This window comes from Dipteris shenzhenensis, chromosome 17 (genome assembly GCF_047967505.1).
Source record: "Dipteris shenzhenensis isolate YYH24624 ecotype China chromosome 17, Dip_SZ_1.0, whole genome shotgun sequence".
Taxonomy (NCBI): domain Eukaryota; kingdom Viridiplantae; phylum Streptophyta; class Polypodiopsida; order Gleicheniales; family Dipteridaceae; genus Dipteris; species Dipteris shenzhenensis.
Genome location: NC_141612.1, coordinates 42700364 through 42772452, shown reverse-complemented (window position 1 = coordinate 42772452; position 72089 = coordinate 42700364). Strand labels below are relative to the sequence as shown.

General features: G+C 41.2%; 3 protein-coding genes across 7 annotated transcripts; 2 read left to right on the top strand and 1 right to left on the bottom strand.

Annotated features, from left to right (window-relative positions):
• The first annotated feature begins 7937 nt into the window (after window positions 1–7937).
• LOC147892152 (glycine--tRNA ligase, mitochondrial 1-like) lies at window positions 7938–10880 on the top strand. Of its 5 annotated transcripts, XR_015542487.1 has the most exons (5): window positions 7938–8151; window positions 8250–8673; window positions 8786–9165; window positions 10023–10688; window positions 10807–10880. XR_015542487.1 is itself a non-coding variant. In XM_087388731.1 (4 exons), the coding sequence occupies exons 2-3, from the start codon at window positions 8771–8773 to the stop codon at window positions 9596–9598; spliced, it is 420 nt and encodes a 139-aa protein (XP_087244857.1). In that variant the 5' UTR covers window positions 7938–8151; window positions 8250–8770; the 3' UTR covers window positions 9599–9602; window positions 9772–10007. The 5 variants fall into 5 exon arrangements, 3 of the variants coding, with proteins under 3 accessions (XP_087244857.1, XP_087244855.1, XP_087244856.1); XR_015542486.1 differs by having other exon boundaries at window positions 8250–9165; XM_087388731.1 differs by lacking the exons at window positions 10023–10688; window positions 10807–10880 and adding exons at window positions 9574–9602; window positions 9772–10007 and having other exon boundaries at window positions 8250–9165.
• A 9832-nt stretch (window positions 10881–20712) lies between these two features.
• LOC147892151 (mavicyanin-like) lies at window positions 20713–21742 on the bottom strand. Its single transcript, XM_087388956.1, has 2 exons — window positions 21499–21742; window positions 20713–21311 (listed from the first exon to the last, which is right to left on the bottom strand). The coding sequence occupies exons 1-2, from the start codon at window positions 21686–21688 to the stop codon at window positions 20944–20946; spliced, it is 558 nt and encodes a 185-aa protein (XP_087245082.1). The 5' UTR covers window positions 21689–21742; the 3' UTR covers window positions 20713–20943.
• Window positions 21743–54341: 32599 nt separating this feature from the next.
• LOC147892150 (Photosystem II reaction center PsbP family protein) lies at window positions 54342–56808 on the top strand. The gene is given in 10 exon segments (XM_087388742.1): window positions 54342–54581; window positions 54674–54861; window positions 54864–54935; window positions 55035–55115; window positions 55226–55308; window positions 55439–55514; window positions 55676–55794; window positions 55940–55984; window positions 56077–56159; window positions 56387–56808. Coding segments are annotated over 9 exon segments (813 nt in total). The 5' UTR covers window positions 54342–54465; the 3' UTR covers window positions 56110–56159; window positions 56387–56808.
• Window positions 56809–72089: the final 15281 nt, after the last annotated feature.

Below are 72089 nucleotides of genomic sequence, written 5' to 3'. Positions count from 1 at the left end.
ACAAATGACTAACTGTACACTAGAATTAGTTGAAAAAATAGAATATATACAAACCCTTTTAGGGTTAGGGTTAGGGGATCTAACCCTTTCCTTTATAGCACTCTATAAGGTTAGTGCTATGCACATATGATCACGTGATGGTGCTATGCACACATGATCACATGATGTTGAGCGTGAACTCTCAACACCTTCCCTCAAGATCAACATCATGAAGTAGGCCTTCCCTCAAGATGATGATTCTGGGGAATCGAAGAAGGACTGAGCATTACATTCCATCACACCCCTTTAATGGGAATGTCCTTCCTCTGCATCAAACCAAGAGCTAGTCGGTGTTTCTCGAATAGCTCTTTACCGAGTGGTTTGGTAAAGATGTCTGCAACATTTTCTTTGCTATCACAATGCTGCAGTGTGATGTCACCAAGTAACACTCTTTCTTTGATGAAGTGCTCTCTGACATCAATGTGCTTTGTTCTGGAGTGATATACTGGATTTTTGGCCAATGCTTGAGCCGATTGATTATCACAGTATATTGTTGTTGGCTTTGACTCATTAAAGTAATCTGTTTCTGACAATAGTCTTCTGAGCCATATAGCCTCACATGCACCTGTAGTGAGTGCTCTATATTCTGCTTCAGTCGAAGACAAAGAAACAGTTGGCTGTTTGTTTGACAACCATGATATAGCACCTTGACCAAGGAAAAATGCATATCCCTGTGTCGATCTCCTGGTCTCATGATCTCCAGCATAGTCACTATCACAGTATCCATGCAACCGTGGATGACTTCCTCTGTATTCTATCCCAAATTGTCTTGTACCTCTGATGTATCTCAAGACTCTTTTCGCTGCATTCCAGTGAGACTGTTTTGGATTTGCCATAAACTGTGCTAGTGAACTTACTGCATAACAAATATCTGGCCGTGTGATTGTCAGATATATAAGAGATCCAATGAGTTGCCTATAGTATCTATCATTGACTGTAGGCTTTTCTGAATCTTTAGTAAGTTTCAAACTCTGTTCCATGGGAGTGGCTGCAATCTTGCAATCTGCCATATGAAACTTCTTCAGGAGACTGTCAACATATTTGAGCTGACTCATGAATGTGCTATCTGAATCTCTCCAGAACTCAATTCCAAGACAATAGTGCATAAGTCCAAGATCTTTCATGTCGAACTCTGCAGATAAGTCTTGTTTTAGCTTTCTGATGAAGCTATCCTTGCTTCCTGTCACAATCAGATCATCTACGTACAAAAGTGCAATAGTAATATCTTCCCCTTGAACTTTGTAGTAGAGAGTATGATCTGCATTGGACTTCATGTATCCCAGATCAGCAAAATACTTGTCAATTCTGCTGTACCAAATTCTGGGTGCTTGTTTTAAGCCATAGAGACTTTTCTTGAGATGGCAAACCTTCTTCTCCTTTCCTGGTTCAACATAACCGGCTGGTTGTTGCATGTAGACTTCCTCGTCTAGATAACCATTGAGAAATGCATTCTTGACATCGAGCTGATACACATTCCATTTACTGAGTGTCGCTAGTGATATCAAGAACCGTATGGAATCCATCTTTGCTACTGGAGCATAAGTCTCATCATAATCTTGGCCATATTGTTGTGCAAATCCTTTTGCAACTAATCTAGCTTTGTATCTCTGAATACTGCCATCTGGATTGTACTTCACTTTGTATACCCATTTGTTGGCTATGGCCTTCTTTCCTGGTGGAAGGTCGCATAACTCCCAAGTGTTATTTTTATACAAAGCATCCATTTCTTCATTCATAGCAGTTTGCCATTCTGGCTTATCTACTGCGTCGTCTTTGAAGTACACTGGCTCTTCTGTAGCCATGATGGTAGTCATAAGAGCATAGTTGGTGGTTTCCACCTGAATTGCTTTGCCTTTTTGAGCATATGTCAATCTGGCTGGTGGTCTGCTTTCCCTAGTAGACCGTCTGAGCTGCTGTGGCGCTGCTTGGGGTGTTGCTGGCAATTCTTGCTCTTCTTCATCAACATGTTCTGTAGGTGACTGTGAAGTCGATGCTTCTATCTCCTGTGTAGGTGAGGTTTTCCATTCTGATTCCTCATCGAAGATTACATCTCTGAAGATAATGACTTTGCGGTTGATGGGATCATACAATTTGTATGCTTTGCTTTCTTCACTGTAGCCAACCATGATGCATTTGCGTGACTTCGCATCCAATTTCCTGCGATGATCATCATGTATGTGGGCATATGCTATGCAACCAAATATGCGGAGATGCCCAATGTGTGGCTTGTGTCCAGTGAATGCTTCATAAGGAGTAATACCTTGTATCGGTTCGGTAGGAAGCCGATTAAGCAAGTAGTTAGCTGTAGCTATTGCTTCTGCCCAATACTGATTCGGAAGATGCTTTTCACTAAGCATTGCTCTAGCACTGTCTGCTAAAGTCCCATTCTTCCTTTCAGCTATTGCATTTTGTTGAGGAGTATCTGCACATGTGAATTGTCTTCGAATGCCGTGATTTTTGCAAAAATTCATGAATACTGAAGACATGTATTCACCTCCTCTGTCTGATCTCGTGACCTTGATCTTTCTGCCTGTCTGGTTTTCTACCATGGCTTTGAATTCTTGAAATCTGGCAAACACTTCATATTTCTCTTTCAAAAAGTAGACCCAACAATATCTGCTGTAGTCATCGATGAAGGTCAAGTAATAAAGTGAACCATTGATGCTGCGGGTCTGGGCATAACCCCATACATCTGTATGAATCAAATCAAGAATACCTCATGCATGAGAGGTACTTCTGACAAAGTTGGTTCGCTTTTGTTTGCCGAAGCAGCATGCTTCACAAACTTTTCCAAGAAATTGTAGCTTCGGAATCCCAATTGCCGTATTTTGATTCCTTAGATCTAACAAGTACTTAAAGTTGACATGACCATATCTCTTGTGCCATTTTGCAGATAGTGGCATCTGTTGCATTTGAGCTGACATGGCATGCTTATCTGGTACTGTAGCTAGCATCCTGTATAAGCGTCCTTCCTTGACACCTTTTGCTACTAGCTGACCTCTTTTGGATTTGTCTCTGATAGTGCATTCATCACCATCGAAGATGACTTTGTAGTTGTGTTCCGTCATTTGACCTACTGACAAAAGGTTTTTGCTGAGCTTCGGAACATAGAGCACATCTTTGACTAATCCTTTTGTACCAGTGAAATTGTTCATAGGGATAACACCTGTCCCTTGAACCGAATTCGGTGTATTGTCTGCTGTGTAGATGACATTCTTTTGACCTTCTAATGGCTTCATTTCTGTGAACCATTCCTGATGATTTGTCATATGAGATGATGCACCGCTGTCGATGTACCAAGGATCCTGTTCCACTTGGTCGACTTGATAGCTGAAATCCTCTTTGGGATTGAAATCAGTGTCTAGGTGCATTATATCAGTCTGATGCAATTCCTCACTTGCAAGAAACATATTGCCATGTTCATTTGCAAAATGACTGTGACTAGAATGTCCACCACGATGATTTCCTCTTCCTCGAGAATTCCCTCGATTACTGCTGGATTGACCGCCTTGGTCATACTGCTTCTTGCGGCAATCTCTTTCATAGTGTCCAAACTTGTGACAATAGTTGCATTGAATGTTCGACACATTGGTGGATGCATTCCCTCGTCCTTGGAATCTTCCTCGGTTGGAATGATTTCCTCTTTGCTGATTCTGATGTTGCTGAGGATGAGGATGATGCTGATGCTGACTTTGATTTTGTTGATGATGACCACTTTTCTGATATGATCTACCTCTGTTTCTGCCTTTGCCTCTGCTTCTGTCTGAAGCTGTGAATGCCTGATCATTAGAATGACCTTTACGTGCTTGAATGGCCTGAGTCCTGAGTTCTTCACCAAGTAGAACTGACTGAAGTTCTTCCAGTGTTGGAATTTGCCGTTGGATGGCAATACTCTGGACTAGATTCTCATATCCTTCTCCTAGTCCATTCAGGATTACTTGAACCATTTCTGCGGGATTCATAGTCTCTCCTGCTGCTGCAAGTTGATTGTTGTAGTCTTTGATGCGGAGTACATAAGCATGACCGGTTTCATTGCTATTGCGAAAACTCTGGTTGATTTGGTTTCTCAAGGTGAGAATCCTGGATGTGTTCTTGGACTCGTAGAGAGCTGCGAACATATCCCATGCTTCTTTTGATGTCTTGACTGTGTTGAGCTGTCCTAGTATGACATCTTGCACATTCTGCTTGATCAGGTGATAGGCATACTTGTCTTTCTTATCCCATTCTGCTTGAGCTCGGGCAATGGCAGGATCTGCTACTGGTGCGAAAACTGTTTGTGTAGATGTAGATCCCGATGTAGATCCCATTGCTTGTGCTGTGACAACAGATGGAGTAGAGCTACTGGTGGCTGGATCGGCCAATGGTCTAGGTATGGATCCATCGACATACTCCCATTTGTCCTGAAGCACAAGAATGGTCTCCATTCGGTATTTCCATGTACCGTAATTGGAGTTGTCTAACTTAGCAGATGCCTCCAGATTGAGGTTGCTAGTCGACATGGTGCAAACAATGTACTCAAAAAGTGTCCTGGAAAACTCTGTATGAATCAACTGCAAATACACTGAAGATGCCAAGTGAAATCTCTGTACCGTCGGTGAAGATAGGACTGCAGTAAATAAGATCTGATCTGTATTACAAGGCTTGTGGCAATGATGCCGGGAATAGCCAAGAGGCTTTACAAGGCTGAAAAATGATGTGCACGATGCCGTGAGATAGCCAAATAGGCTTTACAATGGTGGCATGTGTGTGTGAAATCAAGTGCTATCTGCCCACTGAATCAATCTGCAATGCCTCTGAACTCTGAAGTCTGCTCACTGAACTGATGAACGTAAGGTTTCAGGTAATGTAATGATGTGAAATCGGATGTGAGCGTATGGACTGACTCCGAGTAGGTACTAGTCAGGAATTTCGGGCATGGCTTAGATTGGCAACTTGGGGAATTCAAAGCGTCCCCTCTATGGCGATCTAGTCTACTCTGATCTAGATCTAAACCAACCGTCGATCGATGAAAGAGCAGCAAATAATTCCTTTTCCTTTGTTCTTTTTAAGTGCTGGGTCAGATGCGTCGATGTAGAGGCAAATGTGCGTGAAGGAAGTGGTTTTGTTGGCGAGGCTCAAATGTGAGTGTAACTTGCGCCGAAATGTGCGCGTGATGTAACGAGCGCGTAGAGCATGAAAAATCGAGCGACTTTCCTTTTTGGAGCACCCTCAAATTCTTCCTGGATCAAGAGATATGACTTGATCTAGGTGGAGGGGCAAAAGGAGTGCAAATGGTGCTCAATGATGATGTGTCACTGTGAGTCACATGCAGTGATGATGTGGCACTGTGCTTAGCAAGAGGTGTGCCAGTGAAGCTCTGTGCTGAGGTGGCAGGAGTGTGCACATGCAGTGTGTGCACAGTGTGCCTGGCAAGGGACTGTGCCTGCAGAGGGTCAGTGCTGACTGGACCAGGGATGATTTTTTCGTGTTAGTTTCGTTAATAAGCGAAAGTTTTATATGCCTTGTGAAAGTTTATATGCTTTTATAAAAATAAAAGCTTAGTATATTCGCCACAATTTGAAACTAAAATTAAAAAAAGAGCTAGGTTTAGCCTTTAAGATTATAAAATTATAAATAAAGTCCATGAAAATTCGCCAAAGTTTTATATAATAAATAAATATATTTGGAAACTTTCGCCAACATATTATATATACAATTTAAAATTTTGGCTAGATCTATACAATTAAGCACCAAAAGAAGACTTGTGCCCTTATATCCAATGCACATTTGGCTAACTTAAGCCTATGGTAGGCCCATCATTAGCAGTATGTCTACCCCTCATCAAGTCATATAGTAGGGATATATCTCTTCATGCTTCTATCTTCAACAAGAACATGAAAGGACACTACGTACATAGGTAAACATAAACAACAAGTAGATTCTTAGCAAGAAGAATCAAATGATTAAAATGACACAAAATTAAAGAATGAAATTTTCTATAATGGCCTGGTAGAAGGCGTTTTGTTAGATATTTTAAGTATTTCTTTAGTCTCAGTTTATGATCGTGAAAAGTAGGTAAAAATTAAACTAAATTAATGAATAGAGCTAGAGTAGTGAATACGCAGTAAGTCAAATTTCATCATGTACTTCTATACATTTATGTATTTAGAAATTTATCACAATGCAAAGAACTTGCCAGTCAATAGAGGCTTTAAATATAAATCTACCCCTCAAGCACTTAAGCCATCTATCCAGTCTCACAATCTTCTATAGTGGAAGATTCTATAGATTTATGACAACAAATAAGAAGAAATGAACTAAACTAAAATGCCACATGCAAATACTTAAATGTATGTATCAATGTATAGGGGGACATACTCTCTTTCTATTTTTACACATACATACACATGTTGTTGGTCTTGGCATTGAAGTCCCATATGAGCAAGACCTTTCCTAGCTACTTGCACCTCTAGATGTCCTCGTGGAGTGCTAAGGAAGGTAAGATATGTCCTTAGAGATTGTCCTAATATAATCCAATGTCTATGGGGATACATAACATGTTGTAATGATCCCCTCTCTCCCAGCTCGCTTTAGGGATGCACATTGATGAATGAGCAAAGGGTGACAGTGGAAGAAAGGAAGAATCAAGAAACCTCCTCTTCTGCCATGTCTATATTAGCCCACTACATAACATGTTGTAATGATCCCCTCTCTCCCAGCTCGCTTTAGGGATGCACATTGATGAATGAGCAAAGGGTGACAGTGGAAGAAAGGAAGAATCAAGAAACCTCCTCTTCTGCCATGTCTATATTAGCCCACCCATGTTCCCAACCCAATCCCATACCCACATTAGCCATCCAGCCCCGTGTGGGCATCCAGCCCCGTGTGGGCATCATTTTGTCCTATCAAGACGTGTGCTCTAGCTTTTTATTAGCCTTTCTCTCTTGATCTCTATATCCATAATCTTCATGGAAATGCCACCCTTTTGAACCCTTTGGATCATCAGTCATTGCTAATGCACCAATGCACATCGTTTTTGCTGATGGGCGAGGAAGCCTTTACTAATGCGCCAATGCACATCGTTTTTGTTCAATAGATTTTGTAGTAGGTTACATTGACAACATTGATGCACAATGGGCTGAGATGTTGTGAATAAATTGAGCTTTAAAATTTTGACCCTCATAAATAAGAGGGATGGGGTGTCCTCCCCCTCCCCCTGCCCCCTTCTCTCCTTTTCTACTAATCAATAAAATTTTGAATTCTTTTCAAAAAATATTATGTTTAATATTGTTAAGTGCCAAATTCATAGCATACCATGCATTTCTAGTGCACGTGCTTTATAATGAGAACCTGAATGGAGACTGAAAATGGTAGAGGGCAACACCAAGTTTCATATTATTGTGATTTACTCAAGAATCTAAAATAGTGTGTTTTCAAAGATTGTAGTTAAGGAAAAGTGGTACTGTTTGGTATTCATTTACTTAGTATAAAAATAATCCCGTTCACTCATGGTCTATTGTTGGTTAATTTCTTCAATGATGTAATTGAGCATTTTATGATGTTAAGACATGATTGGTCGCATGATTAGGGAAATACATGTAATAATCCATAAGAGCATAAAATTTAGTCCAATGAGGTCAACCAATAGCTTTCTAGCTTCTATTATCATTGCTATTGTGCACAAGATGAGGATTGATTTTTCAAACCAATGGACCCTTGTGTGGGTGATGAGAGTGAGCAAGTGGGTGATGAAGACGGGCAGCACTAGCCACCTCTCGAGCGTAAACAAAAGGATAAAGCTTCCACATGTGGAGTGAGGATAATCCTATGCGAGGTGGGAAAAAAAAGGAGGAAACCCTATTATCTGGAGCGTCCACGTGGCGAGATCTGAAGGGTGAGATCCAACGAAAAAGGGGAGGTGGAGCTATTGTGGGAAGGGAGGCACTAATCGCATCGCATCGCCTCGCTAGTTTTGCATTCAAATCGATCTTCCTGCAGCAATTTACCCGGCAAGAATCATTTCAAGTTCCCCTCATCCCCCCCTACAGATTGCCACAGTCCCCTTTCGAGCTGCTTATCGGAGCTATTTTGCTCCTGGGAGCTCATTATCGTAGCGATTTGGCCCCAATTCATGTAAGAGATCGTCAGAGTTTCTGTTTGAGTCCCCTCTCGGCTTCATTGCTTGCTCCTGGCGTCCCTTTCTAACTCTGCGTCGCTGATTCGATTTGCAGGAGTTGATTCTTTTGGCTTGCAGCTTGATTAATCCCACCCCTTCGCATGGGTGCTCCGGCGGACCAGCTCGAGACTTTGCGTCTCTCTTTGGTTGCTCAGCAGGCAGCTATCGAGAAGCAGGGGGGCCTTGTGCGATCTCTCAAGCCTTCTAAGGCTGACCCTGCTGACATTGAGGAGGCCGTGAAGCTCCTCCAGGACTTGAAGCTACAGCTTCAGGATGCTTCCAAGGAGTATTCCGCCAAGGCTGGCATGGGGAATGGAGTTGGCAGCGTGGAATCGTTTCGCAAGGATGTAAACAACACATTGGAGAGACGCCTTTTCATCCTTCCTTTTTTTGGGATTTATGGGGGTGTCACGAGGTTGTACGATTAGGGTCCTCCGGGCTGCGCGGTCAAAGCAAATGTGCTGGCGTTCTGGCGCCAGGTCTTTCCTCCGTCTTCTTTGTGTGAGCGACTCGTGTTTTGCCCATTTCTGCACCCTTAATGCTATGAATGTGCCGTGATGAAATCGAGTTTTGCAAATGGATTGTCTGCAGCATTTCGTTTTGGAGGAGGGTATGCTGGAAGTGGATTGCCCTTGCGTCACTCCCTATGTGGTTCTTAAGGCTTCTGGGCATGTGGATAAATTTACCGATTTAATGGTGAAGGATGAGACGGGTCAGTTCTATAGAGCAGACCAGCTTCTCAAAAAATATTGTAAGGAAAATCTGGAGAAAGATTTATTGATGCCACCAGAGAAGCGGGAGGAGTTGAAGCATGTGCTTGCAGTTCTTGACGAGTTGGATGCAGAACAACTGGGTGCAAAGCTAAAACAATACAACATCACTTCTCCTGGCACGAAGAAACCCTTAACCGACCCTTATCCCTTCAATCTTATGTTTGCAACATCAATTGGCCCTATAGGCAATCTTCAGGGGTAAGTCTTTCACACCTCTTGCGACAAAGAACCTTTTGGTGTAGGCAACGCAAGCCATTTGAATGTGTTGAAATATTACTGTATGCTCTTGCCAAGTGTGCATGTTGGTATTGCGATAATTCTTTATATTTCAAGTGAGTGTATTGCTCTTCTTGTGTTTCCTTTTCTCTTGAAATGCATACTAGTACCGGAATTGATTCAAACTGCAACTCTGAGCTAAGTTTCACAACATGCTTTATAACCTCTTTTTTTAGTATTCAAAAGTGGGCTCTTTCTGGATAGTGGGATGGACAGGTATTGTTATTTGATTTGAATAGAAGTGCCTTCTTGAGATCCTACAAAGGAAAACAAGTATACACATTTACAATAAGATTCTTGGATGCTGTACATAATGACTTCTGTTTGCAGGTGGTCATTTGGATGTGACAGTTAGGCAGGTAATTTCCTATAGTCACAACTGATATGATGGCACATACTACTTCGTTCTCTGTTGAGATTGTACTGCTTATATTCAAAGCAGAGATATATTAAAGCAAGACTTTGATCATATACTGGTGGACAGCAGTAGCTCCCATAATTTTATTAATCCCAAGGCTTTGCTGATAGTGATTTTGCAGGCACTAATATAGAGCATGGTTTGAGAGTGGATTTAATTGAAAGACAGCATAGATTTAATTGAAAGACAGCATATGCTCAACAATCTTTTGTCAGCATGCCCAGATTCAACTCTCCATTGACTAGACATGATGACATTTTCAAATGCAAGGGCTTACCAGATGATAAGAATCCTTCCAAACGAGAAGATCACTTAGGATTGTTCTACCTATATTAAAAAAATTTAATCCGGCCTTGTGCAGGCTCAGATTCAAGCTATGTAATACATGGGGGTTTTCATTCTCTATTACTGGAGCTCTTGCTAGTCTGACAGTCAGAATTTGAGGACATGATTTTTTTGGGTAAGGACATTAGAACTGGATAGGTTTTTGGGTAATACCCAATTGTACCAGCGCCACTTGATCATTTTGCAGTTCAATACATCCTCTTGCGCTCTGCATTTAGTGACCCTGCACACAGTCTACTCTTCATAATCCCTTTTTACTCTCCTTGTACCAGTGCCCGCTGTGACCACAGTGGATCCTTTTACATATAACAAAGAAACAATTTAATCTTTGATATGTAAAGGCTATCAATGGGCACAGATTACTAGGTTTCAAAATGAGGAAACATGGATTTGGAGCATTTATCAGATCCTGAAATGGGTGTCTCCAAAAAGCCTTCATCGCGTCTGTTGGCCGCACAGAAGCTTCTTCCACGTTTAGTGTGTGTAGCTGACTCAAGTTCAAATGAGTCGCAGGAGAGTGGAGATAATATTCATAACCACTTGTTGCAGTCAGACACAGCAGCTGACAACCAACCTTCCAAAGAAAACATGGGATGTCGGGAATATCCAAGCTTAACTGGTCAGAATCTATTAGCAGACAATTCTGGAGACGGATTTAAATCAATCAGACGCCAAAGCACAGGTATCAGTACACCGCATGATAAAATCAAAAGTTCAATCACTAATTAGTTGAGCATCTAAGGCAATCATGAGCAATCATTGGATTCTGACCAAATTGCCACATTTGTTTTCTGATACAGAAACCAATGAGCAAGCTTGCAAAGGGGATGTGAGATTTCACATCTATCCAAGCTGGGATGGTGAGGATTTGTCGGCAGCACAGCCAATTCTACAGAGGAAGTGAAACAAGGGACTGGTATGATTATCTCAGGTTAAACATCTCAATTGCTAGAAAAATGTGAAATTCACTTGCTTTGTCGTCATGTTCCATATTATCTTTCCAGTAATGTGAGCAATTCTTGGATTCTGCTCAAATGGTCACATGTTTTCCTGCTTCTGTGTCAATGGGAATAGACCAGAAATCCTCATTTGGTCACAACCAAGATTGGAAAAACCTTTTCTCAACTTGGCCAGAAATCCCTACGCAACAGATGTCTGGGTTTTTGGCAACAATGCGAGAGATTGTAGAAGATGGTGCTCAAACAGTTAATCTAGAGACAAAGTCTTTGCAATCAAAATGTACTTCTTTAATTAATGGCACACTCAATCTTGCTTTGGATGTCCAGAAGAATGGAGTGCCACAAAACGAGAGTGGGCAACGGTGCTGCAGGGTATGGAATTGTTTCTTCATTAGCATCTCTGCATATATAAGAACTATGAATATACATGTAAGGTATGTGTGTGTATGTGTGTGCATGTGTGTGCATGTATTAAGCGATTGATTGTTGCCATAAACATTTCTTCTCGTTCTTCCTCTTTTGTATGATCAAAAGCAAAACGAAGACTGCAAAGAGGTACACGCACTAACTTCTTTTTTCTACTTTCTATGTTTGACTTTTCATTGATAAAAATGTATGCTTTTCTTTAATCTTGTTCATTTGGTCATGCTTGGGGATTAAAAACGATTTGGCATGGCATAATTGTGAATTATTGAGAGGAGCACTGCGGATGCACATTCAAGTTTTCTCTGTATGCAAGTCAATTGAAGAAAACTGAATGCATCTTTAATGTGCCGGTGTGCATGTACACTTGCGAGAGTGCATGCATATGCATGCACACGTGCATGTCTATGTACGTGTGCACGTGCGTGCGTGCATAATGGTGTGTGTTTATGTGTGCAAGTGGTCGTGCTTCGAGATGGAGGTTGCTGCATTGCCATCTGTCCAAAGCTTCCACCGACCTTGCAGATTCGTCTGTAGCACTGAATCTCCAAGCTCCTAACACGATTCCCCAAGCTCCTAACATACCCCCCCTTAAGGGTTTGCCTCATGCTATGTCAAGGATACATCTAGTCACATAGTTTCACATGCCATCTCATGGTGGTCAAGGATAAATCTATGGCTAGGATCACATGCTAGCAAGAGTGCCTAAGGGTCGAGGTTTACAAAAAATAGGATAGACCCTCCCAAATGGTTATCTCCCTTGCATGTATAAGGATTAATCTTAGGCCTTTGTGTGGACCTAGTTTCTCATGTCTGCAAGAGGTACCATGGAGGCAAACACAACACATAACCATAACATTCTCAATCTAGCCAAAGAATAGGGAAGCAAGGTGAACTAATTCCATAACCATCGCTCACAAGGCAGGGGGCTAAGAGGCACCACGACCTAGGATCAAGTTTCTTAGATCTAGTTGACAAGTTGAAGAAATGTATGCTTATTTATTTTTTAAAAGTTTCTGTTGTGAATATGCATATGCATAATTGTCTGTGATGTGCTCTTTCTTTTTTAATGTATTTATTGGTGCATTGTATAGAGTAAGTTAAAATTGGTTTGGCATGCTTTATGTAGTGTAGCATTATGATTTCAAACATGAAAGAAGGGCTTGGTTCAGGAAGTGGTGTCTGGTTCCTGCCCTCACAAGGCAGGGGGCTAAGAGGCACCACGACCTAGGATCAAGTTTCTTAGATCTAGTTGACAAGCTGAAGAAATGTACGTTTATTTATTTTTTAAAATTTTCTGTTGTGAATATGCATATGCATCATTGTCTGTGATGTGCTCTTTCTTTTTTAATGTATTTATTGTTGCATTGTACAGAGCAAGTTAAAATTGTTTTGGCATGCTTTAGAAGGAGATGCCTTAAAGCTTGGGTGCTACTAAAAACTGGTATGTGTAATCTCTATCTGGTCTTTCATACACCATAGCCAGTAGCTGTAGAGGATTGACTATAGTAGGGAAAGAATTAAGGCTGACATGTAGGCAACAGATCTGCTGTCACATGGGTAGCAAGTCTTTTTTAATGTATTTATTGGTGCATTGTATAGAGTAAGTTGAAATTGGTTTGGCATGCTTTATGTAGTGTAGTATTATGATTTCAAACATGAAATAAGGGCTTGGTTCAGAAAGTGGTGTCTGGTTCCTGTGCTCACAAGACAGGTTGACTAAGAGGCACCACGACCTAGGACCAAGTTTCTTAGATCTAGTTGACAAGCTAAAGAAATGTATGCTTATTTATTTTTTAAAAGTTTCTGTTGTGAATATGCATATGCATCATTGTTTGTGATGTGCTCTTTCTTTTTTAATGTATTTATTGGTGCATTGTATAGAGTAAGCTGAAATTGGTTTGGCATGCTTTATGTAGTGTAGTATTATGATTTCAAACATGAAATAAGGACTTGGTTCAGGAAGTGGTGTCTGGTTCCTGCGCTCACAAGGCAAGGGGCTAAGAGGCACCACGACCTAGGATCAAGTTTCTTAGATCTAGTTGACAAGCTGAAGAAATGTACGTTTATTTATTTTTTAAAAGTTTCTGTTGTGAATATGCATATGCATCATTGTCTGTGATGTGCTCTTTCTTTTTTAATGTATTTATTGTTGCATTGTATAGAGCAAGTTAAAATTGGTTTGGCATGCTTTATGTAGTGTAGCATTATGATTTCAAACATGAAAGAAGGGATTGGTTCAGGAAGTGGTGTCTGGTTCTTGCGCTCACAAGGCAGGGGGCTAAGAGGCACCACGACTTAGGACCAAGTTCCTTAGTTTTAGCTGACAACTTGCAGAAATATATGCTTATTTATTTTTTTAAAGTTTATGTTGTGAATATGCATATGCATTATTGTTTGGTATGCATGATGTGATGTGATCCTTCTTTTTTCAATAAGTTGATATCAATTTCATGTATGTTGGGCTATGATAAAGTTGTTTCATTTCTTAGATTTAGAACCTTTTTTTTTTTTGGGTGTAAAAAGAGACTTCTATTAAGTATTAAAGAAAAACCGTTAGAGTAAGCTCCATACGGGATACATCATGCAATGCACGAAAAGCTCAAGAGCCAAAAAGAAAGGATTGAGGTTGATAGTTCCATCTCAATCCGATAGAAATCTCTGAGAAAAAGGGAGAACCCCTTCAAACTCAAAGTAAAATAGTCCTCCTAGAAGAGGTTGCCCGTGAAGGACTTTGCATGCTAGTCCATATGGCTATCAAAGTGTGAACATTTAGAACTATTTTTGTTTTGATCCTACATATGGCTTAGGGATGGAAGGATCTAAGCATAAGGCTATTGATTCTGAGTTATCTAAAGGACAATGGACGTATGTCAATCAAGTCCTTCGAAATGAGCTTATAGAGATAAATAACATGAGTACAAAGGAGATGGGGATGACCATAGAAAGCACTTTTAGATTGCATACTCTAAATAGCAAAGTTGTTTTGAATACAAGGCGTCAAGTAGATTTGGATCCTAACAAGAAGCATCTTGTAGGGATCACAAAATGGGACAGTGATGTTATGCTATGGGTAGAGAGTAACATTGGGAATGTCTTGGCTCGGTTTAATGAAGCATGCGCAAGGAACCCAACATTTGCAAATGATATTAATGAGGACACAACATCGTGGTTGGGAATGCATTTGAACGTGGTAGAAAACAATAAGAGAATCATATTTTTTACATGTACACAAACTTAATTCAGAATCCAATGCTAATAACTTAGTGCAAGTTTTGATTCAAGCTTTAAAAGAGTATGGAGGCGTGATAGAGTCTTAGATGGTCAAGAAACTTGTTTGTTTTGCATGTGATGGTGCTTCAGTCTTGTAAGGTTGTCGGAATGGTTTCTGTATAAATAGAAACAAAATATGCTCCTTACTGTGTTGGGATATATTGTATGGCTCATCGCATAAATCTAGCTTACAAAGTTGTGTCCACATTTCCATCTATATAACGAATGGAGACGTCTGTTAAAAAAAGCTACTCTTACTTTTGTAAGAGTCCAAAAAGATACAATCAATTTAGAGTTATTGTAGAAGCATTGGGTTCAAATGGGAGGAAGATTTTGAAGAATGTGAATACTAGATGAATATTTTTGGTTCAGTCAGTGAAAAGATTATGGGATGAATACAAGACTTTGGTCTATTTAATGTACATGGAGGTAGAAGAAGAGGTTGAAAACGTAAATATTTTGTATCATAAACTAATCAACATAGATCCGATATTAGGATTGTGTGGAATTATTTTACTTTTAGAAAAAATGAATATGTTGAGTAAAATGTCGTAATCGAAGGATATTTATATCTATGAATATGTCAAGGCAATAAAACTCACTAATTTGAGTATAACAACAGTATACGATCAGAAGTCAAGCTTCAGTTTTTAAGACAAGAAATTGTTTAAAGATTGGAAAAGTTTAATAGACTTAGATGTGGATTCCTCACTTTTAACATGTGATCAGAAAGGATATGTTTGCCTTCGTGCAAACAATCAGGTTTTCAGGATGAGGAGAGGAAACAAACGACACAAAGACTACAATACATTAAAATAGAGGCTTTTTTAAAGAAAGTACAAACAGTGAAAAATGCTCTTAGTGAAGTTGCAAGTGTAGTGGTAGATGAGATTAGAAGTAGGTTTCCTCGAAATGACCTAATGGAAGCATTTATCATCATATTTTCACATTTTTGGGTCAATGGATCTTTTGAATGTATCAAAGCAGGTCTAAAGAATCATTTGGATGCCCTCAAAAACCACTTTGGACGGGACATTGACATGGACAATATAAAGTACAATGATTTGTTGGATTTTGGAAAGCTTTATTCACAGTCTTCCCTTTTTGGAGAAGTCATGCACCAGCAAAGTAATTCAATGAAAAATATTCAAATGCAAAGTTCGATGGTTCGGCTTTGGAATGAGCTCTCTCGCAGTACATTCCTACAAGATAACATTTCTGAGTACTTCAAGCTTGCAAATTTATGTCAAACCTTTATTCTTGGCTCATCAGTCGAGGATAAAAGGCGTTTTAGTACTCTCTGTTATTTGAAGAATAAGCTTCGTAATAAGCTAGATGATAACTTAGATCTTAGCTTGAGATTATACTCTTGTTCTTATGATGTTAGTAGCTTTCCGTATGATAGAGCATTAGCACTCTAGAAGTCAAGCTGTAAAAGAAAAGGCTATAATTAGCTTTTTTGGACTACTTAAACTAGACTTTGAGAAATTTCTTTTCCCATTAGATTTGAAGGAAATTCATTATCCTTAAACAATTTTATGTTTTGCATACTCTACAGTATCCTAAATGCTAGCTATTTCATGTATTTTGAAATTATGTAAAACGAAAAAGACAGAGTTTTCAATATAACTAGTTTTTAGTATATTTGTGAAAATAGAAAGTTTTTTAAATGCCTTAGAATATTTAGCCAAGTTTTGAAACAAAAATTCTAACAAAAGATATAATTCGTCAATTCTTTGAAACTTTTATAAATAATTTATGAAAAATTTCGCCAGTATATTATAATACTATATTTCTATACCTTCGATAAAAACATCCCTGGACTGGACTACTGAGGTGGCACAAATGATGTCAGCAGGGTGACGTGGCAATGCTGACGTGGCACTTATGACGTGGCACAGGTGACGTGGCACTGATGACGTGGCTTGATGATGTGTCAGATAAGGATTGCCACGTGTCAGGATAATGTGGTGATGTGGCACGTGGGTAGGATAAGGTTGCCACGTGGCATAAATTTGGCCAACCAAAACCAACCCAAGTAAACTTTACTATACCAACCTAGCAAGGTTACTTTAATCTAACCGTAGGTAAATGTGATCTGCCACGTGTCGCAAGGAGGGAGACCGGAATCTTATGAAGATTCTGATGGAATCTATGAAGATTCTATCTCCTTCGTTGGAGCTCGTTGGAGAGCGCGACTGGAGCTCGTTGCATGAAGCAACCGTTGCGGCAGGTGCCTTCGCGCTGGATGTAGAGCACACTCGAAGGCACAAGATCGAAGCCGAAGTGGCAGGTCGCTGGAGCAAATGGGCCAATCGAAGCAGGAGCAGTGCTATTGATGGCGAGCCGTGGCAAAGTTGGCTAGAGACCTTGTAGGAGAGGTGTTGCGTTGTAGACCAAATGGTGAAGCCTTTGAGAAGGGCTTTTGCTTGTTGGTCGTTGGCATTGCAGTCGGATAGAGAGCTAAGGATGTCGTGGAGCTGCGTGCAACCAAAGAGCTTAGGCTCTTGTTGAATAGCACTGGAGCACTAGAGCATTGTCGTAGAGGCCTTTGCAGCAAGGTGTCCGTCGCTCGAGCCTCAAAGGCTTTGCTGCAGTTGTAGATGCACCGCCTCAGAGGTCATTGAAGGAGGCTGCGGGGAGTCCTATCAGTTTGTTGAAGTCGCCTCTGAGTGGAGTTTGAGTCTGAGTCTCCCTCTTTGATGGAGCAGAGAGGTAGCTCATAGGAATGCAGCCGCCAAGGAGATTCCGTCGGTTGAAGTTGGATGCTTGACTGGTGGCGCTCGTTGCAGGAGCCGAGATGTGTGCTGCCGCTGAGCTCACTACAACCGCAGGGTGGTTGCCATTGTAGTCGATGCAGCTGGTCATAGTTGGAGAGCTATAAGAGCCCTTGCCGAGGAGGAGCTCACATAAGATGGCGCAAGAGTTGATGGCAGCTTGAGGAAGCTTTGTGGCATAGTTGCAGCAAATGTTGCTTCGGCCATCACTCGAAGATGCAGGTCTATCTCCCTTCTTTTTTTGCTTGCAGTTTTGGATGGATGAGAACTATTTACGAAGTTGCTTTGCATTGAAGCTCCTTGAAGCTCTTTGGATGCTTGCAAGAGCCAAGTTGAAGGGCTTCTCTCCCTCTCTCTATCGGAATAGATGCAAAGTCTCTCTCATTCACTCGAAATGAACCTTACAAAGAACTTCTCTAAAGAAGAAAGCACCTCTCTCACTCTCAAATCACAATGGAAAGAAGAGATGTTCTTGCAAACAAACGGAAATCTCTGATGAATGAAATCTCACAATGAACGGAATAATCTCTCAAGTGAACGGAAGTTTCTCTCAACGGAAGAGAAGATCACTCAAGAAAAACTCTCAAATCTCACAATCTCTCTCACACTCTCAAGAATCTCAATGTCTCAACGGAAGACAAGGGAGCTCTGATACCATGACAAAATATGAAGAGGGGAGAGGAGAAGAGTGGAGATGAGGAGAGAGGGCACAGCTAAAGAGCACACCACAAATGACTAACTGTACACTAGAATTAGTTGAAAAAATAGAATATATACAAACCCTTTTAGGGTTAGGGTTAGGGGATCTAACCCTTTCCTTTATAGCACTCTATAAGGTTAGTGCTATGCACATATGATCACGTGATGGTGCTATGCACACATGATCACATGATGTTGAGCGTGGACTCTCAACAAAGGGCCTATGCCTTGTAGTGAATTGAAGATAAAAAGGGTGCAGCAGTGATGGCCACCATGAGGTGGTTGATGACCCACCACTTCAGGAAGAGCATAACTACTGACTAGTGGTACCAAGATGATCAAAAGAAGCAGGCAGTCATCGATGAATTAAAAAGAAAATATCATAACCCCCCAAATTGGGAGTTCAATGAGAATTACATGCGAGAGCGCATGGGTTTGGTCTTGAAGCATCATAGGTCAACGTTGCATACTTCCATCGGCAAAGGGGAAGGCTAAACCCAACTGGGCAAACAAAGCTGATTAGAAGTTTTTCAAGAAGCAGAATAGGGACCATCCCGAAATGTTCGAGGGTTAGAGGAGGGCTGCGAGGAGACAGCTGGAATCCATACCTGGCTGGAATCCGTAGGTACTTCACACTTTGGTGCAGGCAGATGGTTGGCGTTTGTTGAGGCAACCATGGTAAGTCTACTTCTTCTCATTTAATATATTCTTCTATTTGTTTTTACATATTGCATGCACTTTATCTAACTCTCATAAATTGGGCCCACAGCAAGTTGTGATGGGTCACCTTCCTATAGACACAGAGACGAGACGCGCGTTTCGCGTAGGAACAAAGCCGTGGTTTATTGAGCAGGAGGCACTAGGAGCGATGGTCAATTAGGCTGAGGTGGCAGTTGCTCACACGATATAAGTCTACTCCTACTTGTAATCTTACTTTTTAAACTGATTTATTCTTTAAGTTCGAATCTAGTTTCTAATTAATACGGTTTCACTCTTAGAACTAAAGCTCGAATGTCCCATCAGCGCAAAGGTGAGCAGTGATGATGAGGGATTGTGCTTACACAGCTTCAACGAGGGCCAAGGATCAGACGTAGCTCACGAGGGCTAGGGATCAGTCGTAGCTCACGAAGGCCAAGGATCAGGCTTGTGTGTGGAGGACGAGGATGATGATGACGACGATTCGGATGAGGAGGAGGAGTAGTAGTAGTGGTATTAGTAGTAGTTTGCATATACTTCACCATGTATATGCTTTTGTATATCGGCTCGTTTGAGTGATTTTGTATCACCCTTTTTGAAAGGGTGATTTTGTAACAAACAATGTTGTATATCTTCGACATGTATATGCTTCTGTCACTCGGTTCATTTGAGCAATTTTGTATCACCCTTTCCACAAGGGAAATTTCGTAATTAAAAACATTCTTTTATAATTACTAAATAAAAAACATTAGTGGGGCAAAACAGGGCTTGCTGTGGCCCTGTTTAGCCCTACTAATGTTTTTTTAAAGCTTCTGTTAATCGTCGCTATATAGCAACGTTTACCAATGTTGCTATATAGTGGCATTTACTAGTGTTACTATATAGCGACATTTATTAGTGTCGCTATATAGCGATGCTTATATAGCGACCGTTCTTTTTTGACGCTTATCGCGACGTAAATAACAACCTTTGTGCCCGTCAAAAAAAAAAAATTTAGTGTAAAAAAGGTCGATATTTCCATCGGAAAAGGACCTATGCCTTTTAGAGTCAAGGAGCTGATCCACTATAACATCACCATTTTGGGCAAACCTTTCATTTCTGATACTGTAGTTTTTTCAAGAGTGAAATCATTATGTATGAGAAAAATCTCAAATGACGAGGCTGTGTAATGTTATCTTTCATCCACTGATAGATCTGTTCTGATATTCAATAGTAAAACAGACCATAAAGTATACACGAAGGAGTATTGGAGATTTCATTAGGTTTAAAACTTTTATGTGGAGTCTTTGCAACCACCCTTTTCCAAAACCCTTTCTAATGTGCTTTCTCTAGGGAGGCCTGGCCTGATGAATCTTATTCACCTTCTTTAAAGGCTTACTTTTTAAGAGATTTCTATATGTGTCTAGAGAGAGAATGATCTTAATTATATATTTATAGATATCCATGTTAGGAAAATCATGACTTTGATAACAATATACAACATGCAATTCATTAAAGAGAACAAATATTTTGATTTTCTTGCCTTAAGTACCCTTTTTAGTAAAGTTACATATTCTCCAATTTATTATTTTAGTGAATAATAATATTTCTGTTCATTAGGTACCCCCTTAGTAAAGTTACATATTCACTAATTCATCATTTTCGTGAAAAGGGAAGGACAATTGGAGCTGACTCTAAAAAGAGAGAGAGGTCTGTATTTCAGATGTCAAGAAGACATGACCCGGCAGACGTTAGCTTGGTCGTTGATGTATCTGAAGCAATGGTACGTTTAGCTAAAGGCATAGCAAAAGCTCTCACATGATTTATCACTGTAAAGCGAAGATTATGAAAGTGTTCGATGCCTAGCAAGCTGCAACGTCGCCAAAAGGAGATGCATCATTCACAGTCATGGAAAAAACGTTGATAATCTTCCAGCTGAAGGAAACTGCAGCAACAAAGTTACTGTCTCTATCCGAGACAATCTCATAACTGTAACATCCTGAAACCCAGCCTTCAGCGCAAGAGATCTGAAGAGATCACCTTAAACTCCTAGGATGTGGCTTAACAGTCGCACAAACCGAGGCAGTTGAGCTGAAATGTACACAGTCCGCAAAATGCAAGCTGTATGACCCTACAATACAAAATTGCCCAGCAGAGCAGATGCTAAAATTGCCAAGGTGCCTAACTGCAGCGAGAGAGTTGAGTGGTGCAGAGCGCCATGGGATTTGGGGGGGGAGGGGGTGGTGCTCGTGGTAGAAGCCGTGCTGTTGCTTGGGCTACTCCCGGTGGATGCAGCACCCTCCACAGCAACAGCGAGTTTCATCATTTCACTGCAGTGGCCGGGGATAGTGCAAATGTAGTAAAAATTCCCAGTAGCGTTAAGGACGATACTGGTGTCTCCGGCGGTGTAAGTAGCAAAGGCATTGGTGGCGGTGCAGGAATTGTAATCTGCTTCGGTGACTTCGGCAACATCATGGGCATCCTGAGCGTAGGCGAAATCTACAGGAGACAAAAGATACACGAGGAGGATTAATCATCAAGAATATTACTCAAGGAGACGAAATTAGACGAAAGATACACAGGGAGGATCGATCATCATCAATTTTACTCAAGAATCATGGTAAGGAGAGTTAGATTTGCAGGTGAGGGGCAATGGATTTGCGAGGAAGGTAAGGGGTGTACTCACAGAGAGTGTCGCCGACGCGGAAAGTTTTGCCTGCAGTCCAAGTGCTGTAGTCGAAACCTGTAGTCCATTGAGTGGAGCCACCCACATCCCAAGTTGTTGCGCCGGAAGAAGGAGCCCAGAAGTAAGCAGACGCGATGAATCCGAGCAAGAAAGCTGCACTGCATCTTCCCCGGGAGGATGAAGAGGCCATGATTTCCGTGGTCGTGCACGAAAACTGACAGAGACTCGGAGATCTTGTGCAGGTGAGAAGCAAGGCTCGATGTCGACTGTATAATCTGATCGGCATTTATAAGCAGAAGCTCCGGCGACTGGGCAACGTTGTTGCGTCCCCACAGCCTGCGCCAGCTCTCGGACGTCGTCCCCACCCCACCTACCAGCTTCCCCTCCTCCGTCCAAGTAAACACCGTCTTCGTCTACAGATAGATTCCCACCCCGTTGCAGCTTACGACATCATGAGCTTAAGCATGGTGTACTAGCCAGCTGCGGTTGCGGGATGGTGATGAAACTGTTGGAGGCTGGGGCAAGGATGAGCTGAGCTTCGGCATGGTCGACATGGTGTAAGGATGAGCTTCGGCATGGCCACGTACGCTTGGGGCTCGAGTTGGGGGTGCAGTTATAATAGAGGTCGTTAAACCGCTTTTGTGCTTACCTGATGCTAAATGGAAAACTTGGGCCGGTAGTCGCTTGTTTAGAGTAAGTGCGCGATCCTCCCCTCTATACAAGAACCCTGGAGAGAAGTGTGCGATGCCTGAGTTAGAGAGTGGAGTCCCTTGCCGTAACCGCACCTCTAACTATGGAGTATCTCCTTGGACATTGTCAAAGAGACATCCAGAAAATGCCCAAAACGTCTTCTGTCCATTTGTTTTTTCTCCCCATCTGTCGTTAAAAACACCATAGCCGTCCAAGAGATCGCCTAGTCGCGTCCACTTCCACAGACTCCCCGTCTTCTACTCTAGTGCCCACAAATCACTTGTTTTTCCCCTACAAGATGCCCAATTGGCAATGTGTTACCATTCCGCCCAAGTTCCTCCACTAGCTTCCATAACTGCTCTTGCTTTTTGTTGCGTCGTTTTCAAGGTCCATGGCCCATCTACAGAAACCTCAGTTAATGGGGGAGCTGCCGAGTCATCGGCGGACCAGTCAACGAAGTAGACAAGTCTTGGAAATTGCATGCGCCATTTCACGTCTTGAAATTAATTAGCAGATTTTCATGTGGATCGTCATGAATATTGAGAAGAGCTAAATGAATACGACAAACAAACTGAAAGAGCTAAACGAATATGACAAACAAACCGAAGAAGCTGCCTCAAACACATCAATCCCTTTCATCTCAGCCATTTGAAATGGGGGGGCTCAAATTAGGCATGTTCGTTATTATGAGCATGTTTCTTCACAACCTGCCCCTTCTTGTTTTCTCGGCTTGCTCCAATAGTCCTAAAATTTGAAGCCTCGAGAGCATGAAAGCCTCTATAACCATTTTAAAAGTAGGGTTGCGGCCCTTCAAACCTTTTAGACAAATCCTTTCAAAAATTAGGTTGCTTTCATACTTTTGTAAAATTTACATGTAAATGATATTTTAAAGCCAAATAAATTGTTAGCGTTACACTAAGCCTTTGAATTTTGGGAATAGTCTATAAGTGCTTAATATATTTTATTCAATATGGGATTCTCTATACATAGGGATCATTATGGTTGTTCAATAGAATAACATTGTAAAATGTCAACATTGAATAAGTAGGATGATTATGTGCTTTTGCTTTTATGTGTCAAATGTTTATGTGGTTATTGGTGGGCAACTCCTTTACAAATACTACATCAACAGTGTAGTGTAGTGCAATGTAACCTAACATAATGCATACGTCCAAGCAATTACTACATGTAGAATTAAAGATTTTGAGATATGATCTTATGTTAACATTTGAGGTCTACATCTTTATCTCAAAAAACAAAGTATAGGAAAAGCACGTGAAATAAAGGAAATCTTTTCCTTTATATACATGTTTTTCCCATGTTTTTATGTGAACAAGAGTAAAAAATACTTTTATGTAGTGAGCATTTTAGACGAAGTATATAGCACACTTATCCTTGATATGCAAAGATTTTGTCTTGACTAGTATACTTCTTTATTATCTTAATGATCACATGCATGGTTGTATAGGATCTCTTATGAACTGGAACTAGGTGGCTCTTTTGTATGTAACAATTATGGATTATATAAAAAATGTATTATTCGTGGGAATACATGTAAAAGTGAGGTGGAAGCAAAAGATTTTGCCACATTTTCTTGCTACCTTTTTGAGCTCCTTATTATTGACAAACTATCCTATCATTGATAGGGGTCGAGATATAATTTGCACGACAATCTTTTACTGGTTATATAATAGGGCTATTGCGTACTTGGAATGAATGTGCGAACAAAAGTCCTAGGTTGAGGATGGTGAAGGATATCCATTTCAGCACCATCCAAGCTGCTTTGAGACGGAAATGTTCATTGACTAGGGCACACAAAATGATGAACAAGTGTAGAAGAGAGGTTGTAGAGGGAACGAGAAGTGGAACATGGATGAGAGCAGGCATTGTTTGTGATGGAGGCTGTAGCAGTGCCCCTGCGAAAAGGGAGAACATAGAAGTGGGTCACAGGACACTTGGGAGATGCGACATGCTTAGTCACAAGGCGCGATATAGCACAACATGGATTCTACATCCATGCCCACATCTTCAAGCACATCATTCCCCTCTTCCTTGTCCTACAACAAAGAAAAAGCTATGCATAATTCGGCTGTGGAGGTAATCGCAGGCCGGCTACATGATAAAAAAGGTTAAAGGAGACACAAGACACTGTCTTTCTCTAAGGAACTGATAGCAGCATCTCTACATAAATAGAAAGGATCTGATATGCTCTTCTTATATCACCTACTTCAGCAACTCCATCTTTGGGAGATGATTCTGAGTGGAATAGCGGGGTTTGTGCATCTGCATGTAGCAACTTCTTGAGGATTAGTGCCACCCCATAGTTTGTGAGTCCTAATAATCTCCATTCTACATATGACATGGTCCCAACCTTTTTACCAAAGAAGATGTCGTGGAGAATGGGCCAAGGGAGGAGATTTCGGGATGAAAAGTGACCGAAATCCGATGAGGGTTCGATGGCCGTGAGTTGGATTCCGAGCACTTTTCAGCTTGGAATCCCCAGTCCAACATTCCCCCATGTGGAGGGCCGACAGGAGGGATTTTGTTAGATGACACATGGCACATTTGTAATCGTGGTCAAGTTCATAGTGATAGTTGTAGGTCAAGTTAGGAGAGGGTAGATTGCCTCTAATACCATTAGCTCCTTTTTTTACGCTATTTTTTAATGCTTATTACTTAACTTTTTGGCCAAAAAGCTTTCCGTCGATATTACAACTAAAAAGTCACAATGTCTATATTTTCGTCCATATTAGCATCAATATTAGCATTTTCTACTAGAAGTAGCATCGAGATTTTAGTCAAAAACGCCTTTGTAAACACACAGCATCGAAAAAAGCATCGATATTCACCCTTGCTAAACCTTGCAAAATTCAAATCAAATTCAAATGTTTTCACATTGCAACATATATTGGATCATTGTTGTTCTCCATTTCTTAATCAATTGAAGCGTCATTGGAATCTTCATGGTGATATTGATGCTCATCCTCTCGATCATCCATGGCCAAGTCTGGATATCTTCAACATGTAGATCGAGGTCTCCCAAATCAGCATCTGTGAAACCCTCTGAGGAGCTCAAACTATCTTCACTTTCCCAAACTCTAGTAGAAGGGGTACTGGAAGTGCTAGCTTCCAACACATCTCTTTCTTGCTCTTTCATTTCATTCTCTACTTCCACATCTTGAAATACATGTTAGTTGTCCACTAGATCCATGATATGTTCATATAATCTTTGATGAAGTTGAATGGCAAATGATATCCATAAAAGCAATGCTTACTTGATTGTAGTGCGTGGGTAGCACAAATGTGTCACTAAGTTCATCCTATATTTTTTGAGTCAATGGTGGCAAAAAATCCACTTGGATCCTTCTTGACCGTAGCCTAAGCATCTCTACAGATGACTTTGAACCATTTCACATCAAATATAAATACTTAAAATTTCCTAAATTTCACTTACAAAATACCTTGTATGGTTCCAAAATAATCCATGTTGCCTACGATGAGATTTCATTGTATACCTTGCACTAGCTATACTCTCGTGCGAATAATTGGCCATGACTCCTCGATCGAATGCATTGTGCGTTACATTAATTTTCCCTACTGGTAATGATTACCATATGCCCACATTGCATTGAACAAACGGTACTACAAAGGTAATGGATTCTCGTGAGCTTATGAAAAAAGGTTGTAGATGAATGTAAATAAAATAAAAATGATTACATACCTTTAGATCACAACCTCGTGCAAATTCCTCGTCTTTGTCTCTCACAATCTCCCCTCTTCATCTAGCAGATTCAAGAGAGTCTTCTAAACAATCAGTGCTGCATTTAGCTACCATTTCTAATAACTCGGAGAGATACTTCTTATCTCTATTGGCACTTCATCAAGCTTTTCTATCCTGATCTCTTTTAGCTCTTTCTTTTTCATATTTTTTGAGCCATTTCTCCACAATTGTAAAGACAAAAGGTGTTCACTTTTTGTTGTAAGGCGATACTCTTTTTCTTTTTCTTTCCCTTCCCTTGTCCGAGAGAAAAAGAGAGAAGGAAAGAGAGGAGAAAAGAGAGGAAAAGAGAGGAAAAGAGAGGAAAAGAGAATCCCTTATTTCCTCACGAATGCAATCCCTTTCTTCAATCATGCTTTTCCTTTCCATCATTCATGCAATCCCTTTCTTCATTCATGCAATCACTTATTTCCATCATTCAATATGCAATCCTTTTCTTGGAAGTGGAAGGGGAGCCTTTGGGGAAGGGGAAGGGTAAGGGGAAGGGAAAGGAAAAGAAGGAAAAGGAAGGGGAAAGGGAAGAATACATAACAGACTATCAAAGTGCGTCTAATAGTGCGTCTATAGGCATGGCTGTCTATTTTTCCAAAAGATAGATATGCTATTAGACGCATCTATAGACATGCTCCAACAGACGCCTTTTTCAAAGAAACTGAAAAGGACATGCGCCCAACCCCAAAAAGAACAACACTAGTACCAAAAACATCCGTTCCTTGCATATGACAAAGGATGAATCCAAAGAGAGCAACTTCCAAAGAAGACTTACCTTGGATAGAGGTATGAAAGCTTCTTCTCCTTCTTCAAAGCTACTTCTCTTTCTTCTCTTCCTTGTTCACCCTCCTCTCTTGTGTGCTTGGGGATGATTGTGTAAGCCTGGAGATGAGTGTGGGTGCTTAGAGATAAGTGTGGATGCCTGTAGCTATGTCTGTTAATAGTAGGAAAGCAAGCCGTGCGATGCTAAAAGTATGTGAAGGAAAGCAAGCGCGCTAAAAGTAGGTTCAAAAATTAGCTCATAGTCTACGCGTCTATCTGTGCATCTAAAAGCACATCTATTTGCATGTCTATCAACACATCTAAAGTACATTTTAGACATAGATGCGCTCCACAGTACAGACGCAGTGTTAGACATGCTTTTAGATGCTCCACAAAGTTTTGACATTTACAACTCATGCAAGAACAAATTTTTTGGGTTTTTTATATGTAGGATGTCTTCATCTTCAACAAGTAGCTCTAGTGAGGATGAATCCCTCCATATCCACCATCACGAAATGTGGTTGGAGCAAAAAATCAAATGTATGTGTGACCGATGTCGAGGAACATGTATCGTGCATGCAGAATTACACTCAATCACGTCTCAACATATGGAGAATGGATGCGATCGTAAACATGGTAAGTGTTAAAGAGTTAAGGTTGATTGAGATGAGGAAGTATTTGATGATATGGTGCGGGATTTATATGTCCATCAATCCTTAGGTAGGGGTGATAGCATGGAGCAGGACGATCTTTTTACCACAGCATCGATTCCACTGTTTGAGGGGTGCACATTCTTTGTTCTATGTGACTCCCTTGAGTTACTAAACTTGCAGACCATCTATGGATGGAGCAATGCAAGTTTGAATGCATTACTCAAGTAAGCTTTAAAGTCTATTTTGCAAACATGGTGAATTATGCTAGTGGGTCAATTACGCGAATGCTTTTCTCATTTATGGTCTTCACGTGTAGGCTATTGTGTAAAATGCTTCCAAGGGAGAATAAATTACCAACCTCAAGAGATGTTCTGTTATCCCTTCTAATTCCAGGGAAACATAAAGTCAAAAATCCTGATTTTTATTTGGAGCCTTTGATTGAGAAGCTAGAGATACTTTGGAGAGGTATTGAGGTGCATGATGTGAGCAGGCCTCCCTCGTCCCACAAGACTTCAACTGCAAAAAGCAGTCTTGATGTAAATGATGCATGACTTCTCAGGCTATGGCAAGTGTTTAGGTAAGCATTGCACTTTTAATTATGAGTAGGCAATCAATGTGGCACCCTAAACCCACCTTCAACTCTTAATTGTGTCTATAGTTCAGGTCTCACAACATCAGGTTACCATGCATGTCCTGTTTGTGGTCCTTCGCTAGCTGCCTCACGGGTAGATGCATTGAATAAGGTCATCTATGAGAATCACCATTGATTTCTCCCACCTGATCATCCTAGATATGTTGCCCCTTGGAATGAAGTCCCCCCACAGTCACTCACTATAGGAGATTGGATGAGAATTTGGGATGGATCCATGACTCCTCCACCACTTGGCATAAACTGGTAAGGGTTTGTAACTATTGTGTGCTATATTGGCTGGAAATAAAAATTGCTCGCTAACACTAGCTTTTGTTTAGATACTCCATCTTTTATTGTTTACCATATTGGTCCCACCTCAAGATCAATCACCTGCTTGATCCCATGCATATCTTCAAGAATGTGCCATCTACCATTTGGGAACATTTGAATGGGACACGAGATTTTGCAGGCATAAAGGAGGATCTACGCACCATAGGGAGGATGCATGAAGCTTGGCCACAAGAGAGGCCAAATGGGCGTGTCTTTTTACCTCGTGCACCGTGGACGTTATCAAAGCTAGAGATGGTGGCAGTGAAGTGAGCTATCACTACAGTTTGTACTCCCACTGGATGCATGAGGTGTTTAAAGGGGGCCTTCACAAAGAGCAAGAAAAGAGGTGTAGAGCAATTATATGGCTTGAAATCTCATGATTGGCACAAGATGCTCCAAGTAAGTATTTTATGTGCATGTAATATCTTTTTCCTTCCATATTTGTGAGTGAATTAGAAGTAACTAATCAACCATTCCTCGTGTGTTCAGTTCATACTACCTACTAGCATTTCTCGCAGTGCATCAAAGGACGTGAAGGATTGTATTTACAAGATGGGCGAGCTTGTGAGGTACTTTACAGGATACAAAATGTGAATATTGTATTTACAAGTTGGGCGAGCTTGTGAGGTACTTTACAGGATGCAAGGTGTTCATATTGCTAATATTGCATACTTTTTCCTTTCTAGGTATGTGAGCTCAAAAGAAATAGATCCCACCACGCTTGAGAATGCTCGAGTTATGTCAGTGGAGGTGGTTTGTTTAGTGGAGGAGACATTTCCACGTTCTATTCTCATAAGACAACTACATCTCATAGTGCATTTGGTGGATGAGATTGCTATATGCGGTACTATACATGCACGATGGTTGTTCTTCCTCGAGCGCTTCATGAAGACCTTGAAGGGTTTCGTGAGACAAAATGCAAGACCCGAAGGTAGCATGGCCGAGGGTTGGCTGGTACGAGAGTCACTTGTATATATTTCTGAGTTTCTTGTTGATGGGGATAGCTCTCTCCCACGACTATGGAGAGATGATGAAGACCTAAGGATGACCTCTATTGTGCCTCAAGGGAAAGGATGCAACAAAGTAATAGACATGGAGTTGCTTAATAATATCAACCTCTATTGCATGCTTAATAGTGATGTGATGAAAAGATGGGTGATAAGATACAAGGATGCAAAGACAAGAAGACAAGGATAAAGGGCCCTCTTTTCTACACACCATGGATCTCGTGTGCCATACCCTCAGCATCTAAGAGCACTTCCAAAGGATATTCATGTGGATTGGCTACTTGACGAAATGGAAAGAGCAGAGAGAGACGAGGGGATGCATATCACAATGGAAGAATGGGAGTATGCTAGGGGATGCATGAGCAAGGTCGGTATATAGAATGTTATGCATAAGTTAGGAGGTTTCAACAATTTAGATTGCTTATTTAATTGATTTTGTCTTGGTGTACTGAAATATGTTCATTGCTATATGGTGTCAAGGCAAGCATTTTCAAACACAACGGATTGATGATAAGAGAAACACACAAGATTGCAGCGTTATTGCTAGCTTTGAGGGAGCCAATGGAGCCATGGATGATTATTGTGGCATAATTCAAGATATTATTAAGCTTGACTTTCGACACTTCTTTGTGTATGTTTTGGATGTAAAGTGGTTTAAAGACATGGTGGAAAGAGGCCCTAATGCAACAATCAAATGCCATGCAAGTGGCTTTGTAACTATTGACTCCACAAAGTTTTGGCAAAGTAAGAAGGACATACGAGTACTATCGCAACATTGTGAACATGTATTGTACACACTCCTCTCTTTTCCTCTATTTTCCTCTCTTTCTTTCTCTCTTTTTCTCTCTTTGATCCCCACTTTTTCTCTCTTTTCTCCTCTCTTTTCCTCTCCTTTCTCCTCTCTTTCCTTCTCTTTTCTCCTCTCTTTTTCTCTCTTATCCCCTTTCTTTTTTCTCTCCTCTTTTCCTATATTTTCGTCTCTTTTCTCCTCTCTTTCCTTCTCTCTTTTTCTCTCTTTTATCCCCACTTTTTCTCTCTTTTTCTCCTCTCTTTTCCTCTCCTTTCTCCTCTCTTTCCTTCTCTTTTCTCCTCTCTTATATCCTTTCTTTTTTCTCCTCTCTTTTCCTCTCTTTTTCTCTCTTTTTTCCTTCTCTCTTTTTTCCCACGTGAAGCTTCAATAGCCTGACATTGAGCAAGCAAATACAGACTTCTGTCACTCTTATTCAAAGAATGCAGGAGTCTGTAAATGCTTGCTCAATGTCAGGCTGTCACTCTATTTTTTCTTTTGCATCTCGTGACAAGGGCATGCTCAATGGTAATCTTCTTCTTTTCTTTTCTTCAGTTCATCATGTGGCTAGGAAACTCTTCAGCCTCACCTGATCTTTGGGATGCCATCTTTCAAGAGTTATATAACATTTTGGGGCACCCTCCCACTCCTGCGGAGTTATACACATACATGACAGATACTATAAACACCCCCCAGGAGTCGGCAGTACAGACTCCAAACCACCTCAATCCCACACGAGCTGAGATTACCCCAGTGGAGTCGAGACAACCCAGCTGGCTACAGAGCCGAGCCCCTTCTCCCTCACAGAGCCTCCGATGTACTCCCATGCCGTCGAAAGTCGCTTCTTCAGCTATGAGTGGCTAATGTACTCCCGTGCAATTAAGAGTCGCTTCTCCAGCTATGAGTTGCCAACGTACTAGCTCGACATGACAGGGCAGCAAGCATAGTAGCAGGGAGAGTGGTGGGGGATGCATGGCACAGTGCTTTGGGGGGGTAGTGGTGGGGACGGGGATCATTCAGATGATGCAGACATGCTAGAGGCTGATGGTACGATCTTCTATGACCTCACTCAAACAAGAGGCATCTTAATGGATGCACGGGGGAAGGAGATCATGGCCTTCATGCGCTCTGTAATTGCTAACAATTATAGAGATTGCTTTATTCACTACAAAGACCAACCAGAAAAGTTGGCTGATTCGACCCTTGCTGCTGTTCGCTCTAGGTATCCCAATCCCCCCAATGTTCAGTTCACAGATAAATGGGCCAAGTCAAAGATTGTTACGATACTTGCCAATAAAAGATCTTTGCTTAAGAGACATGCACTAGTCGAGATGTTTCTTCATAATCAATGCCATATATCTATGCATACCCCTTGAGAACTAATCTTGCCTTGTATCTATTCACAGAACCATCTGCATTGTGCTTCACCTTATAAACCCACTTGTAGCCAATTGCATTCTTGATCTTGAAAGAGGTGTGAGAGCACAATGAAACAAAATGGTAGTTCTCTATTATAGATTGTGAGAGAGAGGACTCTCTCTTATAGGAAGGGGGAGAAGGTAATACCTTCCCTACATAAGTGTCAATCAGCCCCTACATCAGTGGGAACCAGTCCCTACATTAGTGGGACTGGCCTAAATCAAAGGAACATCCCATGTGGGGGCCTTTATTAGCTTACATCATCACTTAGGTCACACACTAGACACATCATAGCACTTGATGTGCCTTTACAACACACACAAACACACATGTGACTCCCCTAGATGCACAAAAGCACCATAGAGCAAGCCCTTGATCATACTTATCCCAACATGAATTGAGTGCAGCTCAATGTTTGCACATGGGATCGGTGTAGTTGCAAATATTGATATCTGGCATAAATGCATTGGTCATGTTAATGTACAATGACTTAAATTAATGCAGGCCCAAAATATTGTTGCAGGATTGCCTAAGTTCAAGGTTGTAGAAATGCATAAGGTATGTAAAGCCTGTCAATTTGGAAAATAGGCAAGGAAACCATCTCCTAGACATGTTCAAGAGAGTAAGAGGCCATTGGAATTTATCCACTCTGATGTGTGGACTACTAAAGCTGCATCTATTGGAGGCTATCATTATTTTGGTGCTTTTATTAATGACTACAGCAAAAAAGTTTGGGTGTATTTTATGAAAAAGAAAAGTGAAATGTTTGGGCATTTCAAAGCTTTTAAAGCTATGGTTGAAAAAGAAAAAGGCCTGCAAATAAAATGCCTAAGGTCAAATGGAGGGGGAGAGTACCTCTCAAATGAGTTTGCAAGTTTCCTGTAGGAGCATGGCATAAAGCAGCAATATTCATGCAGTCATACCCCACAACAAAATGGACTTGCAGAAAGGAAAAACAGGCATATTGGAGAGGTATCTCGTGCCATGCTCAACGAAAAAGACTTGCCAGATTATTATTGGGCTAAAGCAGTTGCTATGGTAGTCTACATAATGAACAGGACTCCCACTGTAGCAATACATGGCATGACGCCAGAGGAGAGGTATACTGGTAGGAAACCATATATTTCTCATTTGAAAGTTTTTGGTTGCATTGCCTATGTTCATGTGCTAGATGAGTTGAGATCCAAGTTGGATCCAAAAGCTGAGAAGTGCATCTTTATTGGTTATTCTCTGCACACAAAGGGTATAGATGCTATAACCCTTCTACTCGTAAGTTTACAATGAGTAGAGATGTTGTTTTTAATAAGATGAGTAGCTGGTATAAACCAGTAAATGTGATTGATGATGTAGATGCACAAAATGGTAATGCAGCATACAATTCACAGCAACAATCACAAAATATTAGTGGACCTATAGTGTCCTCTAGTAGTGGTTCACATACTTCACCATGAACAAGCAGATTGAGATCAGGAGGATCTCCTCAAAGCAATGCAGATAGTGGTATGCAAGTATCACGAAAAGGAAAAGAGAAAGTAGATCAGCCCATGGTTGATGTGAATGCAGGTCACTCTTATGTGGATGGTGAATCCACCAGTGGCTCAGAACAGAGCCTTGATGATGAGTTGGGTATTCCTTCTATTGTTACACCTCGAGTAAGGAAGACAAGGGATGTTTTGAGAGCACCTGGTAGTGAGCCTATTTCGCACAGGTCTACCAGAGCTAGGTATCATGTGGATAGGATGAAATATGATGGATTTACAGCCATTCACTATGCCTATATGGTCAAAGTGATACATGAACCAGAACCTACTTCTTCTTCATCTTCTCCATTTTCCTCCTTCTTCCCCAAATCTGTGAGAGCTCAGTTCTCCCATTATATGCGACCATTGCTCAAACCCTTTGAGCTGTAGACTCCTCACAAATGGGCAACCTTCTAGCTGCAAGCAATTAGAGAAATTTCCTCTGTACGCGCAATGCCAACACGAAGACTGCTCGCCGATAAATCATGAAATGCTGCCTCTGTGCTTACCTATCTGCAAATCCCTCTGAGCTCGATCTGCAAGACACTACAGGCAAGCTGCTGTTGAAATCTGAGCTTGTTTGGTCAAGACTTGGAGGAGAAAATGCCAAAAAACTAGTCGATTTTCTCAAGCATCTACATGGCGACCTGGCGCAACATTGTGCCTCTTCTTGCTGGTAGCCTAGTCTGGTATACTAGTGTTCTTTCTGTATAAAAATCCCCTTGAATAGAGCTATGAGCTATGAGAATTGCACCCTCCAATCTACTCTGGTCTTTGTTGATAGAATTCTACATATTTTGGTCAAAGAGTGTTGAGTAATCACCATACGTTTGGGGCTTTCATTATTTACTATAGACTTTCATTGCTTTGATTGTACTTGAGTAGTAGAACTCAGTCATGGAGCTCATGAGTGTCCTTATACTTTGCATTCTCTCTTGATGAGTACTTGAATTGTAAAGATGACTAAGCCCAAGCATATAGAGAAGTTGGATGGAACTAGTTTCCATACTTGGCAAACAAAAGCCAAGTTTACGCTTATGAAAAAGAAGATATGGAATGTTGTGGAAAAGAAGTCTACAAAAGAAGAAGCTAATTGGTTGATCAAAGATAAGAAGGGCTACTTCAACAACAAAGCAAATCTGGCTGAAGGAAGAACTCCATCAGCAAATGAAGAATCAAACTTTGAAAATAAACACTATGCCTTTTAAGCACTTTGTCTTTTGAATTTTTGTTTATCATCACTTGGTCAAATTTTGAGGTTCTCTGCCTGGAGTAGCACTCCAAAAAGAATATCATATGTTATGTCTTTTGTAAATCACCTTTGGTCACCATATGATGTAGACCATGTGATATGACTATCCCATTTCTGTGAACCTCACACCCTTGGGAACCCTTGCTAGCATGAGATCCTAGCCATAGATTTATCCTTGACCACCATGAGATGGCATGAGAAACTATGAGACTAGATGTATCCTTGACACTGCAAGAGGCAAACCCTTGAGGGAGGGTATGTTGGGATAAGTGTGATCAAGGCCTTGCTCTATGGTGCATGTGTGCATCTAGGGGAGTCACATGTGTGTTTGTGTGTGTTGTAAAGGCACATCAAGTGCTACGATTTGTCTAGTGTGTGACCTAAGTGATGATGTAAGCCAAAGGCCCACACATGGGAGGTTCCTTTGATTTAGGCCAGTCCCACTGATGTAGGGACTGATTCCCATTGATGTAGGGGCTGATTGCCACTTATGTAGGGAAGGTATTACCTTCTCCCCCTTTCTATAAGAGAGAGTCCTCTCTCTCACAATCTATAATAGAGAAGTACCATTTTGTTTCATTGTGCTCTCACACCTCTTTCAAGATGCATTTATTCTATCCTACAGGATTCTACAATTCAGGCATGTCCGCATCCAAAGTAAACATCTTGCCCTTTTTCTTCCCTTTTGCTATCAAAGCGACCTTTATTTTTCATATCCTCAACAAAGCATCCATGAGGATTACATCTGGCCTGCAAGCCTTGCTCAACCATTTGACCAAGAAAAACCAGGTTCTTGGTGATATTCGGGATATGAAATACATCAGACAGGTATTTATTTTTTCCATCCTGCATAGACAAAGGAATTTTACCAATCTACACAATAGGATGTGTAATATCATCATCAGTCTCCACAAATCCTAGTCTTTCCATTTTCCTTGCATCCTGCATCCATTCTGCATGACCTGTCATGTGGTTTGATGCACTTGAGTCAACATACCACACATCATTGCTTTCTTCTGCACTTGTCACAGAATTGGTCATGTGTTGCACCATAAACAGATGCTCATTTCTGTCATCACCTTGTCTACTAGAGGATGCATAATTGCCTTGCTGCAATTTTCCAATCATGATGTCATTCTACTTTTTATAGCAGTCTTTAGCCATATGACCCACTTTACCACAGTAGTAGCATTCAACATTGTTGTTTGCATTTTGGCCTCTCTGCTATTTACCATGACTTTTTGGCTCCCCCTGCCTCTAAAGTTACCATGTGCTCCTCCATAGGACTGGTTTTCTTGAATTTGCTACATATTCTGATTTCTGCCACAGCCTCCAAATCGGCCTGCTCTACCTCTGCCTCTACCTCTTCTAGCATTTGAGTAGAAGATAGCTTCTTTTGAAGTTCCTCCTGAAGAAGATGCGCCACTATTTCTCTACTCTTCAGAAATTAGAAGAGCAATCAAGTCCTCAAAAACAGGAAAATTCTCACATATGGAAATGGATGTCTAGAATTGTGCATAATCCTTTCCTAGACCATTGAAGGTCACAGAAACTAAATCATCATCTTCCATTGGCGGCTTAATAGAAGCAAGTGCATCTGCAATCTTCTTCACCTTCATGTGGTAGTCATTGATGCTCATATTTTCTCTCTGCACATTATGCAACTCCTGCTTGAGGTGCATTTTCCTGGCTTGTGTATTTGTGCTATACATTTTTGTCAAAGTATCCCATGCCTCCTTTGGCGTGCTTGCATCCTGAATATGCACAATCATAGAATCTGAAATACTAATAGACAGCTAGTACATAACTTTTCTGGCTCTCTCATGCCAACCTTTAAATGCCTTCAACTCCTGTTGATTGGGAACATTAGGAATAATTGGTTCTTGTTCAGCTCCAGTAATGAATTCCCAATAGCCTTTTCCCTTAAGGAAATTCGTCATTTTAAGCTTCCATGCTTGGAAGTTGTTCTTGTCAAGCTTTTCAGTGACAATCTGTGAAATAGCATCAGACACCATTACAGAACATTGCAAAATATTATGTCACTGCAAAAAAACAAAACTTCTGCCTCACAAGGGCAAATCTGCAAAACTGACGAGAGTGGTATTTGACCACACAGTCACTTCCTAGTGACGATTATGCATAAACAGGAAATAAGAATGATTCTATCACTCCCAATATCTCTGTGCATAGGCATACGATGTAATTTCTATGATAACTTTTCATCAACCTGTAGAATAGTGGTCGCACAGCAAAAACAGGGCACTTTCCTGAGTGCCTGCAGAAAACTTCCGCCACCAAAACGGGCCTCGAAATGGCCTCAAATCAAAAAAAATAATTTCTCCGAGGGCTTTGCCTTCGCCCGTAGCATATACTGCCCTCTTGCCACACCGCAAAGGGCGTCCCAATCTAAGACAATGCACTCTTGCACTTTTCAGCTCTGGTACCTGTAGAGATTTGCTCCCAAACTCGAAAAAAGGAGGAAAGTAGCATTGATCCTCTTACTAGGACACTGCAAACTTGGTTTGCTTTCTTGAGCTCCCTACCACAAACCGAGCTTTGATACCATGTGAAGAGAGTGGGAGAGAAGGAAGGAGTCTCACTTGTAGCTTTCTCACATACACAATGGGAAAATGTACACAAAGGTGGAGGCTGAAAACAGTTTTCCTCTTCTTAGTTGTATAAGCCAAAAGAACTCTAAGTACAAAAGAATAGGTGAACTCTATATGTGGGTCTCAAACCAAACTCAACTAACTAAGGTGGCATACTAACTGAACCACTAACTAGAGTTCATAAAGATAACTGTCATCCAGCTATTATTCATGGGTGGTGTACCAACCGCATCTACAACTAACAAGTCAGTGACATAAATGCACAACGGTCACCCTGGCATATCATGAGTGGAGCTCGATATCTCAACACTTTGAAGAAAGAAATTTCAAACACGATCACAAACATAGATTTGAAGATTTGTTTAGCAAAAAACCGCCTAAGGTTTTACCATATGAAGCTTCTCTCTTGCAAAGACCTTTCTCATGGAATGAGATTAAATACACAGTCTACTCTATGGCTAGGGTAAAATCTCTTGGGCCATATGTGATTCCCATTGAGTTTTATTAGCATTACTAGAAGGTGTGTGGCAAGGACATGACTATTCTCATTAATCACTATTTTGACAAGTGTTATCTGCCTTGGAGCATAAATATTGGCATTGTGAAATTAATCCCTAAGGGTCAGAACAAGTCTCTACGTGGGAACTGGAGGACCCTTCCTATGTTGAGATGTGTTTATAAAGTTATGGAAAAAGCTATGGCCAACAAGAGTAAGTTCATTATAAGTAGAATCCTTCATGCTAGGCAGTATGGTTTCATATTTGCTAGAAATATACAAGATGCTATGATGAAATTCTCCCTTGCTATTGATTATGTTGTGATGCATAGTGAGAGGTTTATTTTGCTCAATTTAGATCTTGAAAAGCCTATGATAGAGTTAGTTGGAGTTTGATAGAATTGGTTGGAGTTTTATCATTGCCATTATGAAGAGATTGGGGTTTGGTCATGGATTTTGTGCAATGACAATAGTACTCTTTTCCAATGCTTTTGCTAGGTTGTCACTTAATGGTTATTTAAAAGGTCCATTTCCACTCAAGAGGTCTATTAGGCAAGAATTCCCTCTTGCTCCTTTTCCATTTTTCCATTGTGAGACTGAACCTCTGCTTTGTCAGCTTGATTACTGGCTTAGTCAAGAATTCATTAAACGATTGTCACGACCAGATGGTTCTAATTTTTTACACGATTTTTTTCTAATGATAACTTCAGCCTTCTGGTTGGCAGGGAGGAGAATTTAAGCAATTTCTTGTATGTATTTGAAATTCCAAAATCAATCAAGACAAAACCACTACAGTTTGGTTGGGGTGGGATCGTGGGGTGCCAAATTGCACTTCATCTTTCTCTTGCTTACAGATCCTTTATGTTGCTTTTGACCACATATGCCTCACTCTCTTTACAGTCATAACCTTGAAGACCTGGGAGCATCTCGATCTTCATAGTGATGGTGTCGTGTTTGAGTTCAAGGCTCACATTCTATTGAAGGATCCTCCAATACTTGGTGGTCCAATGTAAGCCTTTATTATTGGGTTTGCTTGCTATGAATCATTTTAACATGGGATCTTGTGCTTTAATCATTTGTGCTAAGTTTTTGGTTGAGTAGAGGGTCCCTGAGGCTTGATTTGGTTTTTCATGGTCTCAATCACGAAAGATTTCAAAATAATTTGTTTCTTTTTTAAGATCCAATATATTAAAGCAATAGTTTTTTAATTTTAGGATGTCTACAATTACCTTATTAAAATATTTTCCATCAAATTGTTATGTTTTTTATAGATAGGTATAAATTTTACCTTAGTTTTAGAAGTCAAGTAAAATCGAGTACTATTTGGAGGGAATCTAAAAGTGGGTAATAGGCAGTAGTGTTTTAGTACCAACTTTTCTCTTTTGTCCTCTAATTAACCCCATTTTCATTTTGCATACATACTCCCACCATAGCTCCATATCACTTAAGGATAGTCAAACCTACACTCTACTCAGGTTGGGGACAATCATTTGATAATGAGTTAAATCTTGATCTTGGATTGGGGGATGAAGGTAAAATCCTTTGGCCTTCATCACCTCAACAAAGATCGGTTTTAAAACTGACTTGGATTAGGATATGAATGTCATCTCTCAAAATCAAGTTCAATTTCACCTAGATTGGTTTTAAAACCAGTCTTGGTTAGGGGATGGAAGGCCTATCTTTTTTCCTTCATCTCCCCAATCAAGATCAGTTTCAAAACCGATCTTTGATGGGAAGATAAAGAGAAAATGCATGGTCTTTTAATTCTAAACAAGATTGGTATCAAAAAACCAACCATGGTTGGGGGATGAAGGGCAAATTCTAGGTCTTTTAGGTCCCAATAAGATCTTGGTTATGGGATAAAGAGCCTAGCATTTTCCCTTCATTCCTCCAACCAAGATCGTTTCAAATCCAATCTTGGTTGAGGGGATGAAGGCTACGGCTTTTACCTTCATCCCACAATCCAAGATTGGGTTTGAATCCAAGATCAACTTTAAAACCAATCTTGGATTGGGGGATGAAGGTAAAATCCTTTGGACTTTGTCCCCTCTAACCAAGATTGGTTGCAAAACCAACCATTGTTGAGGTGATGGAGGCCAAAGGCTTTACATTCCTCCCCCAATCCAAGACTGGTTTTAAAACCAATCTTGGATTAGAAGATGAATGTCATCCCCCAATTCAAGTTCAATTTCACCTAGATCAATTTCTATACTGTTCTTGGTTAGGGGAGGGAAGGCCTAGCCTTTTCTTTCATCACCCCAATCAAGATCAGTTTCAAAACCAAACTTTGATGGGAAGATAAAGAGCAAGGTCAAGGTCTATCAAGTCCGAACAAGATTGGTTTCAAAACCAATCATGGTTGGGGGATGAATGACAAATGCCAGGCCTTTCATGTCCCAATAAGATCTTGGTGATGAGATAAAGAGCCCAGCCTTTGTTCTTCATACCTCCAACCAAGATTGGTTTCAAAACCTATCTTGGTTGAGGGGGTGAAGGCATGCTTCATCCCCCAAATTCAAGTTCAATTTCACCCGGATCAGTTTTAAAACAGGTCTTGGTTAAGGGATGGAAGGACTACCTTTTTCCCTTCATCTCCCCAATCAAGATCGATTCCAAAACCGATCTTTGATGGGAAGATAAAGAGCGAAGGCAAGATCTTTCAAGTCCAAACAAGATTGGTTTCAAAACCAATCATGATTGGGGGATGAAGGCAAATGCTAGGCCTATCATGTCCCAATAAGATCTTGGTTATGGGATAAAGAGCCTAGCATTTTCCCTTCATTCCTCCAACCAAGATCGGTTTCAAAACCGATCTTGGTTGAGGGGTTGAAGGCTAAGGCTTTTACCTTCATCCCACAATCCAAGATTGGGTTTGAATCCAAGATGGGTTTTAAAACTGGTCTTAGATTGGGGGATGAAGGTAAAAGCTTTTGGCCTTTATCCCCTTCTCAGTTTCAAAAGGCCAAAGGCTTTTACATGCATCCCCCAATCCAAGGTCGGTTTCCATCCCCCAAATTCAAGTTCAATTTCACCCATATCGGTTTTAAAACTAGTCTTCGTTAGGGGATGGAAGGCCTAGCCTTTTACCTTCATCACCCCAATCAAGATCGATTTCAAACCCAATCTTTGATGGGAAGATAAAGAGCAAAGACAAGGTCTTTTAAAACCAATCTTGGTTGAGGGGTTGAAGGTCAAAGGCTTTTACATTCATTCCCCAATCCAAGATCAGTTTTAAAACAGATCTTGGATTAGGAGATGAATGTCATCTTCCAATTCAAGTTCGATTCCACCCAAACCGGTTTTTAAACCGGTCTTGGTTCAGGGATGAAAGGCCTAGCCTTTTTTCTTCATCTCCCCAATCAAGATTGGTTTTGAAACCAATCTTTGATGGGAAGATAAAGAGCAAAGACAAGGTTTTTGATTCGGGTTGAAAGGCAAAGGCTTTTACTATTATCCTCTAATCCAAGATCGGGTTTAAAATCTCAAGATCAATTTTAAAACCAATCTTGGATTGGGGGATGAAAGGTGAAGGGAAAAGGTTTTTGTCTTCATCTCCCCAAATTATAAAAAATTAAATCAAAATTATTAAAATTTCATTCATTTGTTTCAAATTTTTTATTCTAACAATGATGCAAACTATGTAACAATATTTCATGATATAGATCTTAGATTGAGGGATGAAGGTGAAAGCCTTTGACCTTCATCCTCTCAACCAAGATCGATTTTACAACCGATCTTGGTTGAGGGCATGAAGGGCAAAGGCTTTCACCTTCATCCCCCAAGCCTTTTGCCCTTTATCCCCCAACCTCAGATCAGTTTCAAAACGATCTTGGAGAAATTAAAAACTAATGTTGTAATTTATATCCAAATTTCAAAACCGATCTTGCAGAAACAAAGGTTGTAATTTAAATCCAAATTTCAAAATTTTCAATTTGTTTTTTAAAATTTTAATTCTTTAAAATAACATAGACTAATTATATAACTTTAGTTTCTAACCTCCTCCAAGATCGGTTGTAAAACTGATCTTGGTTTGAAATTTCAAATTAGAGTTAGGGGGGATTTTCAAATTTGCTTAAATTTTTCAGAACTCAAAAATAGCTTAAACTATTTAGGTTACTATATTTAGGATTGTGTGTGTATGTGTGTGCGTGCGTGCATGTATGCGTATGTGTGTCTGCATGAGAGAGAGAGAGAGAGAGAGTATGTGTATGAGAAAGTGGAATAGAGATCTCTCTATGTGAGAGAAAGCAAGTGAGAGCATGTGTGTGTGTGTGTGAGAGAGAGAGAGAGAGAGAGAGAGTATGTGTGTGAGAAAGTGGAATATAGGTCTCTCTATGTGAGAGAAAGTGAGTGAGAGTGTGTGTGTGCATGTGAGTGAGAGAGAGAGAGAGTGGGTGCGGAGAGAGGAGAGAGAGAGATCGTGAGGGAAAGAGAGGCTAGAGAGAGAGAAGGAGAGACAGAGGCCTACCTCAGTTGCAAGATGGAGTTTGTCAATGGCAAGCATGAAGACCTTGTTAGATATCAATGCTCCACTCTCGTGTAACTACGCGGGAACCAGTTAACTCTACTTGTAAGCCCCCCATATGAGGAGAAGGCATTTGAGTAGCTCGGTTATCCGGTAGGTCCTGGTTTGGACACTAGATGGGAGCCATGTGTGGCCTGATGGCTAGACGGCTTCAGATAAAGTTGGCACACCACCAACTAGGCTACATGCAAGTGCAGGAAGGCATCCCTTGACTGACCGCACTAAGGGTAGATGGAGCATTTCCCGGGGCAGCCCACTCTCGGGTTGCAGGGCCTGTTTGGAGCCTGTTTGGAGCCTCAGATGATCTTGGATGGCTCTGGGCCGAATGGAGACCGTAGGTTAGTTGCTCTGTTTTGCACACCGGTTCTATTGTATGGTCGGTGGCCTATTTCAGGACCGACCCCCAGTCGACCATTTTAGGCGGACTGGGTCGGTCACCCAATTGAGCCTAACCGACTACCACTGGTGGCTATATAAGAGCAAGTCCGTGAAGCCCATTTCATCACTGGCTATAGCAACCCTGATTCCTTAGCATCCAGCCTCCGTCTTCTACTGTTTCCAGCACGCCATCAAAGCTTCTTTCACAGGAGCGCACGGTTGGGAGGCAGCACCATCTATTGTATCAGTTCTACAGTAATCAAATTTTTTGATTCTCCATACTATCTTGTTTTCTCTCTTGCGTACGAGATCCTGTTATCTGTTGAGCATAGATGTTGTATTATTTTCTTACATGGTATTAGAGCCTGGACTCTAGCAAGAAGATTTGGTAGTGTGTTTTTTGTTTGCGAGCAGATTGTGAGAGATGGCCCAGCCCGCAAGACTGCAAATCCCACCGTTCAACGAAAGCGGAAAGTTGGATGGCTCTAACTATCCACTCTGGAAGTTCAAGATGAAGACCATCCTAAGCGCATATGAGCATTGGGACACTGCTACTGGGGTGGACGTGAGGCCGGTTGCGAGATCGGATCCAGCCAATGCAGGACAACAGATAGTACCAACTGCGGATGAGATTCTCGCGTGGACTAGAAGAAATGCAAATGTGTTGTGTTCTATGTTCTGCAGTGTTAGTGATTCAGTCATGGCGTTAATTCAACATGTCACCACAGCGGAGGAGGCATGGACGGTCTTGAAAAATCAGTATGAGACCACGAATCAGACGCGGATTCAAAATTTGGAGACTCAACTCGCGAACGAGAAGTTGTCTGAGTCTGAAGCGGCAGAGAAGTTCATCACCAGGGTGAAGAATCTGCGTGATCAGATGACTGCGATTGGCATCACCATCACCAGTGAGAATCTAGCACAAAGGTGCATACGGATTCTCCCACCAAAGTACGACGGTCTTGTTACGGCACTGAATATGCAAAACAAAAATCCGCCCCTCAACTCTGAGGATTTCAGCGCGATGCTTCTGGAGGAGGAGATGCGTCAAAAGATGAGGACATAAGAAGATTCGGCTTTCTAGACCGGATCAAAGAAAGGTAAGGGTAAGGACTCTGGTAACCCATCTTCTTCTGATGATAAAAAGAGAAAGAAGAAGATCAAGTACTTCTATTGCAACAAGGCAGGGCACAAGCAGAATGAGTGCCGAAAGAAGATTGCAGATGAGAAGAATGGAGTAAAGAAAGAGTCCCGCAACAGCGTGCAGGCAGCACTAATAGAGCTGTTCGTAGCAATTGAGGAGATTTGCACGGAGGCAGTTCATGTACCTGCGGATGAACCTTGGATCATTGACAGTGGTGCAATGCCACATGACCAGTCAGAAGGATTGGTATACCTCTCTACAGCTGGTAGGGAATGACATCCTAGTAGCAGTCGGCAATGATGCAAAATGTCCAGCAAAAGGAAAATAGTTGTCCGATGTTCTTTATGTGCCAGATATCAAGAGGAACTTGTTGTCCGTTTCTGCGATCACGAATCGCGACCTCAAAGTTTAATTCAATAAGAATGGTGCACAGAACCTGGATCTTCAAGGAAAGGTCGTTGGTAAAGTTACATGGCACAACAACATTTACGAACTCTCAGCTTTCAATGCTCGAGCGGATGTGAAGAACACTAAGCTGTGGCATGAGAGGTTTGGTCATCTAAACCTTAGTTCTTTGAAGGAGATGCATAAAAGTGGAATGATTGCAGACCTACCAGAAATTTCAGATCTGCCCGATGTATGTGAAGCTTGCATGATGGGCAAGCAGCATCGACATCCCTTTCCTAAAGAGGCCAGCAGGGCAAAGGCTCCTCTAGAGCTCGTTCATATGGACCTCTGCGGAAAGATGGAGACGAAATCTTTGGGTGGTTCCTACTACTTCATGACGCTGATCGACGACTACAGTAGAAGGATATGGATATACTTCCTGAAGACGAAAGACGAGGCTTTCAGTAGGTTCAAGGAATGGCATGTAATGGTCGAGAAAGAATCGGGGAGGAAGGTGAAGAAGTTGAGATAGACAGAGGTGGAGAGTTCACATCAATTGAATTTGAAAGTTACTGCAAAAGTCATGAAATCAAGAGGCAGAAACTCCCGCCACATACATCACAGCAAAATGGAGTAGCAAAACGCAAGATGCGCATCATCTGTGAAATGGGCTGGAGTATGATGAAAGGGAAAGAATTGCCAAAGACTTTCTGGGCTGAAGCATGTAACACTGTAGTTTACATCTTGAATCGTAGCTACACGAAGGCTATGAATGGGATGACTCCACTCCAAGCCTTTTCTGGTAAGAAACCTTCAGCTGCACATTTCAGAGTTTTTGGATGTGACTATTTTGTGCATGTCCCTGATGCTACCAGGACCAAATGGGAACCGAAGAGCCGGAAGTGTATTTTCTTGGGCTACAGTGAAGAGGCGAAGGGTTACCGTCTCTATAACCCTGTTACCAAGAAGGTAATTGTAAGTCGCGATGTGGTCTTCTTAGAACAGCCGCATCAATTGGAGGAGGATGCTTCCTTCCCAACCAACCAGGACTAGGATATCCATCCAGTACCACCACCAACAGTAGACCGAAATCCCCCAATGGTGCTTGGGAGGATTCAAGACAAAGAAGATGAAGAAGATCCTGCAGAACCACAATGGCAACGGCCATTCCCGAAGTGGGTAAAGCAACTTTTGGACGGCAAAGAACCTCCAGCCATTGAGGAGGAACCATCTGAACACCGCCGGTCCAAGAGATTAGAGGAGCAAAGAAGGGCGCAAGAACACTTGGTCAACTATGCTTTGATGACATAAGTGATCCGTGCTAATGAACCCAAGTGTCTTGAAGAGGCACAGGGCGATGATAGGTGGATGGAGGCTATGCAGTCAGAGTATGGCTCCATAATGAAGAACAACACTTGGGACCTTGTGGATCGACCACCAAAATGCAAGGTAATCGGAACCAAGTGGGTGTACAAGACCAAGTACAAGTCCGACGGCACGTTGGATAAGTACAAGACCAAGTACAAGTCCGACGGCACGTTGGATAAGTACAAGACTCGGCTCGTGGCAAAAGGATTTGCATAGGTCAAGATACTTTTGCTCCCACAACTCGACTAACCACAATTCGCAGTGTTTTGGTTTTAGATGCCCAGGGAAGTTGGCCCGTGTTTCAGATGGATGTGAAATCTGCCTTTTTGAAATGAGATCTCAAGGAGGATGTATACGTGGAATAACCACCAGGTTTTGAGATCCCCAGTTCAGAAGGTAAAGTCTACAAACTAAAGAAGGCACTTTATGGGCTGAAACAGGCCCCACGAGCGTGGTACCAGTGATTTGATGCCTACTTTCTACAAAACGGGTTCAGCCCATCTGATGCAAATTTGTATATCTTTAGAGAAGGAGGTAGGTGTATGATCGTGGTCCTTTATGTGGACGACCTTGTCATAACAGGGAATCATGAAGAGAAGATCTCGCAGACGAAGCATTTTCTAGGAAGAGAGTTTGAAATGACAGACCTCGAACTGATGCATTTCTGTTTGGGGATTGAAGTTTGGCAGGAGCCGAAACAGATCTTCATTTCACAGCTGAAGTATGCTAGAGAGATACTGAAGGCATTTGGCATGGCTGAGTGCAAGACAGTTGGTACCCCTATGGAGGTTGACGCGAAGCTCTCAAACGAGGATTCATCACCACTGGTGGACGAAGCGAAGTACAGAAGGCTTGTGGGCAGCTTGATTTACCTGTGCAACACACGGCCGGACATCAGTTTTGTGACTGGTGTACTAAGCAAGTTTTCCAATAAGCCCCGGGAGAACCATTGGAGGGCAGGGATGCTGGTGCTGAAATGCATCAAAGGCACACTTGATTATGGCATCACCTATACCAAGGGCAACATCTTGACCGGATTCTATGACTCAGATTGGGCAGGAGACGTGGACAGCAGGAGATCAGTGACAGGGTACTGTTTCTCACTTGGATCTGGAGTTGTGTCATGGGTTAGCAAGAAGCAACCCACAGTTTTTCTTTCTTCTACTGAGGCCGAGTACAAATCTGCATGCTTTGCTTCTTGTGAGGCAATGTGGTTGAGGAGGATTTTAGGGGACATGAGTGCAGAACAAGCCTATGCAGTTATCATGTGACAATCAGAGTTGCATAGCGATTGCAAAGAACCCGGTGTTCCACGCTCGCACAAAACACATTGAGATTCAATATCGCTTTGTATGCGAGCTCATCATGGATGGAGAGATCGACTTGGTGTACTGTCCAACTATAGAGAATGCTGTGGACATCTTAACGAAGGCTCTAGGAAGAGACTTGCTGGAGAAGCATCTTCATCGACTTGGCATTGGGCCGAAAAAGTAAGTTCACTTGTGGGTGGACATTGAGGGGGGGTGTTAGATATCAATGCTCCACTCTCGTGTAACTACGCGAGAACCAGCTAACTCTACTTGTAAGCCCCTCATATGAGGAGAAGGCATTTGAGTAGCTCGGTTATCCGGTAGGTCCTGGTTTGGACACCAGATTGGGGCCATGTGTGGCCTGATGGGTGGATGGCTTCAGATAGAGTTGGCACACCGCCAACTAGGCTACATGCAAGTGCAGAAAGGCATCCCTTGACTGACCGCACTGAGGGTAGACGGAGCATTTCTTGGGGCAGCATACTCTCGGGTTGCGGGGCCCGTTTGGAGCCTCAGATGATCTCGGATGGCTCTGGGCCGAACGGAGACCGTAGGTTAGTTGCTCTGTTTTGCGCATCGGTTCTATCGTATGGTCGGTGGCCTATTTGGGGACCGACCCCCAGTCGATCGTTTTGGGCAAACTGGGTCGATCACCCAATTGAGCCTAACCGACTACGACTGGTGGCTATATAAGAGCAAGCCCGTGAAGCCCATTTCATCACTGGCTACAGCAACCCTGATTCCTTAGCATCCAGCCTCCGTCTTCTACTGTTTCCAGCACGCCATCGAAGCTTCTTTCATAGGAGCGCACGGTTGGGAGGCAGCGCCATCTATTGTATCAGTTCTACAGTAATCAAATTTTTTGATTCTCCATACTATCTTGTTTTCTCTCTTGCGTACGAGATCCTGTTATCTGTTGAGCACAGACGTTGTATTATTTTCTTACAGACCTCGCGGTGACCTCGCAGCAGTAGAAGGAGGCGATCTCGTACGAGGAGCACAAGGCGTTGGAAGGCAAACTCTTAGGAGCAGGTGTTGGAGGCGGCATGGAAGGAAAGGAAGGCAGCCATGTAGAGCGCCACCGTGACAAAGGTTACCATCAAGACTATCGTAAAGAAGGTTATCGTCAAGACTACCGCAAAGAAGGCCACCTTGAAGGAGTCGATAGAGGTTCCAAACCGTGGAGATGCAACCGTGGACTCGACCGTGCAAAGCTTCCAAATCGTGATGCATGAGACCTTGATGGAGAACGTGATGCAGCCCATAATGCAAACTTTGTTGCAGCCCAGGATGTAGACCTTGCTATAGCCTATGATGATGAACGAGTGATGAGCATGATGCAAATATTACTACAACCCATCACGATGAGCGTGATGCAGACCTTACTACAACCTGTCACAAAGAACGATACCAATGAGACGTTGGAATTGATAGTGGTGATAGTGATGATGATAGCGATGATGCAAGTGTTACTGTAGCCGATGATGGCAGCGATGGCGATGGCCTTGCAGGCATTGCTACAGTCAGTGATTGTGATGGCGATGACCTTGCAATCAGTGATTGTGAAGGAGATCATGATGGTGATGGCGACACCGTGGCGGTGCCCAAAAGAAAGAGAGGTAATTGTTTTAGTTTTTCTCTTAGGTTAATAATGTTAGGTTTTCTTTAGGTTAGTAATGTTAGTTTAGGTTAGATAGTATTAGGTTAGTAACGTTAGAATGGATTTGGTAACATTCGTTTAGGGTTAGTTTAAAAAGCTAGTTTAGGTTTTCTCTAACGGTAGATAGGATTAGGTTAGTAATGTTAGTTTAAAACAAACGTAATTTAAAAACGTTAGCTCAAAGTATAATTTAAAACTGAGTCGCATTAGTAACATTAAGATTAGGTTAGTAACGTTAGTTTATGTCAGTTAAGAACTAAAACTAGGGCATATAAAACTAGTTAGTTTTAAACCATTCTTAATATGGACATTTATTTTAAATATGTTTTAGTATAATAAATAATTTATTACCTTTTTTATATTGTAAAATAAAATATAAAATATATAGATTTATGCTAATAAAATATATTTTAATTATTAAAGAATATGATGATATGGAGATATATCTTCTATGGCTTGGACCAGCACATCCCATGTGGTGATGGGAGAGTCTTTGGACCTACCTTGGATGCAATGATGTTAAACCCCAGGAGTTACAGTGGAGGAGAGGCTAGAAGAGGAAGAGAATCTCGCCTTGGCATCGCCAAGTGGTTGTAACAAGAGAAATAGGGAGAGTGGTGAGGAGTAGGGTTGGGAGGAACATATTTTAGTACAATAAAATATTTTATTACATTTTTAGTATGTACTTTAAAATTAAATATGAAATATATATATTTATATAGTACAACTCTTCTAAAGTCTATTACTAAAATATCTTTAAATAAATATATTTAAAATATGTTTTAATACTATAGATTTTATTTATTAAAATATATGATGATATGGAGATATATTGTAGACATCCTTTAGTGCAATAAAATATTTCATTATATTTTTAGTATATACTTTAAAATAAAACATTAAACTATATAGATTTATATGGCATAAATCTTTTAAAATCTATTACGAAATTGTAGTATTCTATATACCTAATACTAATTGATAAAATATTAAATAGTAAATAAAGAAATAAATGAAATCTTTCATCCTTGAAGAGAGACCAGGATCAGTTTTAAACTGATCTCGACTTCATCCTCTATAGGACATGATGGAGGCCATGATTGATTTTAAAACCGATCCCAAGATTTCATCCTCCATTGGGCATGAGGGATGAAGATCAGTTTCAAAACCAATCTTAAACTTTCCCATGATGAGAGACAAACATCGGTTTTAAAACCGATCTTGGTTTCACATCCTCCACAAGACACTGTGGAGGCCATGATTGGTTTTAAAGCTGATCTCAACCTTTTCTCCTTCTTCCGACATGAGAGACAAAGATCGATTTCAAAACCGATCTTGAACTTTTATCCTCCACCACACATGAGAGTCCAAGATCGGTTTTAAAAGTGCTTTCCATGATGAGAGACAAAGATCAGTTTTAAAACCGATCTTGATTTCCTCCTCCACCACAGGACGCCATGATCTCAAGCTTTCATCCTTCTTCTGGCATGAGAGATCAGGATAAGCAGTTTCAATCTTGAACTTTTATCCTCCACCATGCATGAGAGTCTAAGATCGGTTTTAACATTGATCTTCAACCTTCCCATGATGAGAGACAAGACATGATGGAGGCCATGATCTCAAGTTTTCATCCTTCTTTCGACATGAGAGATCAAGATCGCTTTCATAACCCATCTTGAACTTTTATCCTCCACCAAGCATGAGGGTCCAAGTTCGGTTTTAAAACTGAACTTAAACTTTTCCATGGGACCATGATTGGTTTTTAAATCGATCTTGGCTTCGTCCTCCAAATGACATGATGGAGGCCAAGATCAGTTTTTAAACCAATCTCAAACTTGTATCCTCTGTCGAATATGAGAGATCAAGATCAAGATTGAGTTTAGCCTCCATCGGGCACTTGAGACCAAGATTGGTTTTATATCTGATCGTCAACTTTTTTTCCTCCAGCACGCATGGGAGTCCTGGATTAGTCTTGGCCTCTCATCCTCCATAGGATAGGAGAGGCCAAGATTGGTTTTGATACTGATCTTAAACTTTCATCCTCCATCGGGCATAAGGGAGTAAGATCATGAGGGACTAAGGTCGGCTTTGAAACAGTTCTTGAACTTCTATCCTCCATGGTGTATAAGATAGCAACATTAGTTTTATCCTCCATCGGGCATGAGAGATCAAGATCAGATCTTAAACTTCCCATTCTCCAATGGGAATGACAGACAAAGATCGATTTTGAAACCACTCTTAAACTTTCAACCTCTATCAGGCATGAGAGATCAAGATCAGTTTTAAATTTGATCTTAAAATTTCATCCTTCATTGGGGATGAGAGATAAAGATCAATTTAAAAACCACTCTTGTACTTTTGTCCCCCATCGAGAGAACACACACACACACACATAGTTGAATTATATAAAAGAATGATTTTGGACACATTAACCTTTTGTAGGCAATATGCTCAACAATGGTGATATCGTGGACCTTAGGATTCGTGGCACTATTGTTGCACGCGGTACAGTATTCAACAATGATGTAGGTGGCCTATGTTAAGGTGTACAAATTGGTCCTTCATGTGTATCTGTGCCAGTCGATGTTTGTTTTAATGCGGACATTGAACTTCCATTTCTAATAATGGATACATTCAAACTTCGAGATGCAGTGGGAAGCACTATTAGGTGGAAAATGAAAGACTTAAAGCTCTATGATAAAGATAGCACTGCAGAGGAGGACGAGGTGCATGTATGAAATATCAGTTTGCAACTTAGCAGATCAGATGGATATGATGTACAGGAGACATGGAAAGAGCGAAAAGTGCTTCTGTGGGCAAAGGATAAGACACATGATAGAGATGGGTTTCTTAATGGTAGCTTAATGGTTGGTCATACCCATAAAGATATTGATGCATTGTTTAGTCGTTTTTCAGAGCAATTGAGGACAAGTCATTCTGTCACTCTAGAACATCTTATGAAAACCTTCAATGAGTGCACAAAGCTCAAGGCCTGCCCCTTTTATGATGACAGAGGTTCCAAACTTCAAAGGGTTTATTGATGGGTTAATTATGCGAAGGCCAAGATAAACTTATTGGGCATTCAAAGCCATTGCATTTTCGTTTTTTCATGCAAGATGACATTCCAGTAATGCAGTACAAAATGAATCACACACAAGCATTGGATGCCAAAGGGTGGTAGCATAGAGTTGTGGAAAAGGGATACTCTTGGAAAACCTTTGTTTTCAGATGGGGAACCAACAGTGCTTCCAATGTGTGAGTACTTAAAAGATAGTGCTCAAGTTTCGAATGGCATAAAGGACCATATAAAATATTGGGACAAGCATCGCATTGACAAAGGCTCACTAGATCCTTATTCGATATACATAACACCAGTGATACAATATTGGGAAAACATGATCAAGGTGTTGTCAAACTACACCAACTATGGAAAGTCAAAATATAGGTATAGGCTTTTGACCACAGAGAACACATGTAGTAGAGCAGAACACCAACACTGACAAAGAAGGTTTCATGGGTCTAAAGGCGCTAGAAGACCCCTACTGTGGTCCACAATGTAACAAGCCCAAAGATACATTTCAACCTCTAATAGATGCAAAAAAGGGTGATTTTGTTCTTGTGAGGCCAAGCGACAATATATATCCGTATTTGGTTGGGTGTAGCCGAGTCGAACATTGAACACAACACTTCCTCTAAAGAGTACAATATGGTATTGATACAATATTGGGCACCATGTTCTCATAAGCAGAATGCAAGTGAGGCAGAAGTAATTATTGGGAGAAGTTTTCGATGTGCAATGACAAGGATCCTACACGTTGGGAGCAAGTAGACTCAATAGTATGGAGCTGGACACCGAAAGGAGGGAAGAGCCCAAGACTCAAAATTTCACCGACTGTGCATGAGAAAGCAAAAGCAGGCCTAGTAGGGGTCGATGAAGTAATCGACAAGAGTGTAGATTGAGCTAACACTCAATGGTCTTAAGGTGTTTTTGCCTTTCAATTTTGGCATGTATTGAGGAGTTAAGCTCATTGTCTTCCTATTGGTTGAATGTGTAACAATTGCCATTCTCAATGTCATGATGAATAACAAGCTTAGCTTAACTCAGGGCACTGCTTTAAACAAATGGTATTATACTTTTACACCATCTATTATATAAATGTATTGATAATTCAACAAAGTTAACTCTCTTCTATGGCATTGCAATATTTTCAAGGTTCTCATTGTCATATACTAAAAAATTTAAGGTGAGGAAGTGGCTTGTGCAATGTGGTAATTAAGCAAAATTTTTGAGTTTACACAACAAATAGTTCATTCCCAAAGTTAATGAAGCATCTCACTTATTTTCTCATTCAAATGACATAAATAAATATCATATGCATCATTCCCAAAATTAATGAAAAACTCTAAATTAAGTTGCCTAAAACAACAAAACCAAAATTAATTGAATTGACATTCTTAGTTAAAAGCCTCTATAAATGCAACAAGAGATTCCCAAAATTAATCAAACAATGTACACAGCAACAAACCAAAGATCCACAATGACTATGTATGAAACAAGAGATCCACTGTGCTAGAGTGAAGATGAGAAGAGTATGAAGAAGGGATCCTAAGATGGGAGAGTGTGAGGCCAGAAAGATGAGAAGAGTATGAGGAAGGGACTGTAAAATGGGAGAGTGTAAGGTTCTCTCTCCCAATTTAATTCTCCCATAATATCAAGATTTTTCCAAAATTACTAATACGGTGTTCTATCTAATATTTTACTTAGTTTTATTCACCTCATCCTTCCATGTAACTAGCCCAAGGGCTCTCTTATAGGGCCCCTTTTTGAGTCCAAATTTTTTGTAATGCTTCCGGTAATTGCCACCCCTCCTCATTGGAATTTTAGGGGCATGAGGACCTCCTCTTAGGCTAGGTCCACTCCACCCGCCAGCCCTCCTCCAAAAGATAGTGTGAAGGGCTGTCGACCTAGTTGGCGCAATAGAGGGACGAGACCCAAACACTAGCATGGGAAGGGGATTTCCAGGTGCGTAGAACTTTGGGATGTGAGAAGTTTGGATTAGAGGTCTATGCTAGCGTTGTGTGTTCCGTATAAATTAAATCAAGCTAAAGGGATCTTCCCAATGAAGGTACTCTCCAGGTGTGGCCTACAACTACGATCTTACAAAAGATTTGTATTCAGCCCATGAAGGTCACCCATTCCATCGCCAACTCCTCTAGCTGGTACATGATGCATTCCATCTCCTCCAACCGCTACACCAATCACACGTTGATGACACGAATTAGTAGCCAGATGATTGCCGGGTGACACATTGGAAGGCCATCCTCCAACATGGCCTGCCATCCTCCAAAAGGTGATGTGAAAGGCTGCTATCCTAGTTGGTTGAATAGGAGGGATAGGCCCGGACACTAACAAGAAAGATGTTTGTTTGGCCCATGAAGGCAACCCACTCCATGCATGATTGGCCCATTCCATCTCCTCCAATTGCTACACCAATCACATGACATAAATTAGCAGCCTGATGACGGCCAGGTGGCATAAGAGGGCCTCCTTGTGCCAACGCTAGCGCTGGGAAGGGCTACCCACTCAACAACCATCATGTTGGAGAAAAGAGCATCCCCCTATGTTGGATGAAGACGGATGCCTTCCATAAAATAAGTAAGATACTCGAACCTCCACCGGTAGCACAACCGGCATTGAGCAAGAAACTCGAATATTCAATTTCCTCCAAAGCTAAAAATGGCATTGAATGCAGGCTTCACACCGGTTCTAGTCCAATAGCCCAAGGATGGACTAGAGATGGCTATTTTGGCAAGGCTGGCTTGCAGGCAAATGCTAAGTCCACCATGCAATAATGGAAGTCCAACCTCATGGGGACGTGAAAACTAGTTGCTAGCAGGTTGGAACAACCCTGCTAGCATACGTGGGGAGCGACTCTAAATTACCATACCAGACGGCCATCTTCCAATTCTATTTAGTTCTAGCCCTCCCAGGTGGCCATCCTCCAATTCTAATTCCAGCCCTGCTAGTGACTCACACACATTGGGAGCTGCTCTAAACCACCGCACCAAGTGGCCATCCTCCAATTCTGTTTTGTTCGAGCTCTAGGGGAGCTGCTCTAAACTACGACAAGAGGCGGGCATCTTCCAATTCTAGTTCTTGGGACAGGTGGTACTGTAGCCACACACCACCACACAAAGATACTGTGAGAGAGGAGATATATAAGGGAAAAAGAATAAAAGAGTGAGCGAGCTAGCTTGAAGTGGGTGGCTATGGCGTCCTGCAATCCCATCTCCTTCACATGCAAGTCTACCATGCCGCTCCCTCTCCCTCGACCTCCACAGCATCCATGGCATCTCCTCCCAATCTGCTCTCAGCTCCACCACAGGTTCTCCTCCCTTTCCTCCCTCCTTTCTCATCTTTTGCTTCTTTCTTCCTCATTTGACACACATTTCGTTTGTTTCCTGCCTCCGCCTCAAGGCTTCTTGCCCTCAACCCCCCCCCCATCCAGCGACGACAATTGGGTCGCCATCTCTTGTCCCTCCTCGCGCTTGTGGCCTTTCCTGCACCTTCGACCGCACTCGATATCCAAGGCATAATCCTTTCATCCGCTTCAGACCTTTGCTTGCGAACCGATGCGGATACTGCTGACACGAGTTCTTAAACCTTGGTGCAGAACCAGCATCGGAGTACAAGACCTACAGTGACGAGCTGGACAAGTACTCTCTCACGCTTCCGCCAGGTTTGTCAACCAGTTGAAAACAAAAATGAAGGTGTTTGATGATAAGGATGGCGAAAGCGTTGGGTGGTTCGCAGCATTTTACGGTGTTAATGTGCGCAGACTGGATCAAAGGACAAGGGAAAGCGACTGGTGAGAGAAATGTCACGGCATTTTTCCCAGCGAATGATATCTCGACCAATGGTATTCTCTAAATTTGAAATGAAGAATGTTCATTACAGCATATTAGTGGTGTACATTGATATCTTGGAATTGGTTGTGACAACAGTTGCTGATTTTTACAATTGTGGCAGTAAATGTCATAATCACGGGCCTAGGGGCGGACTACACTAGCTTGGGCTCATTTGGAACCGTAGATGCATTTGCCGAAACTCTGGTAATTGTTTCTGGCTATGCTCTGAGCGTAGTGACGATTGTATTAGCTTACCGACCAAATATCCCATGGAAATGCGTCGAGGCTTATATAATACAGGTGATTTCATCTCAAATATCTGTAACTTTTCCAGGTCAATACTTTGGACAGGAGCTGGAAAAAACCGCCAGGGCAAGCGGCAAAGCTGATAAGCTCTAAATCAAAGAATGGTAAACTTTCTGATCAATATAAAATAGTTATGCAATGCATACAAGCAACATACATGTGCTGACATAGGAGACAGTTCCCCTAATATGAAAGAGTCCATAGTTTGATAGCTTAGGAAGCCTTAAATTATAGTTTTGAGAAATGCTGGGAGCAATATTTGCAGGTCTCTATTATGTTGAATATACGGTGCAGAATCCAGGCGAGAGAAAACGATGCTTACTTTCTGTTGTTGGCATACGTTTCAATGGATGGTACAACCGTCTTTACACTGTAACTGGGCAGGTGGGTGGCTACACAGAAACTGTCTACGTGCTGTAAAGGGATTTAGCGACCGGCGTCAGGTTGTTGCTGATGATAATTATGTTATCACGTTTCTATTGACTACATGTGGCAACTAAAAATTTAACATCTTTGGTCAAATTTTCAGTTCTGGGAAGATGACAGAGAGAAATATGAGGCAGTCCTAGAAAAGGTCAGCTCACGTGTGCATTTAGAGTAATCTTGATATGCTATAATGATCTAGAGTTTTCGTGTTCACGCATTCGTTATGATCTGTATTTGCAGGTGGTTGATTCTTTCAAGTTCGTTGAGGCATGAGCTGAGAGTTGTTTGAGTTCTTTGGAAGCTCAAAATGTCCATGCAAGCAAGTGAGCATAGGCTATCTTCTTTTTAATGAGTTTGCAATGGCAGGTAGACTCTTATCTAAACAAAAGAAATGCAAAAGCTCTCGTACAGTCCTGTTAGGTTAATCTTTGACAACTATCTCACGCAGTATTTTTGGTTCTCTGTTGCTGGCGATTTCACTTGTCTGTTTGGCAATGGCTTATATTTTAACTATGTGTCAATGTTTGCATGGTTAATTTCTGGGTTGCAGATCATCAGTCTTTATGCCTAATGGAGTGCTGAGTTTACTCAGACATGAATGCGGTACAGACATGCAAAAGGAGTGATGTGATTGGAACGTAGAATTCCAGAATTGCACGTTATGTAAGTGCAAGAGGACGTTCATGCAAAATGAGCGAACATGATATGAAACATATGATGGTGTAGGACCTGTCATGTCAAAGCTACTGCATAACCTTTCATGGTGTAACATCATAAAATGTCACAGATGGATGAATGCCATCAATTAGTCCTGGTAATGCTTCCCAAACACGTGAATGATTTTTTGTATACCTTGCTTGTCATGGCTTGTTCACATTAGAATACGGAAAGGCAAAGCAGATTGCAAAAAGCAAGATGGCTTCAGCAGTCTGTAACGTAGATGTAGGCCTTTGTAGCCTAAAACATAAAAAAGAGAGGTGATTGTTGCTGTTTGATTACTAAATTCTTTGCAAATTTTTGGAGGCTTCTGTAGGTTATATAAAATATATTATCGGCATGGCAACCTAATAGGTAGACCACAATCCTAAGGTCTTGAAAGCTCTTTCAAAGTACAAGTACACTTTATGGCACATTCACCTCCTGTAACGCTTTCCCATCGTCCTCAAATTGTTTTTCAGACCATTATCGAAGAATTAACTCTCTAGCCCTACACCATATAACACTACAGTGGTGAGGCACTTCGCTCATGAATGAATGACTGTTGAAAAGTATAATTGACTGCCTTCAGAGTCCTTTCAGTAAGGCATGAGCTGCTTACAGCACACGCGGAAAGGGAAAGGGGAAATAAATAGTCTCACGGGGGGAGGGACAAGGTTGAATTAAATAAGGGGCATTAAAGAGGGAGAGACCTGTGAGATTTGGGAGGGGGGGACCGGTCACTTATGAAGGGCATAGGGGGAGGGGGATTTATATTTAATATTATATGGAAAGGGGCATATGATACTACTTTATAGCTTGGTGGTAGGGCTTAGGAAAAAGAACGTTTTGGGTTTCATTTTTTTCTTAAACGTTTGGGGAAGCCTCCCTTGGACATAGTCTATGCATACAATACTTTAAGACATGGAGAAACATAGGTTAATTAATGCATACACAAATTAAGCAATAGAGAAACATAGCTTAATCAAAGCATAAATAAATTAAGCCATAGATAAACATAGGTTTATTAAGCCTCCATGCACCAAAATTAATTGAAAGTGTTCACTCCTTCTAAAACCTTGGGACCGAATGAAAGCATCAAACTTTTGATACCATTTTCTAGGCGCTTGCTTAAGTCCATAGAGACTCTTCTTCACCTTGCCAACTAAATGCTCTCTGTCCTTTTTTTCAAAGCCTTCCAGTTGCATCATGTAAATTTTCTCATGCAGATCCTCGTGTAAGAAAGCTGTCTTGACATCCATCTGCATAAGCTCCATATCCTAGGATGCCACTAGTCCAAGCATGCATCTTAGTGTGGTCATCTTCACAACCGGAGAGAATATCTCATCAAAGTCCACACCCTTCTCTTGCTTGAATCCTTTAGTGACCAAACGGGCCTTGTACCTAGGCACATCATCACCTGTGACCATCTTGTAGACCCATTTACATGGCAATGCTTTCTTTCCATGTGGCAAAGAAACCAAGTCCCAAGTCTTATTCTTCATAACTGAACTCATCTCTGATTGCATAGCATACTCCCCCTTGCATTGATCCTCACGCATCATAGCCTCTCTGTAGCAAGACGGCTCCCCACAATTAGTAAGCATCACATAGTCTACCCCTGGAACAAACCTATTAGGCGGTCTAGACACTCTAGATGATCTTCTCAAGGGCATTTCAGCTTGATGTCCCACTTGCATGTCAGCCACATTTGGCTCATCATTTCCACCAATAGATGATCCATCATCTACCCTTGATCGTATACGTGTAAGAGTACTTGGTGGTACCATTTCTTGCACATTTGGTACATGGACAGCTTGCTGTCTATGAGGCAATGCCATGTTGAGGTCGAGGGTTGACAGGCATGTAGAGAGCCCCTATTGGCTATTCCTCTTACATCTAGGACCACCCAAACCATCCTCGCTCCCCTTAACCATCTTGATCCTCCTTCCATGTCACTTTCCCCAAATCAACGAGTCTCATTCAAGGTTCTGTGGGCCCTTTTGGTCAAATTTCTCTTCTCCTTTAATATGTTGTAGGCCTATCTCTACTCCGTTTCTCTAGTCAACTGTTCTCTCTCTCCACTTTTCAAAATTTGGCTAGTGGCACCTCATACAGTTGCTCTCTCCCCTCTTGCTCCTCCTCCTCTCCTTCTAGAATCTACTCTTTCTCTACCTCCTCCTGCTCTTCCTCCTCTTGCCTTACCCACACCTTCTCTTTCCTCTCTTGCTCTACCCCCTCTTGCTTTGCTCTCTCCTATAGCTGCTCTTTTTTAGCATCCCATAGTTGCTCTGTCCCCTCTTGCTTTGCTCTTTCCTACAACTGCTCTTTTCCCTTTTGCTTTGCCTTCTCCACTCTTTTCCCTTTTGCGGCCACTGCTTTGTTCCCTCTTGCTCGACCCTCTCCTATAGCTACTCTTTCCATTCGTACAACTACTTTGTTACCCCCTCTATCTTTGGGTTGGAGCCTCTATGTTGGAGTTTCTCTCTCCCTCAAAGATGCACCCTATTCACTCGCCTTGTATTGGAGGTCTATTCTTGCTTTGGTGACCTCTTTTCCTTTATCTCCCCTCTTCTATGGTGAGGAACAAAATGACACAAGCATGCAATTTTGTGAGCTCCAGTGTCTTCTAGAACACCAAAAATGCATTGAATTAGTCGATGCCTTGCACTTACGATTTGAACGATTGCATAGTCATGAAAGGTTTGATAAGAGTCCAGATAAGCTTCCCAAGAGCAAGAGGCGTAAGTTCAGTACCATTCATTATAATTTAGATATGATTGACAAAGTGTGATGTCAAGAATACCTAAGACAAATGCCACATATTATCAGAAAACTTTAGACATGAAACCACACAGTAAAAATGTCAAAATAAATTGCACCACTATTTTATGTGCCCTCCAATTCATGAAGCGAAGCTATGCAAATGCCATAATATACAACCTAGAATTTATGCATAGCTTGCACTAGTCAAACACGACATTTAATGTTGCATGAGGGATGAAATTAGCACTGTTCATGCACTTCTCTAAATGCTTGCTACCTTTTCATTATTTTAAACCTATATATTTATAGGGTTTGGGTACATAAAGGGGTAAAAGAGACAATTTGACTTCATGTTTCTTATAGAAATTATCGTATTGCTTTGATTACATCATCCAAAAGTCAATGAGAATTGTAACAGTTTTTAAAGATTAATCAAGATTAGAAGAGAGGAATACATACAAGAAGACTCTATGATGGTAAGCAAGCTCTAAAAACTGATATGTTTTAAATGGTCTTTTAATCCAATGTGTTTAATGGGTTCTTCTAATGTAATGGTTGTTGAATTGTTGTAGGAGGCATTTGAGGTTGATGAATTATCTCCTCAATGGGACAATGTTCATAACATGTTTGGTCAACGTCATCATTGGTGCACTACTTCAGTCAAGCAGGAGGACATGTTGTGGACATTCATATCACATTTTCACAAGGTCCTACTTAATTACTAAGGTGTATCAATATATTGACACAAACGTTTTGATCCATTGCATGGGTATCCAGCATGGTAGTGATGGGAATAACTCTATGCTTAGCTGCAAAAGAGGAGAGCCTTTTGATGCATTAGAAAAGGTAAGTTACTTGTGAGATTCAGTTTGTTGATGAGGTACAAGAAACTCTCTTCTCTTCTCCTCTTCACACCTCCTTGTCATGTCACCTCTCTTCCTCAGGCCTCACTGAATCCTCATCCTTAATGAAACTTCCTAATATGCAAGGCTAAAAAGCTCATGTACAAAATACGTCACACTCGAAAACCTTGCACCATGAAACCTTGGGTCATATAGGGTACACCTACATGTAGATGTACCATGCATGTAGGGTATACTTGTTCAAGGACTTGGCTAATGGAGAAGATTTTCCTCACAATAAGAGCTTCCCCATTTCTATGGGAATCTATTGCAAAACTTGATGTGGTGAGGCAAAATTGGCTCAATGGAGTCAATCAAATAGGAGACCTAATTGCATTATGATGTGCCAATCTCCATTCACATGAAATGAGGCTTACATAGAATGTTAGTGATTAGGTAAAACCTATCATTTAATCATCCCCTCCTTTCTTGCAATAGTACGTATAGTAGGTCTGAGGCCATCCCTTGGCCTACTATACGTCATTACACCTCCTCTAGTGCATCCTTTGAGTTCATTGGATTGTTTTGCATCTACTCATTCTTACTAATTTGTAGTAATCTTCTTCTCTTGATAGGGTCCCCATGTATCTTTTGGCTCATTATCTTGTAGTTGCTCATTGTTGATGCAATTAAACTCTTGTTTTGATTTCATTATTCGTGTTGGGTGAAGTCCAATTCATTTGAAGTATCAAATAGGTGAGGGAGAGAAGGGATCATATTGGTCGATTTACATTGACATCAAATAAACAAGACAAACTAGTTGTTGGGATATCTCACCAAACTCTAAACTCTAAAAGGTGTTTATTAACACCGTTACTAAGTCTTGGAGATTTTAGAAGACTCAAATGGTAAATTAATCTCATACATGGACCTTAACTATATAAATATAAATATAAAAGTCTTACAGGCATGCCCATGTCACGTGGACAGTGCAGTGCACTGGTCCCACCATATGTATCAATGGCCTTTGATCGATGAACCAAGGACATGTACATTCCATGCATGCATGTGCAGCATTGTGTGTGACTCCATACTACTAGATTTTAGAGTTTTTAAACTCTCAAAAGGTGTTTGTTAATACCGTTATGATATCTTGAAGATTTTAGAGGACTCTTATGGTAAATTAATGTCATGCATGGGCCATACATACATACATACATGCATACATACATACATACATATATGCATCCATCCATACATGCATGCATGCATGCATGCATCCATATGTATATACATACATGCATGCATGCATACATATAATTTTTTCATACATTTAAATTGCTTTTATTAATTTAAGAGTAATTAAACTATTATTTTTTATTAAATTGTTATTAAGTGCAACATTATAGAGAGATATTCTAAAATTTATTACGTGGAAATGACATTGCCAAAAAGTAAACTTTTGATTCTCGAACAACATTTTCATAAACTTTTCATTTGGGAAGGAGTTTTAGGAATAGTCCAAATGTAGACATATGAGTCCAAAATTAATGAAATAAGTGTTCTCATGGGAATGTAGCCAAAAGAGTCTTGAGATACATCAAAGATACAAGACAATTTGGAATATAATACAGAGGAAGTCATCGAAGCTTGCATGGAACAGTGACTATGTCAGAGATCATGAGACAAGGAGATCCACATAGGAATATGCATTTTTCCTTGGTCAAGGTGCTATATGATGGTTGTCCAACAAACAGCCAATTGTTTCTTTGTCTTCAACTAAAATAGAATATAGGGCTCTCACTACAGGTGCATGTGAGGCTATATGGCTCAGAAAACTATTGCCAAAAATAGATTTTTTTGATGAATGAAAGACAACAACAATATACTGTGATAATCAATCGGCTCAAGCATTGGCCAAGAATCCAGTATATCACTCCAGGACCAAGCACATTGATGTCAAAGAGCACTTCATCGGAGAAAGAGTGTTACTTGGTGACATCACACTACAGCATTGTGATAGCAAAGAGAATGTTGCATACATTTTTACCAAACCACTCGGTAAAGAGCTTTTTGAGAAGCACCGAGGTTTGACATAGAGGAAGAATAGTATCATTAAAGGGGTGTGATGGAATGTAATGCTCAGTCCTTCTTGATTCCCAAGAATCATTATCTTGAGGGAAGGCCTACTTCATGATGTTGATCTTGAGGGAAGGTGTTGTGAAACTACGCTCAACATCATGTGATCATATGTTCATAGCACCAACACATATAGAGTGATATAAAGGAAAGGGTTAGATGCCCTAAGCCTAACCCTAAAAGAGTTTGTATATATTCTACATTTTCAACTACTTCTAATGTATAGTTAGTCATTTGTGGTGTGCTCTCTAGTTGTGCCCTCTCTCCTCATCTCCACTCTTCACCTTTCCCCTCTTCCTATTTTGTCAATTGATCCGCTATCCTTACCACCATGCAAATGGCGTTGGCTCCCATCCGGACAATCTAAGTCATCGGCACATATCATATGATATTATATTGACCCCTAAACCACCATCAAGCAATGCACCTAGAATTGCTTGGCCCTTTAGTGTCACTATAATCTCCACAATATTCTTGTCATAAATCGATGCTTTTGATTATGCCCTTGCTAGTTCTGCCTGAGTAGCGGACTCATTTCGGATGGTTTTGTGGCACACACTAGATAGATTGGTATAGATGCTACAACCAAAACACAGAGCTAGTGATAGAGCTTTTGGCAAAAGGCTAGCATTGGATCCAATAGTTCTTTTACTAACATATCTGTAGGTCCTTCAACATGCTCCATATGTTGAACTCAGTCTCAAACAAAACTTGCTCAACCTTATCAAGATTTTCCACCACTTTTTGGGGCACACTCAACTCGATGTGGGGGAGCTCATCCTTCTCTTCCAAAATCGTTTCCATTGGGGCCTTTACATTAGGCATCGAACCAAATGGAGGCTGTCCATCCTACACCCCCTTCGACACTGTCACAAACATTCGCTTGTCCCTCCCAATTAATTGGCTCTTTGTTCTTCTGCTTTGGTCGGCGAGATGACAATGCAAGTCCATCACCATTGTCACCAAATTAGTAGTGGCACCATTGTTAGTAGCTGTAGCTTTTGGCTTGTCTAGATAAACAATCTATTGTCACAGGCACTGGCATGGGAATCTAAGCATGCAAAGTGGCCCTTTCAGCCTGGTGTTTCTTGAATAGCTTGTACTTGTTCTTCTTTTGGTGGCCAAGCGCATCTCAATAATAACAAATGATTTGGCTTGGAGGACCACAATCTGGTCTTTGAAGGGGGCAGTAGGGACTTCCCTCAGTAGCGGGATTGGCAACCAGGGCCACCGCTAGTTGAACTAGGGCTATGGCCATGGTGAATTTTTGGGGGTAAAGGTGACATGTGGCAAGCATTACATCTATAGGCATCGATGGTGTGAGTTGCAATTTGGTGTATGACACACCATAAATGCTGAAGGCCACATTATTTTGGTCATTGGTTGTCTTTGTGCCATTTGGGAAACCAAACACGCTTAAGTACATGTGGTGAAGCTTCAATGCCATCTTCGAGCAAGCGGGTGTTAGCAAGGCCACATTCTATGGATGATGTCTTGGGCTTCTTGGTTGCTCTTCTGTGTTAACAACGTGTGTGGAATTTTTCATCTCCACTACTCTCATCAGAATCTGTATCAGCTATGGTCAGCTTGATGAGTCAATGGTTTATGCTTCATGTAGGCTAGCCATGCTTTCAACATGACAGGTATCATCAACAAGGTTGTTGAAGATCATGTTAGATATGCTCAATGCCCCACCCTCTTGGTAACCACCAGTGGTACAAGATGCTCAAGTTATAAGGCCCCGATATGAGGAGATGCCATGTGTGAGCCCGAGACACTGGATCCTGACTTGCATGTCAGATGAGGTCTATCAATGAGACTGTTGATGGTAGAAAGGTGATTGTATGGGAGCCCCCGAGGCAACGGTATAGGGAATATTCCTTGAATATTCCATGGACGACTAGTCAGTTCCACTGACTAGGTTGACTGGTTGGCTCCACCGACTAGGTCGACTGGTCGACTCCACTGACTACGTTGATATGACTACCGCCATCATAGCTATAAAGAGGCGACCTCCCCAGTCCATTGCATCAGATTCGTTTAGATCAGATCAGATCTTCCAGCTAGTAGCTCTTCACCTAGTATCTATCTAGATCGCCATCTAAGCTCCACTATGGGAGCGCACAGGTGGACGGAGTCATCATCTGTACTACATCAGTATTCAAGGAAAAGTTTGTTCCTCACCAGTTTGCTGTGTACTCTCTATTCTTTGTTCAGTTTCTGTTCCGCTACGCCGTGTAATTTAATAGATCAATGCTTCCATATCTCAAGAGGCAACATCTTGCTTTAGTTTTTAGTTTAACCCATGCACGAAATGATGAACTCAATACTTCTTGGGTGGGGCATTGTGCTTGTGGTAGGCAATTGGCGAAACGTAGTCATCCAATGTGAGATCTTGTTGATCCATTCACCCAAGCCTTGTGATGAGGATGTGAACCATCATCTTTTCTACATAGTAGAGACATAGTAGAGAATTAGAAAGGCTATGCAAAGGGTAGCAAAATTTGAGAACAAGACAACAGCATACTGTGAAACCCCAATCATAGCTCTACTATAGAGAGTAACTAGGAATATTTCCATTTTGATGGGTTCTATTTGTTGCATCACTAGAACATTGGCCCACCATGCACTTTCCAACAAAATTATGTGTGCATCGGTGTCCTCTTCTGGGAAGTGAAGGAAATTGGGGTACTTGATGTCGTGATTGGGCAAAGAGTGTGAACATGAACTGGTGTCTGGTAAAAGGAGATCTCAATGGAGGACACATAGGTGCAACAGGGATACAACCTGACGAGGTTGCAACAAGAATGAGGGAAGAGATCTAGAATCGTCAGAATGCTCATCAACTATGATAGCACTGCTACTGACTTCCTCATAGTCCACTGACTTGAAGGAATCCTGAGAACAATGCAGTTCATGACTTCTATATTGAGCTTCTTGTGTAGACATGTATTTCAAGAAAATGTAGACATGAGAGCATGATAGGAAGGGTTATCATGATCTCTAAAGTGATAATGAGATATTTATGCTACACTAACCGATTGTATCGATACAATGTTTCCCTAATGTAGCCACACAAGCAAGGAAATGAAGCAAGCGGTTGGGCAATAAATAGTACACGATTGAGTTGGTTTGCTTGAATCAAACATGATGATAAAATATTAAAAGGAGCGCAGTAAAAATACAAAGACAAGGTTGGAAGCCAAAATACATAAATGAAGAATATAGCACTCAAAGTTTCTTGCAGAGTTCTACAACTCAAGTGATGGGTCTAATTGAGCATGATCACTTGTATTTTAGGAGGCTAGAATCAAAAACTTACAAAGAGGGGCAAGGTACCCCTTATAAACCCTACTTCCTATCACTAATCATTATAAGGTGCCGTGGGGTTTGAACTAACTACTGTATGCATAAAACATCTACAACCACACAAGTGGTGTGACGTTAAACCATGGACACGCATTGAACAAGAAGAGGCCGACCACTTGAATGTGCCTTTAAAATTTAGGTGTTACTAGATGGTACTATGTAGGAGTTAAATTCTTGGATTAGGAGGTAGTGGCATGGGCGAAGAGGCATGGCAAGGAATATGGGTTAGCATGGATTTTTAAAAAGGTACGAAGGATGTTACTTGAGTTAGGGAGGGATGTGAGAAGATAAAAAAAGAGAGTGGCAAGATAGGGGAGATTAGATTGAAGGTAGACCACATATTCTTTTGGCAAATCTTTATCACTTGGTAGGCATTGTCAACTTTAATGTAGGATTTGTCCGGGAATAATATCCCAAGGAAGTTGGCAGTGATTGTTGCAATAAGGGTAGGAAGTGTCATTTGAGGAGGCGGAGTTTAACATTTGGAGAGTGCGTTGAAGGATTTACAGATCAATATGTCAATAAAGCAACTACTGGATGTAGTGCTAACCTTTCACCGACAACTCTGTCACTAGCTCAGTGTTCCAGTTGTACTCGTAGTACCAGTCCAACCGATGTGTGTTGCAAGACTGTGTCTAGAACGAGTCTGATGGTGTGTGCCACCCAGCCAGAACTACAAAGGGCACAACCGAAAGCCCCAATTTACAATGAAAAATTAAAATATTGTTGTGATTACAGTGACACTAAAGGGCCATGCGATTCCAGATGCATTGATCGATGTCAATTCAAGGGTTCAATACAATATCGGATGATATGTGCCGGTAACTTGGATTCTCCAGATGGGAGCCAGTTCCATTTGTAGTTAGGATGGTGGATCAATGGCATGTACAACCATTGGGCCTCTTCTGCATTGTTTCGATTATGGTGGTGAACCTAAGTTTTGTGGTTGCCATCGTGGAAGATATTAGCACTGCCTACCTGATATTGCTTAACTGGTCGTGTTGTGGCAAGCATGTGTGAAATAAGACTGGCATTGAGCTGGCATTATGACCGGATCATGATCCTAAAGGGTAAGAAAAATGTGAAGCTATCTGTTATAGACCAGAGGAAAATTCACACACACGTCCACCCAAAGGTGGCTGAAGGACTCAACATGACTGAAGGACTTGACAATGACGAAGAGGAGGAATTACTTTGGATCAACCCCGAAGGACTTCACAATGAAAAAGAGGAGGAATTCCGTCGGATCAACCCTAAAGGACTTGAAAAGTCCTTTGGATTAATCCTGAAGGACTTGACAATGACAGAGAGGAGGAATTCCTTTGAATCAACCCCAACATTTTTACTCTCTTTGAGGTGGACATAGTTTCCATACTTGACAAGTACCACTTCCCTCAAGAAAGACAATGATGCATCGGCAAATTATCAAAAGCAGCCAAGGATACCCCAGCTGGTATCTTAAAGCTCATTCAAGAAGAACAAGATTTTGAGATGGAATTGTAAACTCTCTAAGGGTGATCGAGGATGCCCTCACAATTCTTAATTTTGGCACCAAGAGTGAACCACAAAATACCTCCTTGAGATATTTGTTGACATATTCGCATGGAGCTATATGGATATGAAGGGTATTGACCCTCAATTTTATCAGCACAGAATTGTCTTAAAGGATGATGCCGAACCAATCCAACAACATCGTTACCAGATGAACCCCAACTATGCAAAATAGGTCAAGGATGAGATTGATATATTACCGCAAGTGGATTCATACACCCCATTAACAGTGCAACCTGGATCTCCTTGACTGTAATTGTACCCAAGAAGAACAAGAAGTTGTGGGATTGCATGGATTATTGCAAGCTCAACACCATAATTGTGACCAATCCATTCCCTCTCCCTTTCATGGATTCCATGCTAGATGCTGTCGTTGGGAACAAAATGTACTCATTTCTTGACAGTTTTGTGGATATAATCAGGTCTAAATGGCCAAAGAAGACCGATAAAAAATGGCATTCATCACTCTATGGGGGGTCTTTGCTTCCAACAAAATGACGTTCGGCCTCAAAACTGCACCAACAGCATTCCAATGCCTAGGCTAAGAAGTGTTTGATGGGTATCTCAATTCTTTCATTCGAATCTTCCTAGACAGCTTCAGTGTCTTTAGAGGAAAGAGCCTGCATATCTGCCACCTTCGACTATGCCTTACCAAATGCCGTGCTACAAAGCTATCCCTCAACCCATTGAAGTGTGCCTTTGGAGTCAATATCGAATGCTTGCTTGGCCATATCATCTTGAAAGATGGCATTGGTATAGATCCAAATAAACTTGAGCACATCTGCAAGGTAGAACAACCCATGACTAGCAAGCAGTTAGCCCACTTTCTTGGCCAATTTTGGTGGCATAGATGCATGCTCTGATACTTTGCTGATGTGGCTACGCTCGCAATGCACTCCTCAACATGAAGCCAATCATATGGATATAGGATTGCAATCGGGAATTTTGATTTATCAAGCTGATGCTAGCCAAAGCCGCAGTCGTTCAACCACCTAATTAGAAGCTTCCTTTCTATGTCTTCATCAATGCCCCTAACACAACAATTGGTTCAGTATTGATGTAGGAAAGGATGAGGATTTGGTACCGTCTAGTATACTATGCAAGCCGCCAACAATAAAATCGAGAGAAGAATTATTCAATGATGGAGAAGGAAGCTCTCAGAATGAACTATTGCATCAACAAGTTCTAGCACTACTGGATCAAGAACCCCTTCATATTTCATGTGGATCATTCAACACTATGACTTCTCATCAGCAAGCCTAAATTTATAGGTAAGCTTGCTCATTGGATGTTGTTACTTGAAGAATTAGACTTCATGGGTTGTTCATACTCTAGGTAGTTTGCACACAATGGCTAATTGCCTGTCTTGGCTAGATGGCAGTGAGAACCCCAACCTCTCGAGGGGTTCACCTTATAAAATTTTAGTGTACCACATGCATTCAAAAGGAGGGGTATTTTAATTTGAGTTTTTGAAAAAAATTAACAAGATTACAATAACAAGAGGGGTTTTTTAATTCAATTTTGAAAAAATTCACTTAGTCCATAAGTAAAGAGGGGTGTTTTTATTGGGGGGGAAATTTTAGTTAAGGGGTTTTTAAAATAAACTTTGAACGCACGTGATACATAGGGTTTCCTATTAGTGCACCCCCCGAGCCCAACCTCTTTATCTATGATTTCTCGGATGCAGACCTATTCGAGACAATGGTCAAGCAACGTGTGCCAGCTAATGTGCTAAATGTGCTAGTGCAAGACGACATCCCTTTGTTCATACCAACGTGGTATGGTGACATGCACAAGTTTTTGTCAATTGGCTTGCCAAGCCGTCACTTGTTCTAAGAGAGGTGCAAGCGACTTGCTCTATGTAGCCAAAAATTTTGAGATCATCCACAATGCCTTGTACCACCTTGATCTAGACAAGGTCCTTTGTAGATGCATTCCATCGCATGAATAGCAACCAATCTTGCAAGAAGCCCACCAAGGTCTAGCCCATTGAAGGTCATTTTGCCAGAGATACTGCTAGTCAAAAAGTCCTCTAGGATGGCCTGTGGTGGCCTACAGTCATTGGTGACACCTTTGCCTTTGCCATGCAATGAGATGCATGCCAGAGGTTGGGACAACCCACCATCAAGGATCTCATGCCTTCTCCCTCTAGAGCCATTCCAAAAGTGGGGCCTTGATTTTGTCAGCCCATTTAAAACTGCTTCCCACCTGTAGTCTAGTAACAATACATCCTAATGGAAATGGACTACTGCACCAAGCCTGGTTGAGGCCAGACCTTTAAAGGACAATTGGGATTGCAAATTTCATCTACGGCTATCCAATTGAGATAGTCAATGACCAAGGTGGCCACTTCAGTACCATTTAATGAAGAAGGTGACAAGGCACCTTATGATTATCCATAAGCTATCCACCATCTATTATGCACAAGCAAATGGACATGCATAATTGTCTAACAAGATCATGGTGATGATCATGAAGAAAATTGTCAAACGAGAACCACAAGGATTGGGACCGAAAGATGTATTCCAGCATATAATATCCTATGGGTATGATACTTTGAAAGGGACTTAAATGTGTAATTTCAAGTTCCTTGCAAAGTTTCATACCCATCCGAGACACATAGATATGAAGGATCACCCCAATGCGTACGTTTTCACACTCATGCATGACACATGGTGAGAAACATTATTGTCTATGGTCCTTTGGGATTGGACTTCAGTATGGACTTAATCTTAGCCCAGGAAAAAACACTTGCATTAGACAAGGTGCGACCACATTAGAGTGTGCTTGGTGAGTTTTTTTCCACATACTTGGCAAATCTCCTATTGACTCTATTATTCTTTTCAAAATCTTGCGTCAAATGAGGTGACGAGGACACAACAAGACTCTATCCGCAGGGGGGGGGTCATAGTCGAGCATGATTGACAAAAATCATGGTCAAAATTTGAGATGGAAACCAATAAAATCTCAAAAATCAAGTGACATATAGACCATGTACCACCATTTTAACTCTAGCATGTAGTCATAGCGAAAAATGATTGACAAATCGTGTGATGATACTAGTGTTGGTAAACTGAAAGGAAAGCATGGAGTGAACACAAACTCAGAATTCTTGCTTATGGAATGAAGAAAGGTGAGGTCCTTAAGTAGGCACCTCTTACATGATCACTGACATCACTGATGACCTCTGAGCTCCACAATCATCTCCTCAATCTGCTCCTAGATTCTCTCAATCATCCTATGTGGCTTCTACCACCACCTAACAGTGCTTATGGGCACCTAACTGTGCCTCTAGCACACACACATAGAAACCAAGGTGTGCCTGGGGCATACACCTTGAGATATCCCAACATACCCCCCCTCAAGGGAATGCCTCAGGCTATGTCAAGGATACAGCTAGCACAAGGTGTCACATGCCATCTCATGGTGGTCATGGATCTATCAATGGCTAGGATCTCAAGCTAGCAAGGGTTCCCATGGGTGTAAGGTAAACAAAAGGGATACAAAAGACCTTCCAATGGTTATCTCCCCTGCATGTACATGCACATGCACACAATGTCTGTAGGAGGTACCATGGAGCAAAAACACATACACATGGCCTACATCATATGGTGACCAGAGGTGTTTACAAAACACAATAGTTTATTTCATTCATTTTGGAGGACTATCCAGGCTGAGTACCTTGACTCAACAAAAAGAGAGATCTGGAGCATACATGGAGATGATTCAAAAAGCATAATCTTCAAAGGATGCCTCATCTTGTGGAGGCACATCAACTGTGGAGGCACATCAACTGAAAGTAGATTGGCATTTTCTGTCTTTGAAGTTGCTTCCTTTTTGGCTCTACAAAACTTTTCATGATGATTGTTTTTGCCACAGTGTTTGCATGGATTGATCTTGAAGCAGTCTTTTGAGAGGTGATTAGACTTCCCACAATGATTGCAAGGTGAAAACTTGCCCTTCTGGATTTTTATGGCATAGGCTGTGTCATTGCCTTTCCGGAGTTCCATGTGCCTTTCTTCTTCTTGAAGAGCAGAGATAAGACCTTCAAGATTAGGATTAGGAGGATTTTTCAAAGTGGTAACAACGTGATCATAATCTTCAGGCATACTCTTGAGCAACACTGCCATAGCATCATCTGTAGTGATAGGACAGTTGATAGAAGCAAGTTGAGTCATGAGACTCCGCATGTAATTGACATGGGCAGCCAAAGGAGTGCCACTAACCATCTTCAATTCAAAGAAAGCAATCTTAAGTGATAATTTTGAGATGTGAGAGCTAGCACCAAAAATAATGTCAAGCTTCTGCCAAGCTTCTGAAGGAGATTCTAAGTCAGAGATGTGATGGAATATAGTCATCTCCTAAAGCAAGAGCAATGATGCCATATGCTTTCTCCTCTCTAGCAGGATCTCTTGCTGGGGTATGTCGGAGCTGAGGATTCTCTAGCATTGGAGGCTGTTGAAGAAGAATTTGAAGCCAGTTTGACAAGCCCCCAGAGGTTTTCATGCAAACTTGACCTTCATCTGCCATGTGTGGAAGCCCTTACCATTGAACTTGTCCATATTCAATATGGTAGCCATGAGAGGGTCTAACCCAAGAATTGGGCAGTGTCTTCTCTCTTACAGGTGAAATATGAGCAATAAAAAGTAATCCTTCAAAGAGTAACAACTTGAATACTTTGACTTGGATTTCTCTATGTGACAGTCAAACTTTGACTGTCCAAAGTCAAACTTAGACTTGCATAAATCGTCGACTTAACAATGTTGTCAATAAACACCTTTCAAAGTTTTTGTAGAAATCCTAGTATAATTTTTCATTTTAAAGAATCTTCATTATTAACCTATTAATAACTTTAATAAATAAAAATCATTTAAATCCATGGATAAACTA

What these genes read in the sequence shown, in the direction of transcription:
- LOC147892152 (XM_087388729.1), top strand. Translation starts at nt 8,771, where the DNA reads ATGGATTGTCTGCAGCATTTCGTTTTGGAGGAGGGTATGCTGGAAGTG. An exon ending in CCTATAGGCAATCTTCAGGG is followed by an intron (nt 9,166 to 9,771) that starts GTAAGTCTTTCA and finishes CTTTGCTGATAG; the next exon opens with TGATTTTGCAGGCACTAATA.
- LOC147892151 (XM_087388956.1), bottom strand. Translation starts at nt 21,688, where the DNA reads ATGGCCTCTTCATCCTCCCGGGGAAGATGCAGTGCAGCTTTCTTGCTC. An exon ending in CCGCGTCGGCGACACTCTCT is followed by an intron (nt 21,312 to 21,498) that starts GTGAGTACACCC and finishes TGTCTCCTGTAG; the next exon opens with ATTTCGCCTACGCTCAGGAT.